Raw genomic sequence first — 70,056 nt, 5'->3', positions numbered from 1 at the left:
TCATTTGCACACTATTTCTCAAACCAGCACTGGGACTGCATGTGATGCAAAGTAAGCAGGAGTGTGTACACAGCCAAAAGGGACGTTATAGTTGGTGGCAACGTGCCACGGCAGATGAGTTTTGGACAGCTGTCTTTAAAGAAACAGAAACAATCTGTCCTATGACAGTTGTACTTTCTCTTCTCTCAGCCATGTTTGGGATTACAGATGAGTTGAGTGAACAATTGTGTTATAAAGAACTGCTTGTTTGCAAGTTTCTTTGGGTTGCCTTGGGCAAGATAAAGTGACTGAGAACTTTAGTAAATAATAAATAGTCAGAATTAATGTTTCTTCTGGTGGCAGCACACCTAGAAATGGCCAGACATTGGCCCTCCGCTACAGGAGTCTTGGTATGCTAAAGTTTGGTCTGTTGCTGTGGCTGAAAAGTTAACTTGTCAAGTACCTCAGGTTAAATACTTAATTCGTTCCGGACGTCTGTTCTTAACCTGAAACTGTTCTTAACCTGAAGCACCACTTTAGCTAATGGGGCCTGCTGCTGCTGCCACGCCACCGGAGCACAATTTCTGTTCTCATCCTGAAGCAAAGTTCTTAACCCGAGGTACTATTTCTGGGTTCGCGGAGTCTGTAACCTGAAGCGTATGTAACCTGAAGTGTATGTAACCCGAGGTACCACTGTAGAAGCAAATCACTTCAAATCCTTTGACTTTCTATGTTGAATGGCATTTATTGTTTTCATATACGTACTACAAAGACAAAACAAGGAGGCCCCCTTATGGAAACCTGTGGAGAGATCTACTGGATTATGCACAGGAGTTATTACTGTGCCTCTCATATGCCTATGCAAATACCCAATTGTCCATTGTAATTCTCTAAACACTTTGTGTTTAGAGCTGACTAATGAGCTGCTTTTGCGTTGGTTCATGGTTATTTGTTGTCACATGTTTCTTACAATTTGTGATTCTTTTTTTTTAAGGGCTAGTGTTGTACATGTGGATGGTACATTCTTTCACCTTTTTGACTCTGGGTGTGGCTTATCCCAGAGCCATTTTTACCGTACACCTTTTTGATTTATTTAACAAGTTTAAATGCCACTTAATCAGAAAACCTAATTGCAGTTTACAGAAAAACAATCTCATCGTGACATAATAAAGCCTTAACATTACATGTCTGACTATAAATCACATGTATTGCTAATTATTACTTGTAGATTTTAACAACTCCCGCTGATAATAGGATGGCTGATTTATGCTTTGAAACTCCACCATGGGTTATAAATCTGTTTGCATTGTTTGCTCCTTAATAAAAACATCATTAAAAGGACCAGGTGAGTGGATCAGAGGGAAGCCTCCAGCCACGCAGTCTGCTCACTGGCCCCGCCCCCAGGCTGCCACGGATTGGCCAGAATTCATGGATTGGCAGGAACCCAGCCAATGGCTGGGTCAAAATGGCGGGGCTCCAGGATGGGGGAGCGCCAGGCTGGGTCACAACTGCTGCCCACCCTTGTACAGTGGTACCTCGCAAGACGAATGACTCGTAAGATGAAAAACTTGCAAGACGAAAGAGTTTTTCGTTTTTTTAGTTGCTTCGCAAGACGAATTTCTCTATGGGCTTGCTTCGCAAGACGAAACGTCTTGCGAGTTTGTTTCCTTTTTCTTAAAACCGTTAATACCAGGGCGCATCCGTGCTTCACAAGACGAAAAATCCACAAGACGAAGAAACTCGCAGAACGAATTAATTTCGTCTTGCGAGGTACCTCTGTACCAGGTAAGTGGCCATTTCCTCTTCAATAAAAACACCATAAAAAGGATATTGTGGCAAGTTGCTGTCATTTTCAGAACAGTTCAGAAACAAACCTGCTTCCATGTTGGAATTGATGTATATTTCTTCTTGGTAGAGAACTGGAAAACTTTATTTTGGTTTGAGGTTCTGCAGGTTTTAGATCTTTTCTATGCAACTTTTGAGAGTTTCAAAGCACAGTACCTGACTCCTTTTGTCATGGATACACATTTCAGACTCAGTGGTAGACACTGCTTTGAAAGCAGCTACAAGTTTGAATAAAAACTGACCTTATGACTTTTTTAAAGGCAGGTTAAGACATGATCCTCAAGAAAAGATTCTGGTGGTGTTCTTTGACATACCCTTTTAAATGTGTTTGTGGGAGGCGGGGATTATTGGTTTGTTTTGCTTTTGCTCTTTCTATGTATTTTGTGTTTTTATTTGGTATTTTTATGCTGTGAACTGCCCTGAGATCTTTGGATGAAGGTAAATGGATGGCTGGATGGGTGAGTGAGCCCCACCTCCTAGACATGCTTTAGGAACCAGAGCTTCCAGTAATTCTGAAGCAGAGCTGCTGTCTATGGCCTGGGCAGGACACGTCGTCCTCTTATATACCTGCTGGAATTGACAAAGCTGCCTCTGATTGGTTATCATTTAACACTCACAGGAAATAATTAGCATCACACGTCATGTGCACGGAAGTTGCCAAACCAATTAACCAACTAGAAGGATTACTGTTAATAGAACCAGTTTTCCTATACTGTAACTTGATACTGCTGAATATGGGCAGCCCACAAGGCAAACACTTATGAAAACCTTCCAAATTTAATTCCTTTGTATTCTGTAGAGAAATCAGCTTTGACATTTAGATACATTTCCAATTTCTTTTAGGTGTGGGGTGGTGAGACTAAAGGGTACATCTCAAATGTGTGTTGTGGGGCTGGCAGCCTGCTAAGTACCATTGGTCTGAACACGATGCTTCAAAACCAATTTGGCTCTTTTTGTGTCTTATCCATACTTGCTTCTTTTTGCCCATGAACCTAAATGAAGAAGTCATGATTTCTGCACATGTTGTAATGGACACCATCTCCCATCCTTCAGCCGGCATGATGCTGAATCCACGTTGGAATGCATTCCCCTCAAAAAAATTTGCAATGCAGTCAAGTTGTTCTGTCCCTTGATTATGCACTCTTGCAAGTTCCATAACAAAGAAAGTAAAGATGTTCAGAACATGGAGCTTGTGCCATGAGGAATCTAGTGATACATCACTGTCTTATTCTTCTTTGGTGATCACTCGTAGCTGAGTAAGATTGTATTACGTGAAGACGGTCTTATCATGGAGTCAGTAAGCGACTGTGGAGGGCAATTCTGAATCCACACGTCCTTCCACATTGGGGACATGGGTTTCTGGGCAGGAGTTCATCATGGTGAGGGTTTGCCAAGCGTGCCTTCGTCTTAGCACATGTCTTCCTTTCGTCCTGAGTTTGAGCGTCTTCAAAGTCCATGACACCTTTGGTAAAGGCTGTTCTCCAATTGGAGCACTCACAGGCCAATGTTTCCCAGTTGTCAGTGTTTATACCATATTTTTAAAGATTTGCCTTGAGAGAGTCTTTAAACTTCTTTTGTTGACCACCAGCATTACGCTTTCCATTTTTAAGTTTGGAATAGAGCATAGCTGTCAACGTTTCCCCTTTTTTTTAAAAGGGAAATTCCCTTATTCCGAATAGGATTCCTCACAAGAAAAGGGAAAAGTTGAGAGCTATGGAATAGAGTAGTTGCTTTTGAAGACGATAATGGGGCATCCGAACAACACGACCAGTCCAATGAAGTTGATGTTGAAGAATCATTGCTTCGACACTGGTGATCTTTGCTTCTTCCAGTACACTGGCATTAGTTTGCCTGTCTTCCCAAGTGCTGTGTAAAAAAATTCAGAGACACCATTGATGGAATCTTTCGAGGAGCTGGAGATGACGTTTATAAGTGGTCTATGTTTCACAGGCATACTGTAAGGTTGGTAATACAACAGCTTTGTAAGCAAGCATTTTGGTTTCCCTGCGAATGTCTACCCTGCTGTCCAAGGCACAAAACCCCTGCAGGAATACTGGGTCTCAACCACACCCTAGTGCCTTTCCCTTTTTGGATCTTTTCCATCCCAAACGTTGTGCAATGGTTTTGGCACAGTGTTGTTCCTTTGTTGCTAGGGAGGGGCAGGCAGGCATCCCTTTCCCACGCCTAGAATGATCTGGCTTCAGAAGGCCTCAGGATAGGACTGTGAGGCGAAACTAGCAGGGAAGTTGATGAGCCAGCAGCCTCTGTCCTCTCCGCTCAGTAAACAGGAAGGCCTCCATCTCAGGGTGCACAAATATAAAGGATACAGCTGCCAAGGGTGTATGAGGTACCGTATTTTTCGCTCTAAAAGACGCACCAGTCCACAAGACGCACCTAGTTTTCGGAGGTGGAAAACAAGAAAAAAAATATTCTGAATCTCAGAAACCAGAACAGCAAGAGGTGAAAGCAGCAATCCCTCTTGCTGTTCTGGCTTCTGGGACAGTTGCGCAGCCTGCATTTGCTCCATAAGACGCACACATTTCTCCTAACTTTTTAGGAGGGAAAAAGCGAGTCTTATGGAGCAAAAAATACAGTAGTCAGTTGGGGGTGGGCAAAGAGGGGTAGGACCAAAGAGTGTTGTGGAGGGTGGGAGAGAATTGAGCTGCCAGTTGGAGGAGACTGCCCTAAATTGCTGACCTGCCCATGCAGATGTCATGCTACTGGTACTCTTCCTGACTGGTTCAAATCTTTTCTGGTGTTGGAGGTTGAACTCTGAATTTTGTTAAAGGACCACTGCTATAGCTCAAGGAACTCACGATCCTGTGGGGTCCGCTTGTTGGTTAGAGTAAAGCAAGAAACTGCAACCAGGTGTATAAAAAGCAATGCAGCTCGTAACCCTGATCTTTAGTTTGTTGCAACAAGGTTCCTACGACTAAAATAACATCAGAAGAAGAAGCCCCCAAGAAAGGATGCAACTTTTTTAAAAGCTGTCCCCCCACTCCCTGATCCCACCTCTAAAAGTGTAATACAAACTTCACAACATGTCACAGAAAGAGGTGGTGTTTAATGGAAATGTGAGTCCTTGACAGGTCACTTGATATATATGTGTGTGTGTATCTATATTTATATCTATATCTATATATCAGGTTTATACATTTCAATAATTTGAAAGTCATTTTAACATTTCAAAACCTGACTTCCTTCTCCCTCTTTCTGCGGTTCCTTAAATTTATTTTTAATATTTTTGGCATATCCAAATTAACTCAATTTGTTCATTTATTAATCTAAATATATACTGTTACAAAACTGCAGGTTACAGTGGTACCTCGAGTTACATACGCTTCAGGTTACATATGCTTCAGATTACAGACTCCGCTAACCCAGAAATAGGACCTTGGGTTAAGAACTTTGCTTCAGGATGAGAACAGAAATCGTGCTCCAGCAGCGCGTCGGCAGCAGGAGGCCCCATTAGCTAAAGTGGTGCTTCAGGTTAAGAACAGTTTCAGGTTAAGAACAGACCTCCGGAACAAATTAAGTACTTAACACGAGGTACCACTGTATTACAATAATCCTGCCAATGTTCTTATCTGTTTACAATTTGTTTGCAAATATTCAATAAACCATTTCCATTCTTTTATAAAAAGTTTGTTATCTTGATTTCTTATTTTTCTGGTAAGTTTCGCCATTGATAGGTCACCTGTCAATCAAGATATCTGAAACTTGACAGGCCAGCTGTCAATCAAGATATCTGAATGGTGAGTCTCCACTCATATTTCACCTTTCAGGCGTACATTAACATTTGCTTTCACATTCAATCACAGTCATTGTCATACACTATTCACTTTATCTGTGTCAAACATTTCTTTATTTGTGCATTGATAGCTGCCCTTTTCTCCTAACACCAGTTCTGATAGCCTGTTTGGCAATTTCCCAAGACTGGATTCTGCCCATGTTATCCTGCGCCTTGGAGATCGTGGCAGTTCATGGTTTGGTCTGATCCCTGGAACCCCTTTGGTTTAGGTAGTGATCTTCGGCTTGACTTTTATTTACAATTAAACCCATGTTCATACAGTTTCCAGAGTTCCTTCATGTTTTTCCTGAGCTTTCATTCATAAAATTGGCCAAGATTAATAACTAGCACTAAACTTATTTCACGCACACGGTTTGACAGGCAGGTCTCTGCACTGGCGGAGGAAGAGGGGGCACCACAATCCTGGTGGGGTGCCATTGTGGCTGCCCCCCTGCGCAGGGCGCCACTCCCCCGTAGGTGACACGCCACACCCCTGGGACACATGCCATGCCCCCTGGGATGACGCCAGCCACGCCCCCGCCTGCTCTCTGCCCCCGGTGCCAGAGCATGAAGCTCCGCCACTGGGTCTCTGTAGTTCTCCATTGATTTCAATAATAATAATAATAATAATAATAATAATAATAATAATAATAATAATTTTATTTATACCCCACCCTCCCCGGCCAGAGCTGGGCTCAGGAACGGGATAAATATATAATGTACTTGAAAGACCACTGTAAATACTCGAAATCTTTGGCAGGCTTTAAATAACTCTTGCAATGACACATAGACTTTGGATACAATGGAGGATGATAAACTAGACAGATTTATAATATGCAGTTTAAAAAGTTAGTTAAAGAATCCACAGAGGGGAGGAGGGGAGTGTTGAGATTCAAAAGAATATAGAGTAAAGTTTGATAATACTATTTGTGTGAAGGAGTTTGTAAAAATCAAATGACAATTATTATTTTTTTAAAATCATAGACACCACAATAAAACCTACTATTCTTCTGGTGGTAATAATTCTTATGCTTAAATAAGGAGGAAGAACCACCAATAAGAGGAAGGGGAAAGGTTAAAGGGAACAATTTATAGCAAAGTTCAGTCAGGTCTGGGGGAGAAGGTTCTCCCCCTAGTGGATACTCAAGGGAACAGCAACAAAGTGGTGTAATTCTAAGAGAACACGAAAGGGGTCCAAGCACTGTGCCCCATGCCAGGAGCAGGGCCAAAAGTGCAGCCCTGGGCTTTGGAAATTGCAATATACACTGAACTCTGGTTTTGTTAGATACCAAGAGAAACAAAGCTGAATATTGCATCATTTCCCCGTCTCAAATCATCCTTCCAATTCCCCAGCACAACAGAGAAGAGATAAGTCACCGAGGGCATCATTAGGAAATTGGCACTTTTCAAATAAGTGATTTCTGAGGGACACCTGAACTTATAATTGCATTTATCAGTTTTGATTCCCTTCTGTTGTTCTCTTAGACAAACAAGACACTTGGGGGTTGGTTATTTTCTTCCGCTAAAATATGAACTTCAGGGACCGTTAGAGAGCTTGTTGCTATTTGATTCTTTTAAAAATAAACCATTTTCATAGCAGAAATAAGAAATAAGAGGAGTGGTCCTTTTGTGGATCAGTAACTGGTTAAGTAAGAGGAAGCAGAGGGTAGGAATAAGTGGACAGTAAGCCCAAGTTTAATTAAGCATAATTTTGAGGTACCAGAGGAGGTTTCCTGCCTGTTGGTCATCACTAATTACCCAGAATTTGCCACTATCTTGCACTAGCAATTTGAAGGATCCACTGATAAAGGATCCCCATGGTTTTGAAAGCCAGAGTGTATTGACTAAAAGCTTTGTGGCAGGAAAGGATCTCTGGACAGAGAACCTCGAATATTTCTATTAAATCCAACCCACATTTCAGTTCATGGAAATGGAGCAATGCTTTGAAAATAGCTTCTTTAGCTTGATATCTCTAGAATCAGATGACTATGTCCCTAGGGCGGTCTGATGTGTGAGGTTCTCATACTCAACCAACTACAAATCCACCTGACAGATACCTCATCCACCCACGTTTTACCTGCTTCTCCACAAGAATATAAATGGGGGACAGAAGCCTCACTGAAATCAAGACACACTATATCCATAGCATTCTCCTGATCCACCATGCTTGTAACTCTGTCAAAAAATTAAATGGGATTCGTCTGGCATGACTTGTTTTCCAGAAACCAATGGTTTTATTATCTGTTCTAAGACCTTTCCTGGTATCGATGTCAAGCTCACAGGTCAGTAGCTACCTGGGTCTTCTCCACCACCACTTTTGAAGATCAGGACAACATTTGCCTGCCTCCTGTGCACGGGGACCTCATCTGTTCTTCAATAATTCTCAAAGATTATAGATTATAGATATATAGAGGCTCTGAAATAAAATCTTTTAGTACCTTCGGGAGGAGCTCATCAGGCCCTGCAATTTTGAATTAGGTTTTCCACCTTTTCTCTGTCACTCAATAGCATTTCTCCATCATCTCCATACAGAGGACATCCTACTTGCTTGTTCTTCCTCATGCTTTGAACATAGCCAAAGAAACCTTTATGATTTTTATATTTAGCCTCTTGCAATCAGGAGTTCATCCAGAGCTTGGGCTACCTGATCTTCTCCCTGCAACTGTTGGCTGTTCATGTACACTTTTTAGTCATGATTTCTCCTTCCTTCCATTTCTTACGTATGCTCTTCTTACACCTGGGCTCATCTGTAAGCACCCTGTGCAGCCGAATCCGTTTCTTTAGATGATTTTGGTTCTTTAGTAGATTTTCAGTTTTCCCATACTTCATGGAAATCATTCTGAAATCTCTCAGTAATGAACCAGCCCCAAATCTTCACAATGCTTCTGAGGATATTAGAAAGTGCTAGCATTGTGCTTATGGATTGAACTTTCCTCACCTTTTAGACTTTGGGTTTTTTATTTATTAAACAATATTCACATTACCTGTGCATTTTAAGAAATCCTATTGGTAACATGATGGTTGACTTTTTCTGGTGGGATTTAGAAACTTGTTTACATTATTCCATGCTCAGAAAAAAACATTGTAAAAAGGATAGTGTGGCAAACTGCTGTCATTTGGAACACCAAACCTTCTTCCTTGTAAGAATTATTTGGTATATATATATATATATATATATATATATATATATATATATATTCGGGTTGATAACTGAAGAGGTTTATTGTGTTTTGAGGTTCTGCAGGTTTTATTTGAACTGCAGAATGGTTTAGTCATTCAAATGCTCTTGTCTATAACACTTTAAAGGGAGATAAGAACAATTTCAAAGCCCCTGGCTTTTTTTTTATCTTGGGCATAAGATTCATACTCAATGGCAGAGTTACTGTTTTTCATACAGAAGGCTCCAGATCCATGAGGTATGAGGTAGCTTAGCAGGACTAGTGAAGACTGCAACCTGAGACCCTGCAGAGGTGCTACAATTTGGAATAGACATGTATGACTCTTTAAAAGGCAGGTTAAGATAGGCATGCTCCTCAATAAAATATTCTAGTGTTATGCCTTGTGATGTTGTTAATTTTGCAATTGACAGGAATATTGTGAAGCCTCAAACTCTTCAGCTCACTGCCTCTGTGCTCCTTCCTCAGTTTGTGGGCTGTAGTCAGACATTCATTCACAGTAGAATTCCATCAATTAAAAGAATACATAATTTTAATCTATGGTAATGACCTATGCCAAAATGTTGTCTGATTGCTAAAATTTTAGTTCGATCGAAAATGCAGTTTTGTAAACTGTCTCTAACGCCTCGCTAACATGGGAGCCGACATTCCCAGGATTCCTCGAAAGGGAGATATCAGACATTCAACTCTGCAGTGTAGACTTGTTGGTCTAGTGAATATGGCTATTGGATGACACAACTATTTTGCTGGTTGCACAAAGCGTGTTCTCCCTAAAATGAGAGCGCAGGTTGCGGTGTGGGCTGCCAGTCATTGCCTGGTGCGATGATTGGCTGACCGGGTTGCTGGGGCAAATTGCATGTAGCAAATTGGTGGGTGGGACCATAGTCTTTAAATATTGGGGCACTCTGCCTTTTGCTTCCTCTTTAGCAGAGTGCATCGGATCACCCGCCTGCCCTGTGTTCTGGTTGACCTTGCTTTGCCTGTCATGGGGTCGTCTGCCTTGGGGCAGGGGCCTAGTAGCAATTTTGCCATTTGGCTGATTGGCTGGTGCCACTTGGTTTTTGCCTACTACTTAGCAATTCGTCACAACTTGTAAGGTTGCGGTTAGACATTGGTTATAAAAAGCTGGTGGTGGAGGGGTCAGGATAGGCTGTGCCTGCCCCTCCAATGGTGCTGGAAGGGAATTCCATTAAAGGAATCCTGGGACTTGCCACGATTTCGTCCAATCCCTGAAATGGGACCAGGGCCGGCAAGCCTGGTTGGGTGAGCGGTGAGGGACTGACGATCAGCTCAACTGATCCCCAACATTGTTTTCCCTTCACTGGCTTCCAATGGAGTTCGGATAGTCAGTTCTGTCCCAGGCTGGGGGACAGATAGTCATAACCAATGTCTAAGCAACCACTCACAGATTTTGTATTTTAATAAAGTTGGGGCCAAAATAGTGCCCAAAAACCTTAAACTTAAATTACGTGTGATTTGTGAATTATTTTGAGGGGTGGCTTGGGGACCTATATACGCAATTGTTGTGCTAGGCTCTGTCTACTGAGGCCGGCTCTACCATTGGGCAAGTGGAAGCAGGCAGTTCCCAGGCAGTTGTATGGAGTGATGTTTAAAGCTCATAAAATCATTTGTTCTTTGATTTGATACTGTCACATTATGCATTTTTACGGTCCTGTTATGCATTTTCTGTTTTTATAAACTTTTATAAACTTTTTTGTAAACTTGCCTGTGATATTCAGTTGAAGGACATAAATTTAATAAATAAGAAATTAAATAAGAAAAATAAAAAAGAATTTTATGAACAAGTAATTCCCCAAGTATTTTTATATGAAAAGTCAGCTGATGAGCACAGTTGCAATCTGTAACACCTTTAAAGTTTATTTTCAGGTGCTGCATCAATGGGAAGAGGAAATCAAACAGTGGTGACAGAATTTATCCTTGCTGGATTTTCCAATTTCCCAGAACTGCAGATTCCGCTGTTTCTGGTGTTCTCTCTAATTTACCTGCTAACTTTGATGGGAAATACAATCATCATCACTACGATACGGCTTAACCGCAGCCTCCACATTCCCATGTACTTCTTCCTCTCCATCCTCTCTTTCTCAGAAATCTGCTACTCACTGGCCATTATCCCCAATATGCTTGCAAATCTTCTGAGAGAGAAGAAGACCATTTCCTTCATTGGCTGTGGCACTCAGATGTGCATTTTCTTGGGCTTTGCATTCACAAATTGTTTTCTTCTAGCAGTGATGGGGTATGACCGATATGTCTCCATATGCAAACCTTTACGTTATCAGATTTTGATGAATCAAAGACTCTGCACCAAGCTGGTGGCTTGTTCAGCAACAACTGGATTTCTTTTTTCCACCTCAGAGACTATAATTATATTTACCTTGCCTTTCTGTGGGCCAAATAAAGTTAAGCACTTCTTTTGCGAAATAGAACCTTTGCTTGAATTAGCCTGTGGCCGAAACTACATAGGAGAAATTGTCATTTTCGTTATTTGTGTTTTGGTTATAATTTGTGCATTCCTGTTCATCCTTCTCTCATACATTTTAATTGCAAACACTGTCTTGAAAATTCCCACAACGGCTGGGAAGCGGAAAGCCTTTTCCACTTGTGCCTCCCATCTTATTGTGGTCATAGTGCACTTTGGGTGTGCTGGCATTATCCATTTCGGGCCCAAAAACAGTTACACCCTAGATCAGACTATTTTTATTTCTGTCTCTTACACAATGGTGACTCCCTTATTGAACCCCTTGGTGTACAGCCTGAGAAACAAAGATGTCCAAATGGCACTTAAGAAATCGCTTGGCAAAAGCTCCTGCACCCAAAGAATGTGAAAATTAAGCGTTATCCACTTTGAAGAGGAATTATGAAACCCAACAAATACTGTATCTGTAGTTTAATGGTGACAGCAGCCACGAAATTAAGAGACGCCTGCTTCTTGGGAGGAAAGCAATGACAAACCTAGACAGCATCTTAAAAAGTAGAGACATCACCTTGCCAACAAAGGTCCGTATAGTAAAAGCTATGGTTTTCCCAGTAGTGATGTATGGAAGTGAGAGCTGGACCATAAAGAAGGCAGATCGCCAAAGAATTGATGCTTTTGAATTATGGTGCTGGAGGAGACTCTTGAGAGTCCCATGGACTGCAAGAAGAACAAACCGATCCATTCTGAAGGAAATCAGCCCTGAGTGCTCACTGGAAGGACAGATCATGAAGCTGAGGCTCCAAGACTTTGGCCACCTCATGAGAAGAGAAGACTCCCTGGAAAAGACCCTGATGTTGGGAAAGATGGAGGGCACAAGGAGAAGGGGACAACAGAGGACGAGATGGTTGGATAGTGTCTTCGAAGCTACAAACATGAGTCTGACCAAACTGTGGGAGGCAGTGGAAGACAGAAGTGCCTGGCGTGCTCTGGTCCATGGGGTCACGAAGAGTCAGACACGACTAAACGACTAAACAACAACAACAAGTTTAATGGACAAAGAACACCTCAAATAGTATTGTAGCTTTTTCTCATCTTTTAAAATATTCATCTGTATATAGAATGTTCACTTGGAAAAATGTGGCCTTGCTTTAGCAGTTACAAACAACTTTTATTTGCTCTTTAGTACATCACTGGAAAATAAATTGGGTTGTAGGAATTTTCTCATAAATGAACCTGTAATCATTCAGCCCCACAACAAAGGAAACTTTTCTAAAGATTACTGTTGTTTTCTCCCAAATCCTAGCCCACATTTTTTCTACCAATCATTCACGCAGAACTATTTCAAGCTCATATAGTGCTGAGACTGAAGTGTCAAAATAGTTCCTGTTGAATGGCTGGTACCTGTACATACCCTGGCCGAGGCTCCTCTTGTCTGCCATTTAACCCTCTCTCTTCGTAACTGCTTCCTTCACTGGGAGCTGGGTCATTCATGACATGTCCCTTCCAACTCTAAGATTCTATGATTCCAGCAACAGTAATGGAAAAAAGAACCATTCATGCAATGCTGCTAAAAACATAGATGCCCAAGCCAGGTGTTTACCATATAATATCAACTATATAATACCATATGCCTTCAGTGCCTTGTGAGATGTTAGGTGTTGTGCTAGCATTGTATTTGTAGATGGAACTTTCCCTGCCTATATGACGATGGGTGTGGCTTACCCCAGAGCCATTTGTCCTGTACGCTATTTTTATTTATTAAACAATATTCGCACACCACTTAATCAGAAAGACCAATCTGCACCTTACACAGAAACAATCTGTAATATTCATCATGATAATATAAAAAAATGGAAAACAAGTAGATGTAACAAAATATATCGATATAGAGATTAAGTCAACAGTTTTAGGTAAAAATACACCCAATAAAATTACATGTATTATTAATTATTACTTGTAGCTTTTAACAACTCCCTTTGATAATAAGATTTTTGATTTATTTTACGTTATGAAACACCGTAGAGATAATATCTGGTGGGATTTATAAACTTGTTTACATCATTCCATGCTCAATAAAAACATCATAAAAAGGATATTGTGGCAAATTGGTGTCATTTGGAAGAGCTCAACATCCATCGTGCTTCCTTGTAAGTCTATTGTGGTTTGAGGTTCTGCAGCTTTAATTTGAATTCATTCATTCAGCCCTTCAGATGCTCTTGTCCTTGCCACTTTGAAGGGATATAAGAACAATTTCAAAGCCCCTGGCTCTTTTTTATCTTGGGCACAAGATTCATACTCAATGGCAGAGTTACTGTTTTTCATACAGAAGGCTCCAGAACCAATATTTTCCCAAAAGGGTATGAGGTAGCTTAGCAGGACTAGTGAAGACTGCAACCTGAGACCCTGCAGAGGTGCTACAATTTGGAATAGACACCGAATGTATGACTCTTTAAAAGGCAGGTTAAGATAGGCATGCTCCTCAATAAAATATTCTAGTGTTATGCCTTGTGATGTTGTTAATTTTGCAATTGACAGGAATATTGTGAAGCCTCAAACTCTTCAGCTCACTGCCTCTGTGCTCCTTCCTCAGTTTGTGGGCTGTAGTCAGACATTCATTCACAGTAGAATTCCATCAATTAAAAGAATACATAATTTTAATCTATGGTAATGACCTATGCCAAAATGTTGTCTGATTGCTAAAATTTTAGTTCGATCGAAAATGCAGTTTTGTAAACTGTCTCTAACGCCTCGCTAACATGGGAGCCGACATTCCCAGGATTCCTCGAAAGGGAGATATCAGACATTCAACTCTGCAGTGTAGACTTGTTGGTCTAGTGAATATGGCTATTGGATGACACAACTATTTTGCTGGTTGCACAAAGCGTGTTCTCCCTAAAATGAGAGCGCAGGTTGCGGTGTGGGCTGCCAGTCATTGCCTGGTGCGATGATTGGCTGACCGGGTTGCTGGGGCAAATTGCATGTAGCAAATTGGTGGGTGGGACCATAGTCTTTAAATATTGGGGCACTCTGCCTTTTGCTTCCTCTTTAGCAGAGTGCATCGGATCACCCGCCTGCCCTGTGTTCTGGTTGACCTTGCTTTGCCTGTCATGGGGTCGTCTGCCTTGGGGCAGGGGCCTAGTAGCAATTTTGCCATTTGGCTGATTGGCTGGTGCCACTTGGTTTTTGCCTACTACTTAGCAATTCGTCACAACTTGTAAGGTTGCGGTTAGACATTGGTTATAAAAAGCTGGTGGTGGAGGGGTCAGGATAGGCTGTGCCTGCCCCTCCAATGGTGCTGGAAGGGAATTCCATTAAAGGAATCCTGGGACTTGCCACGATTTCGTCCAATCCCTGAAATGGGACCAGGGCCGGCAAGCCTGGTTGGGTGAGCGGTGAGGGACTGACGATCAGCTCAACTGATCCCCAACATTGTTTTCCCTTCACTGGCTTCCAATGGAGTTCGGATAGTCAGTTCTGTCCCAGGCTGGGGGACAGATAGTCATAACCAATGTCTAAGCAACCACTCACAGATTTTGTATTTTAATAAAGTTGGGGCCAAAATAGTGCCCAAAAACCTTAAACTTAAATTACGTGTGATTTGTGAATTATTTTGAGGGGTGGCTTGGGGACCTATATACGCAATTGTTGTGCTAGGCTCTGTCTACTGAGGCCGGCTCTACCATTGGGCAAGTGGAAGCAGGCAGTTCCCAGGCAGTTGTATGGAGTGATGTTTAAAGCTCATAAAATCATTTGTTCTTTGATTTGATACTGTCACATTATGCATTTTTACGGTCCTGTTATGCATTTTCTGTTTTTATAAACTTTTATAAACTTTTTTGTAAACTTGCCTGTGATATTCAGTTGAAGGACATAAATTTAATAAATAAGAAATTAAATAAGAAAAATAAAAAAGAATTTTATGAACAAGTAATTCCCCAAGTATTTTTATATGAAAAGTCAGCTGATGAGCACAGTTGCAATCTGTAACACCTTTAAAGTTTATTTTCAGGTGCTGCATCAATGGGAAGAGGAAATCAAACAGTGGTGACAGAATTTATCCTTGCTGGATTTTCCAATTTCCCAGAACTGCAGATTCCGCTGTTTCTGGTGTTCTCTCTAATTTACCTGCTAACTTTGATGGGAAATACAATCATCATCACTACGATACGGCTTAACCGCAGCCTCCACATTCCCATGTACTTCTTCCTCTCCATCCTCTCTTTCTCAGAAATCTGCTACTCACTGGCCATTATCCCCAATATGCTTGCAAATCTTCTGAGAGAGAAGAAGACCATTTCCTTCATTGGCTGTGGCACTCAGATGTGCATTTTCTTGGGCTTTGCATTCACAAATTGTTTTCTTCTAGCAGTGATGGGGTATGACCGATATGTCTCCATATGCAAACCTTTACGTTATCAGATTTTGATGAATCAAAGACTCTGCACCAAGCTGGTGGCTTGTTCAGCAACAACTGGATTTCTTTTTTCCACCTCAGAGACTATAATTATATTTACCTTGCCTTTCTGTGGGCCAAATAAAGTTAAGCACTTCTTTTGCGAAATAGAACCTTTGCTTGAATTAGCCTGTGGCCGAAACTACATAGGAGAAATTGTCATTTTCGTTATTTGTGTTTTGGTTATAATTTGTGCATTCCTGTTCATCCTTCTCTCATACATTTTAATTGCAAACACTGTCTTGAAAATTCCCACAACGGCTGGGAAGCGGAAAGCCTTTTCCACTTGTGCCTCCCATCTTATTGTGGTCATAGTGCACTTTGGGTGTGCTGGCATTATCCATTTCGGGCCCAAAAACAGTTACACCCTAGATCAGACTATTTTTATTTCTGTCTCTTACACAATGGTGACTCCCTTATTGAACCCCTTGGTGTACAGCCTGAGAAACAAAGATGTCCAAATGGCACTTAAGAAATCGCTTGGCAAAAGCTCCTGCACCCAAAGAATGTGAAAATTAAGCGTTATCCACTTTGAAGAGGAATTATGAAACCCAACAAATACTGTATCTGTAGTTTAATGGTGACAGCAGCCACGAAATTAAGAGACGCCTGCTTCTTGGGAGGAAAGCAATGACAAACCTAGACAGCATCTTAAAAAGTAGAGACATCACCTTGCCAACAAAGGTCCGTATAGTAAAAGCTATGGTTTTCCCAGTAGTGATGTATGGAAGTGAGAGCTGGACCATAAAGAAGGCAGATCGCCAAAGAATTGATGCTTTTGAATTATGGTGCTGGAGGAGACTCTTGAGAGTCCCATGGACTGCAAGAAGAACAAACCGATCCATTCTGAAGGAAATCAGCCCTGAGTGCTCACTGGAAGGACAGATCATGAAGCTGAGGCTCCAAGACTTTGGCCACCTCATGAGAAGAGAAGACTCCCTGGAAAAGACCCTGATGTTGGGAAAGATGGAGGGCACAAGGAGAAGGGGACAACAGAGGACGAGATGGTTGGATAGTGTCTTCGAAGCTACAAACATGAGTCTGACCAAACTGTGGGAGGCAGTGGAAGACAGAAGTGCCTGGCGTGCTCTGGTCCATGGGGTCACGAAGAGTCAGACACGACTAAACGACTAAACAACAACAACAAGTTTAATGGACAAAGAACACCTCAAATAGTATTGTAGCTTTTTCTCATCTTTTAAAATATTCATCTGTATATAGAATGTTCACTTGGAAAAATGTGGCCTTGCTTTAGCAGTTACAAACAACTTTTATTTGCTCTTTAGTACATCACTGGAAAATAAATTGGGTTGTAGGAATTTTCTCATAAATGAACCTGTAATCATTCAGCCCCACAACAAAGGAAACTTTTCTAAAGATTACTGTTGTTTTCTCCCAAATCCTAGCCCACATTTTTTCTACCAATCATTCACGCAGAACTATTTCAAGCTCATATAGTGCTGAGACTGAAGTGTCAAAATAGTTCCTGTTGAATGGCTGGTACCTGTACATACCCTGGCCGAGGCTCCTCTTGTCTGCCATTTAACCCTCTCTCTTCGTAACTGCTTCCTTCACTGGGAGCTGGCTCATTCATGACATGTCCCTTCCAACTCTAAGATTCTATGATTCCAGCAACAGTAATGGAAAAAAGAACCATTCATGCAATGCTGCTAAAAACATAGATGCCCAAGCCAGGTGTTTACCATATAATATCAACTATATAATACCATATAATATCAACTAAACATATGGAGAAGTGACATAACTTCTACATATGTTTATTTGGGCTATGGAACGGTTGGCGCTTGTTAGGCTCAGCATCGCCAAGAGATAGAAAGAGCTACCAAATGGAATAGAAACACTCTGTTTTTGTCTCCCTGCAACAAAATCCTCTCTGGCATGTTAAATATTCAGAGAGAGCTATTTCCCATAACCTTCCAAACCAACAATCCCAGGATTGGGATCTCGATTTTCAGTGACTAGCAATGGAGATTTTAGCTGCTGTTAAGAAATTAAATACAAGAGGTTAGTGGTGAATGGTGGGGTTGTATTGCTTTCTAGAGAACGTAATGCCAAATCTGGATCCATTGCCAAGGGCTGACCCACAATAATAGGAATTAGATTGAACACTTAGGTCCAGAAGTAATTGAAAATGCAGATACTGCCATGAAATCATTTAGTATCCTCTGCAAAGGAAAAGGGGCTTTGCTTGGATTGTGGGGCATCATTAATATATACTCTGTGAAAATATTCAGTTTATGTTTATCTCCTTGAACCCTGATGTCTTCAGTGCCTTGTGATATGTTAGGTGTTGTGCTAGCATTGTACTTGTAGATGGAACTTTCCCTGCCTATATGACGATGGGTGTGGCCTACCCCAGAGCCATTTGTCCTGTACGCTATTTTTATTTATTAAACAATATTCACACACCACTTAATCAGAAAGACCAATCTGAACCTTACACAGAAACCATCTGTAACATTCATCATGATAATATAAAAAAATGGAAAACAAGTAGATGTAACAAAATTTATCAATATAGAGATGAAGTCAACCGCTTTAGAAAAAAATACACCCAATAAAATTACATGTATTATTAATTATTACTTGTAGCTTTTAACAACTCCCTTTGATAATAAGAAGGTTGATTTATTTTACGTTTTGAAACACCGTGGAGATAATATCTGGTGGGATTTATAAACTGGTTTACATCATTCCATGCTCAATAAAAACATCATAAAAAGGATATTGTGGCAAGTTGGTGTTATTTGGAAGAGCTCAACATCCATCGTGCTTCCTTGTAAGCTTTGATTTGAATTCATTCATTCAGCCCTTCTAATGCTCTTGTTTTTGCCAATTTAAAGGGAAATAAGAACAATTTCAAAGCCTCTGACGTCTTTTTATCTTGGGCATAAGATTCATACTCAATGGCAGAGTTACTGTTTTCCATATAGAAGGCTCCAGATCCATGAGGTATGAGGTAGCTTAGCAGGACTAGTGAAGACTGCAACCTGAGATCCTGGAGAGGTGCTACAATTTGGAATAGACATGTATGACTCTTTAAAAGGCAGCTTAAGATAGGCATGCTCCTCAATAAAATATTCTAGTGGTGTTCAGAGTTATGCCTTGTGATGCTGTTAATTTTGCAATTGACAGGAATATTGTGAAGCCTCAAACTCTTCAGCTCACTTGCCTCTGTGCTCCTTCATCAGTTTGTGGTCTGTAGCCAGACATTCGTTCACAGTGGAATTCCATCAATTAAAAGAATACAGAATTTTAATCTATGGTGATGAACTATGCCAAAATGTTGTCTGATTGCTAAAATTTTAGTTCTATGGAAAATGCAGTTTTGTAAACTGGCTCTAATGCCTCACTAACTTGGGAGCAGACATTCCCAGGATTCCTCGAAAGGGAGATATCAGACATTCAACTCTGCAGTGTAGACGTGTTGGTCAAGTGAATGTAATAATATGTCTACGGGGTGACACAACTATTTTGCTGCTTGCACAATTGTTGTGCTAGGCTCTGTCTACTGAGGCCGGCTCTACCATTGGGCAAGTGGAAGCAGGCAGTTCTCAGTCAGCTGTATGGAGTGATGTTTAAGGCACATCAAATGGCTTGTTCTTTAATTTGTTATTATTGCATTTTTACGGTAACGTTATGCATTTTGTGTTGCATTTTGTGTTTTTATGTTGTAAAGTGGCCTGTGATAGTCAGCTGAAGGTACATAAATTTAATAAAGAACAAAAAATAAATAATCATTTAATGAACAAGCCTCTTCCCCTGTATTTTTGTATTAAACATCAGCCGACGAGCACAGTTGCAATCTGTAATACGTTTAAAGTTTATTTTCAGATGCTGCATCAATGGCAAGAGAAAATCAAACTGTGGTGACAGAATTTATCCTTGCTGGGTTTTCCAATTTCCCAGACCTGCAGATTCCATTGTTTCTGGTGTTCTCTCTAATTTACCTGGTTACTTTGATGGCAAATATAATCATCATCACTACGATACGGCTTGACCGCAGCCTCCACATCCCCATGTACTTCTTCCTCTCCGTCCTCTCCTTCTCAGAAATCTGCTACTCACTGGTCATTATCCCCAATATGCTTGCAAATCTTCTAAGAGAAAAGAAGACCATTTCCTTCATTGGCTGTGCCACTCAGATGTGCATTTTCCTGGGCTTTGGGTGTACAAATTGTATGCTTCTAGCAGTGATGGGGTATGACCGATATGTCTCCATATGCAAACCTTTACGTTATCAGATTCTGATGAATCAAAGACTCTGTACCAAGCTTGTGGCTTGTTCAGTATCACTTGCATTTATTTTTTCTACATCGGAGACCATTATCATATTTACCTTGCCTTTCTGTGGGCCAAATAAAGTTAAGCAATTTTTTTGCGATATGGCACCTTTGCTTCAATTAGCCTGCCGCCGAAACTACATCGGAGAAATTGTCATTTTCATTCTATGTGTTTTGGTTGTATTTTGCTCATTCCTATTCATCCTTCTCTCATACTTTTTAATTGTTAACACTGTCTTGAAAATCCCCACAACGGCTGGGAAACGGAAAGCCTTTTCCACATGTGCCTCCCATCTTATCGTGGTCGTAGTGCACTTTGGTTGTGCTTCCATTATCTACTTAAGGCCCAAATCCAGATACACACTAGATGAGGACACTTTAATTTCCGTCTCTTACACAATGGTGACTCCCTTATTGAACCCCTTGGTGTACAGCCTGAGAAACAAAGATGTCCAGATAGCGCTTAAGAAATCGCTTGGCAAAAGCTCCGGCACCCAAAGAATGTGAAAATTAAGCGTTATCCACTTTGAAGAGGAATTATGAAACCCAACAAATATGTGTAGTTTAATGGACAAAGAATGCCTCAAGTAGTATTGAAGCTTTTCCTCATCTTTTGAAAAATTCATCTGTATATGGAATATTCACTTGGAAAAATGTGGCCTTGCTTTAGCATTTACAAACAGCTTTTATTTGCTCTTTAGTACATCACTGGAAAATAAATTGGGTTTTCGGAATTTTCCCATACATGAACCTGTAATCGTTCAGCCCTGCAACAAAGGAAACGTTTCTAAAGATTACTATTGTTTTCTCCCAAATCCTAGCCCTCATTTTCACTACCAAACATTCACGCAGAACTATTTCAAGCTCATAAAATGCTGAGACTGAAGCATAAAAATTGTTCTTGTTGGGGTCAGTTTGGTGTCCATTTCTGCTTTTCTTTGGTACATAATTATTTCTGCCCTTCCTTGTCTCCAGTAATGGCTATTTTTAAAGAGGGGATCATATACCGTATTTTTCGCCCTATAGGACACACTTTTTCCCCTCCAAAAATGAAGGGGAAATCTGTGTGCGTCCTATGGGGCGAATGCAGGCTGTCGCTGAAGTGTGGAGAGCGAGAGGGGTTGGTTCACATCGACCCCTATCAGCAAGCCTGGGGAGCCTTCGGGCAGATATCTGCGGCTGGAGGGGAATTTTTTAAAATTATTATTTCCCCCCACCCCAAAAAAAACCCTAGGTGCGTCCTATAGGGTGACAAATACGGTATGTTGCGTTTTCAGTGGTTGGAATTCATGTAACCAGACACACTTAATTTCTGCTCTTTTGCTTTCATGTGATTTGTTCTGACGTTTGCTTTCTGTAATGTGTCGGCAAGGACGTAACAATATATTGTATACAAAATGGAGCATTGCAATTTTTCAATATGCATTTATCTTAGCATTCATATTTATATAATTTAAACCTTACGCTTTAATGACCTTCAGAAACATGCCAAAAGAAAGGCTATACCATTTTATTTGCCCATTACTTAATTAGATGTGTAATTTGATATGTAATTTGCAGTGCTATCATGTCTGAGTGGACCCGTCACCCCCTGATTTTCCTGCATTGGACTAGAGGAGGTTGTTGTCCTTCAGCTGGCATTCCAGAATAATGTAGCCGCCAGGCTGATTTTCCTTCTCTCAGAAAATATGCAATATCTGAAGCAAGGTCATGCATGATCCAGTAGTGTGGAAGGGGTGCAATTCTACTGTATGGTGTGGTTGAGAGGGAATAATCTGAATGGTGTCCATTTTTCAGCACCTTTTCTGCACAGAGTCTCAGCAGAGCAAGCAAGCTGTTATCTGCTGAGAATGGGAATGGCAGGCAGTATTGAAAGAAGTTACCGGATTAATTGGTGTGTGTGTGTTTGTGTGTGTAGGAGGAATTCTCCCGTAGGCAAAGACAGGCTCTGGCAGATTGAGCTAATGAGACCAATAGTGGGTTCAGCAGCCAAGAAGGCAGTTTCTGCCACAGGAGTCCCTTTATAGCAGGAAGTGTGAGGGCCTGGGCCTCGCCCCCTAGGCCAGCTGGAAATGCCTTGTAAGGTAATAGGCCCTGTATTTATTTTATGTATGTATTTATGTATTTTAAGAGAGCCAGTGTGGTGTAGTGGTTAAGAGTGGTGGATTTGTAATCTTGTGAACCGGGTTCGATTCCCCATTCCTTCACATGCAGCTGCTGGGTGACCTTGGGCTAGTCACATTTCTCTGAAGTCTTTCAGCATCACTCACCTCACAGAGTGTTTGTTGTGAGGGAGGAAGGGAGATCGTTAGCCACTTTGAGACTCCTTCGGGTAGTGATAAAGCGGGATATCAAATCCAAACTCCTCCTCCTCCTCTTCTTCTTCTTCTTCGTCGTCGTCTTCTATCCTCGCCACAGCCGACGGAGACCCTTGGGTCCTTTTCAACTCTAAGATTCTATGGTTCCAACAAAAATGGGGAAAAAGAACCATTCATGCAATGCTGCTCAAAACGTAGATGCCCAAGACAGTTGTTTACCATATAATATCAACTGTGACTGACAGAATTTCACCATAGGTTTGTTTGGGCTATGGGCCGGTTGATGCTTGTTAGGCTCAGCATTGCCAAAAGATGGAAAGACCTACCAAATGGAATAAAAACACTGTTTTTGTCTCCCTGCTGCTAAGCCCTCTCTGGCATGTTAGATGTTCAGAGAGCGCAGTTTCATATAACCTTCCTTAACCAATGATCACGGGGTGGGGGTCTGGATTTCCAGTGACTAGCAATGGAGATTTTAGCTGCTGCTTAGAACATAAATACAGTGGTACCTCAGGTTAATCATGCGCTGCCAGAGCACAATTTCTGTTCTCATCCTGAAGCAATGTTCTTAACCTGATACACTATTTCTGGGTTAGCGGACTGTGTAACCTGAAGCGTATGTAACCTGAGGTCCCACTGTACAAGAGGATAGTGGTCAATGGTTGGGTTGTATTACTTTCTAGAGAAAGTAATGCCAAATCTGGATCCATTGCTAAGGTTTGACGCACGAGAATATAAATTAGATTGAACACCTGGGTCCAGAAGTCATTTAGAATGCAGATACTGCCATGAAATTATTTAGTATCCTCTGCAAAGGAAAAGGGGCTTAGCTTGGATTATGGAGCATCAGTAAAATATAATCTGTGAAAATATTCAGTTTATGTTCATCTCCTTGAACCCTGATGTCTTCAGTGACTTGTGAGATGTTAGGTGTTGTGCTAGCATTGTACTTGTAATTGGAACTTTCCCTGCCTATATGACGATGGGTGTGGCTTACCCCAGAGCCATTTGTCCTGTACGCTATTTTTATTTATTAAACAATATTCACACACCACTTAATCATAAAGATCTAACTGTGCTTTACACAGAAACAATCTGTAATATTCATGATGATAAAATAAAAAATGGAAAACAAGTAGGTGTAACAAAATGTATCGGTATAGAGATGAAGTCAACAACTTTAGAAAAAAAATACACGTGATAAAATTATATGTATTGTTAATTATTACTTGTAGATTCTAACAACTCCCATTGATAATAAGAAGGTTGATTTATAAACACCGTAGAGATAATATCTGGTGGGATTTATAAACTTGTTTACATCATTCCTTGCTCAATAAAAACATCATAAAAAGGATATTGTGGCAAATTGGTGTCATTTGGAAGAGCTCAACATCCATCGTGCTTCCTTGTAAGTCTATTGTGGTTTGAGGTTCTGCAGCTTTAATTTGAATTCATTCATTCAGCCCTTCAGATGCTCTTGTCCTTGCCACTTTGAAGGGATATAAGAACAATTTCAAAGCACCTGACTCTTTTTTTATCTTGGGCACAAGATTCATACTCAATGGCAGAGTTACTGTTTTTCATACAGAAGGCTCCAGAACCAATATTTTCCCAAAAGGTTATGAGGTAGCAGGACTAGTGAAGACTGCAACCTGAGACCCTGGAGAGGTGCTACAATTTGGAACAGACACTGACTGCATGACTCTATAAAGGGCAGCTTAAGATAGGCATGCTCCTCAGTTTTCTAGTGGTCTTCAGAGTTATGCCTTGTGATGCTGTTAATTTTGCAATTGACAGGAATATTGTGAAGCCTCAAACTCTTCAGCTCACTTGCCTCTGTGCTCCTTCATCAGTTTGTGGGCTGTAGCCAGACATTCATTCACAGTGGAATTACATCAATTAAAAGAATACATAATTTTAATTTATGGTGATGAACTATGCCAAGATGTTGTTTGATTGCTAAAATTTTAGTGCTATACAAAATGCAGTTTTGTAAACTGGCCTCACTAACTTGGGAGCAGACATTCCCAGGATTCCTCGAAAGGGAGACATCAGACATTCAACTCTGCAGTGTAGACTTATTGGTCAAGTGAATGTAATAATTGGTCTAAGGGGTGACACAATTAGGTTGCTGGTTACTCAACTGTTGTGCTAGGCTCTGTCTACTGAGGCCAGCTCTACCATTGGGCAAATGGAGGTGGCCTTTTCTCAGGCAGCTGTATGGAGTGATGTTTAAGGCACATCAAATGGCTTGTTCTTTAATTTGTTATTATTGCATTTTTATGATCACGTTATGCATTTTCTGTTTTTATGTTGTAAACTGGCGTATGATAGTCAGCTGAAGGGCAGTACATAAATTTAATAAAGAAGAAAAAACAAAAAAATCATTTTATGAACAAGCATCTCCCCCAGTATTTTTGTATTAAACATCAGCTGACGAGCACTATTGCAATCTGTAACATCTTTAAAGTTCATTTTCAGATTCTACATCAATGGGAAGAGAAAATCATACAATAGTGACAGAATTTATCCTTGTTGGGTTTTCCAATTTCCCAGACCTGCAGGTTATGTTGTTTCTGGTGTTCTCTCTTACATTCCTGGTTACTTTGATGGCAAATATAATCATCATCGCTACGATACGGTTTAACCGCAGCCTCCACATCCCCATGTACTTCTTCCTCTCCATCCTCTCCTTCTCAGAAATCTGCTACTCACTGGTCATTATCCCCAATATGCTTGCAAATCTTCTAAGAGAGAAGACAACCATTACCTTCATTGGCTGTGTTGCTCAGATGTTCCTTTTCCTGGGCTTTGCATGCACAAATTGTATGCTTCTAGCAGTAATGGGGTATGACCGATATGTCTCCATATGCAAACCGTTACGTTATCAGATTCTGATGAACCAAAGACTCTGCACCAAGCTGGTGGCTTGTTCAGCAACAACTGGATTTCTTTTTTCCACCTCAGAGACTATAATCATATTTACCTTGCCTTTCTGCGGACCAAATAAACTTAAGCACTTCTTTTGCGATTTATCACCTTTGCTTGAATTAGCCTGTGGCCGAAACTACATAGGTGAAATTGTCATTACCATTATTTGTGTTTTGGTTGTAATTTGTTCATTCCTGTTCATCCTTCTCTCATACATTTTAATTGTTAACACTGTCTTGAAAATCCCCACAACGGCTGGGAAGCGAAAAGCCTTTTCCACTTGTGCCTCCCATCTTATCGTGGTTGTAGTGCACTTTGGGTGTGCTTCCATTATCTACTTAAGGCCCAAATCCATTTACACGCTAGATCAGACTATTTTTATTTCTGTCTCTTACACAATGGTGACTCCGTTGTTGAACCCTTTGGTGTACAGCCTGAGAAACAAAGATGTCCAAATAGCGCTTAAGAAATCACTTGGCAAAAGCTCCTGCATCCAAAGAATGTGAAAATTAAGGACTATCCACTTTGAAGAGGAATTATGAAACCCAACAAATATGTGTAGTTTGATGGACAAAGAATGCCTCAAATAGTATTGTAGCTTTTTCTCATCTTTTTAAAAATTTATCTGTATATGAAATATTCACTTGGAAAAATGTGGCCTTGCTTTAGCAGTTACAAACAACTTTGATTTTCTCTTTAGTACATCACTGGAAAATAAATCGGGTTGTGGGAATTTTCTCATAAATGAACCTGTAATCCTTCAGCCCTGCAACAAAGGAAATTTTCCTAAAGATCACTGTTGTTTTCTCACAAATCCTAGCCCACATTTTCTCTACGAATCATTCACGCAGAACTATTTAAAGCTGATATAGTGCTGAGACTGAAGTGTCAAAATTGTTCTTGTTGAATAGCTGCCACCCGTATATTTTGGTTGGGTTCAGTTTGGGGTACATTTCTGTTTATCTTTGTGGAGGTAGCTTTTTCTCCTTGTCCCCAGTAATGGCTTTTTTAAAGGAGGGAATCTGTTTTTTCAAAGTTGGAATTCTTGTAACCAAACACACTTAATTTCTGCTCTTTTGCTTTCATGAAGTATGTTCTGACATTTGCTTTCTATAAAGTGTTGGCAAGAATGTAGAATATATTGTACACAAAATGGAGTATTGCTATTTTTCAATATGTTTTTTTTAAATGAATATTTATTAGCATTTTCAAAAAAAGGAAAAAACATATAAAAACAAAAACAAAATATAAACAAAAAGATAACAAAAATACAAAAATACAAAACTTAAAAACAGTTAAAAACACTTAAAAGTTCAAATACTTATTGTCTTTTAACTTGTTTCTCAGACCTCCTCACGCCTCCCCTTCCTGTATTCCAATTTAAATTATTAGCTCAGCAAATCCTTAACTTACTTCTCCATTTTGACTTAATTTAATTTATTCTAACATGTTATTATTTTATTTTTCTTCTTTCTTCCATTTCCTCAATTTATATTTACAAACCTTATTTTCATTTAGTTTAGACCATTTTAATAACCAATTTTAACTTATCCAAATTTACTCATCAATATTTATACCTCATTATTTTTTCTTAAACATTTTTCCTAAAGTCGACCAAAATTTCCCTTCCACGACTTTCCCAATTTCCATATCAATAGCAAAGCAAAGTAAAAACAGAACAAACTATATTTATATACCCTTTGGATTCCCAAACTCCACCCACCCTTTTCCCGGTTTCAGTCCTCAACAAAAATCCATCTGTCTCAATATACAGTTTAGCCTGGAGATCTCACGTCCGAGGCTCTCAATTCTCTCTCAATTCCTCTCTGCCGGTCTTTTTGATAGTCCTTAATGTTCAACTCCAAATTTTGAAGAAGCTCCGGCCCAACAGGATCCATGTTTTTACCAGCCAGACCTCCATATTTGAAAGTAAAGCCTATGGGATACTTCAAATCTTGTTTTATACTCCTTTCAGGTCCAAATTTCCCCCAAGCTCCAGCTTCCACCTCCAATTCAGGCCAGGCTCTCCACATCAGATTTTTATTTTCCTTTTTTGTCATCATGTCAGGCATCAAATTGCAACTCTCCTTTAACATCTGCAAAGTTTCAGCTCCTCCTTCCTTTTCTTCAGGAGCAACATATGTCACCTGCTCCATATTGTCAATGCTCTCCGTTTTCTCTATTTGTTCAGTTGGATAGGCTTCCTGTTTCAAGTCCTTATCAGGTTCAACAATGTTCTTTGCTGCTAAGTCCAGAGTTGTAACATTTGTAGCCAAAACATCGGTTTGGCCTTGTAACTTTCCCAAGAGAACAAATGCTCTGTCCAGTTCAGCCTGAATTTTCTTTCCTCCAGCCATTCCTGTAATGTCACTAAACCCCTCTAGGGGGATTTTAGTTCCTTTATATTCCTTTCAGCTCAAGTCCAAAAGTCATATTATTTTGTATCAGCCCTTCCTTATTTTCAACAGATTATTACAAATTAACCAACAGAAGCAACAGAAACAAGGTTCTCTTTTTCCGTCTTGACAGCTAACTTGACAGCTGTCAAACTTTTCAGTATTTCATCAACAGGCTCTCTCGCGGGACACTCCCGGGTCTGGGGGGGGGGGTGAAACTTCAGCTCCCAAAATTAATCTTATTATCCTCCAGTAGAAATTCTTATAGTGTCAAAACTGTGGAATTAAGGTCTTTTAATAAAGAAAAAGAAAAGATTCTCTCGACCTTAGCTAGAAGGTCCTTTGCTTTAAGTTGTTTACAAAGGGGGGGTGGACTTCCTTTTTAACCCTTCCCCGCTCGTTCCTGATCCACCAAATTTTTCTTTAAAGTCCCAATTTCTGTATTACTCACGGGTTGATGTTTTAGAGTCCGAATCTTCCAAGGAAAAAGTCAGCGCTCTCCGATAATGGCTTGCGGCTTCACTCCGCAGATGCAGGAGAACTCTCAGCACCTTGCCGCACCCCATCCCCGATCCGAAGCCTCTAAAAAAGGCTCCTTCACGGATTGGGTGAGCGCAAATGGTGCCCGCTGAGTCGCTATGCTCACAGGCTTCTGCGCCTGTGATTTTAAGGGTCCCCCCGTCACCGCAGTGGCAAGACCCGGTCTCTGCAGAGCCGATTCCCTCCGGACCTCGGAGGGAATCCGCCATTAATTGATGGCGCCAACCCGGAGGTCCCCTGCTTTTTTTTCAATATGCATGGCAAGAACGTAACAATATATTGTATACAAAAGACAGCATTGTAATTTTTTGATATGCATTTCTTTTAGCATTCATATGTGTATATATATTATTTACCGTATTTTTCGCCCTATAAGACACACTTTTTCCCCTCCAAAAATGAAGGGGAAATGTGTGTGCATCTTATGGGGCGAATGCAGGCTTTCGCTGAAGCCTGGAGAGCGAGAGGCGTCAGTGCGCACCGACGTCTCTCGCTCTCCAGGCTCCAGGAAGCTATCCGCAAGCCTTGCACGCCCAGAGGGAGTTCCCCCGGGCGTGCAAGGCTTGCGGGCGGCAGCCTGCAGCGCGGAGCACGGGGCGCCCTCCGGAGGACGCCCAGTGCTTCACGCAGGTGTCCGCTAGCCTTGCGCACCCGGGGATCTCCCCCGGGAGCCGAAGGCTTGCGGGCGGCAGCACGGAGCACGGGGCACCCTTCGGAGGCCGCCCCGTGCTCCGCGCAGGTGTCCGCTAGCCTTGCGCACCCGGGGATCTCCCCCGGGAGCCGAAGGCTTGCGGGCGGCAGCGCGGAGCACGGGGCACCCTTCGGAGGCCGCCCCGTGCTCCGCGCTGGTTTCGGCAAGCCTTGCGCTCCCGGGGGAATCCCCCCCCGTGAGCGCAAGGCTTGCGGGCGGCAGCCGGCAGCACGGAGCACGGGGCGCCTTTGGAGGCCGCCCCGTGCTCCGTGCTGGTGTTGGCCAGCCTTGCGCACCCGGGGGATCTCCCCCCGAGAGCGCAAGGCTTGCGGGCGGCAGCTGGCAGCGCGGAGCACGGGGCGCCCTTCGGAGGACGCCACGTGCTCCGCGCTGGTGTTGGCAAGCCTTGCGCACCCGTGGGGCGCGTGGGGCGCCCTGAAACAGAGGGCTCCCCATGCTGCGGACTGTAGCCTGCCGCCCGACCCGCGGGGCGCCCTGAAGCAGAGCGCCCCTCACGCCAGGCAGACATGGGCCAGCCCCACAAGCTCGGGGGACAGCGGGGAGGCGCAGCACCGCCATCCCACTGTTCCCCGACCTGGTTTTGGGGGGGGAAATAAAGGAATTTTTTTCCCCTTTATTTCCCCCCCCCAAAAAAAAGTAGGTGCGTCCTATGGGACGGAGCGTCCTATGGGACGAAAAATATGGTAAACCTGACACTTTAATTACGTTCAAAACCATGCCCAAAGAAAGGCTATATCATATTATATTCCCATTACATAATCAGATATGCAACTGGATCATTGATTTGCAGTGCTATCATGTCTGAGTGGACCCCTCACCCCCCCTGATTTTCCTGCATTGGACCACATAATGTTTTTGTCCTTCAGTTGGCATTCTAGAATAATGTAGCTGCCAGGCTGATTTTCCTTCTACCATAAAACACACAATATATCAAGAAAGGTCCAGCATAATTCAGTAGTGTGGAAGGGGTTGGGTGCAGTTCTACTGTATGGTGTGGTTGGGATAGAATGGTCTGAATGGTGGTCCGTTCTTCAGCACCTTTTCCGCAAAGAGTCTCAGCAGAGCAAGCAAGCTGTTACCTGGGGAGAATGGGAATGGCAGGCAGTATTGAAAGAAGTTACTAGATTAGCTATAGTGCCTGTGTGTGTCTGTGTGTCAAGGAGGAAGTCTCCCGTATGCGAAGACAGGTTCTGGTGGATTGAGCTGATGAGATCAATAGTGGGTTCAGCAGCCAAGAAGGCAGTTTCTGCCACAGGAGTCCCTTCATAGCTGTAAGTGTGAGGGCCTGGTCCTTGCTCCCTAGGTCAGCTGGAAAGGCCTTTAAGGGAGTCCTCACCACAGCCGATGGTGGCCCTTGGGTCCTGTCAGGAGTCCCAGTTTCCAGCGTGGTTAATTAAAAAAGAAGATTTATAGCAATAACAGTGTTCTCCAGATGACTCTACAGTATCGCCATTCTCCACTAATCATGATGACCCTTCCGACTCCTTTCTGTGATGACGGAAGATATTGAACTTACTAACCCTGTTGTTGTTTTTTCTTTCTTAAAAACCCGTCCCTTCACCTATTCTCCACACTTATTGGTTTAGCTCCGTCTCTTCCTTTTCTGATGAACTACCCATGTTTCTGTTCGCTCCTGTTTGAAAGTCCTGACAGCTTTGGCTAGGTTCCTGCCCACATGCAACACTATCAGTTGTCATTCCAATGGGCAGAGGAGTTGACCCTGGCCGAGGCTTCTCTTGTCTGTCATTTAACCCTCTCTCTTCGTAACTGCTTTCTTCACTGGGAGCTGGCTCATTCGTGACATGTCCCTTCCAACTCTAAGATTCTATTATTTCAACAACAACAATGGAAAAAAGAACCATTCATGCAATGCTGCTAAAAACGAAAATCCCAAGACATTTTTACCATATAATATCAACTATATAATACCATATAATATCAACTAAACATACGGAAAACTTCTCCATAGGTTTATTTGGGATATGGGACAGTTGATGCTTGTTTGGCTCAGCATTGCCAAAGGATAGAAAGAGCTACCAAATGGAATAGAAACAGTCTGTTTTTAATCGCCCTGCCACTAAGCCCTCTCTGGTACGTTAGATGTTCAGAGAGAGCAATTTCCCATAACCTTCCAAACCAACAATCCCGGGATGGGAATCTGGATTTCCAGTGACTAGCAATGGAGATTTTAGCTGCTGCTATGAACATAAATACAAGAGGATTGTGGTCAATGTTTGGGTTGTATTGTTTTCTAGAGAAAGTAATGCCAAATTTGGATCCATTGCCAAGGGTTGACCCACAATAATAGGAATTAGATTGAACACCTTGGTCCAGAAATTATTGAGAATGCAGACACTGCCATGAAATTATTTAGTATCCTCTGCAAAGGAAAAGGGGCTTAGCTTGGATTGTGGAGCATCAGTAATATATAATCTGTGGAAATATTCAGTTTATGCTCATCTCCTTGAACCCTGATGTCTTCAGTACCCTTGTGAGATGTTAGGTTTTGTGAGATGGAACTTGCCCTGCCTTTTTGACGATGGGTGTGACGTACCCCAGAGCCATTTATCCTGTACACTATTTTTATCTTTTGAACAATATTCACACACCACTTAATCAGAAAGACCACACTGCACTTTACACAAAAACAATCTGTAATATTCATCATGATAAAATAAGAAAATGGAAAACAAGTAGATGTAACAAAATGTATCAATATAGAGATGAAGTCAACAGTTTTAGGAAAAAATACGCGCGATAAAATTATATGTATTGTTAATTATTACTTGTAGCTTTTAACAACTCCCTTTGATAATAAGATGGTTGATTTATTTTACGTTATGAAACACCGTAGAGATAATATCTGGTGGGATTTATAAAATTGTTTACATCGTTCCATGCTCAATAAAAACATCATAAAAAGGATATTGTGGTAAATTGGTGTCATTTGGAAGAGCTCAACATCCATCGTGCTTCCTTGTAAGTCTATTGTGGTTTGAGGTTCTGCAGCTTTGATTTGAATTCATTCATTCAGCCCTTCAGATGCTCTTGTTTTTGCCAATTTAAAGAGAAATAAGAACAATTTCAAAGCCCCTAACTCTTTTTTTATCTTGGGAACAAGATTCATACTCAATAGCAGAGTTACTGTTTTTCATACAGAAGGCTCCAGATCCAGTATTTTCCCATAAGGGTATGAGGTAGCTTAGCAGGACTAGTGAAAACATCAACCTGAGACGCTGCAGAGGTGCTACAATTTGGAATAAACACTGACTGCATGACTGTTTAAAAGGCAGCTTAAGATAGGCATGCTCCTCAATAAAATATTCTAGTGGTGTTCAGAGTTATGCCTTGTGAAGCTGTTAATTTTGCAATTGACAGGAATATTGTGAAGCCTCAAACTCTTCAGCTCACTTGCCTCTGTGCTCCTTCATCAGTTTGTGGGCTGTAGCCAGACATTCATTCACAGTGGAATTACATCAATTAAAAGAATACATAATTTTGATCTATGGTGATGAACTATGCCAAGATGTTGTTTGATTGCTAAAATTTTAGATTCTATGGCAAATGCAGTTTTGTAAACTGGCTCCAATGCTTCACTAAGTTGGGAGCAGACATTCCCAGGATTCCTTGAATGGGAGATATCAGATATTCAACTCTGCAGTGTAGACTTGTTGGTCAAGTGAATGTAATAATTGGTCTAAGGGGTGGCACAATTATGTTGCTGGTTGCACAACTGTTGTGCTAGGCTCTGTCTACTGAGGCCGGCTCTACCGTTTGGCAAGTGGAAGCAGGCAGTTCTCAGTCAGCTGTATGGAGTGATGTTTAAGGCACATCAAATGGCTTGTTCTTTAATTTGTTATTATTGCATTTTTACGGTAACGTTATGCATTTTGTGTTGCATTTTGTGTTTTTATGTTGTAAAGTGGCCTGTGATAGTCAGCTGAAGGTACATAAATTTAATAAAGAACAAAAAATAAATAATCATTTTTTAAAGAAGCCTCTCCCAAAGTATTTTTGTATAAAGCATCAGCGGACGAGCACTGTAGAAATCGGTAACATCTTTAAAGTTTATTTTCAGATGCTGCATCAATGGGAAGAGGAAATCAAACAGCGGTGACAGAATTTATCTTCGTTGGATTTTCCAATTTCCCAGACCTTCAGGTTCCATTGTTTCTTGTGTTCTCTCTAATCTACCTAGTAACTTTGATCGCAAATATAATCATCATCACTACGATACGGCTTGACCGCAGCCTCCACACCCCCATGTACTTCTTCCTCTCCATCCTCTCCTTCTCAGAAATCTGCTACTCACTTGTCATTATCCCCAATATGCTTGCAAATTTTCTGAGAGAGAAGAAGACCATTTCCTTCATTGGCTGTGCCACTCAGATGTGCATTTTCCTGGGCTTTGCATGCACAAATTGTATGCTTCTAGCAGTGATGGGGTATGACCGATATGTCTCCATATGCAAACCTTTACGTTATCAGATTTTGATGAATCAAAGTCTCTGCACCAAGCTGGTGGCTTGTTCAGCAACAACTGGATTTCTTTTTTCCACCTCAGAGACTATAATCATATTTACCTTGCCTTTCTGTGGGCCAAATGAACTTAAGCACTTTTTGTGTGATTTAGCACCTTTGCTTGAATTAGCCTGTGGCCGGAACTACATAGGAGAAATTGTCATTTTCATTATTTGTGTTTTGGTTGTAATTTGTGCATTCCTGTTCATCCTTCTCTCATACATTTTAATTGCAAACACTGTCTTGAAAATCCCCACAACGGCTGGGAAGCGAAAAGCCTTTTCCACTTGTGCCTCCCATCTTATTGTGGTCGTGGTGCACTTTGGGTGTGCTGGCATTATCTATTTAGGGCCCAAATCCAGTTACACACTAGATCAGACTACTTTTATTACTGTCTCTTACACAATGGTGACTCCGTTGTTGAACCCTTTAGTGTACAGCCTGAGAAACAAAGATGTCCAGATAGCGCTTAAGAAATCGCTTGGCAAAAGCTCCTGCACCCATAGAATTTGAAAATTACGCGTAATCCAGTTTGAAGAGGAATTATGAAAGCCAACAAATACTGTATCTGTTGTTTGATGGACAAAGAACGCCTCAAATAGTATTGTAACTTTTTCTCATCTTTTAAAAAATTCATCTGTATGTGGAATATTCATTTGGAAAAATGTGGCCTTGCTTTAGCATTTGGAAACAACTTTGATTTTCTCTTTAGTACATCACTGGAAAATAAATTGAGTTGTGGGAATTTTCTCATAAATGAACCTGTAATCCTTCAGCCCCGCAACAAAGGAAACTTTTCTAAAGATTATTGTTGTTTTCTCCCAAATCCTAGCCCACATTTTTTCTACCAATCATTCACACAGAACTATTTCAAGATCATATAGTGCTGAGACTGAAATGTCAAAATTGTTCTTGTTGAATAGCTGCCACCCGTATATTTTGGTTGGGTTCAGTTTGGGGTACATTTCTGTTTATCTTTGTGGAGGTACCTTTTTCTGCCCCTCCTTGTCCCCAGTAATGGCCATTTTCAAGGAGGGAATCTGTTCTTTCAAAGTTGGAATTCTTGTAACCAAACACACTTAATTTCTGCTCTTTTGCTTTCATGTACTATGTTCTGACATTTGCTTTTTATTTATTTATTTATTTATTTTTTAAAATATTTTTTATTAAGGATTTTCTTGTTTTACAGAAGTGTAGTGCCTCGTATTTTTTTTTCTTCTTCTTCCATGTAACGTTTTTACAAATCCGTTTCATTTGTTGAGGCATTAGGGGGAGAAGAAAACAGAAAGAGAAAAGAAAGGGGGGTGGGGAGAGGGAGGATGGATGGGGGTGGGGTCGGGTGGCGGTGTTTCTATTATGTTTAATGTATGTAGAGTTTGGTGTCAGCGTTGCTTGTGTTGTTCACTTGTGTTCCTTTGGTGGTGAGAGAGGTTGGGGCTGGCTTAGGGTGTGATTGTTTGCTTGTGATTGGCTGTGGTGATCTTTGTTTTCGTGTGTGAGTGAGGTGGGTGGGTGTTTTGGATCAGGTTAGCCATATTGTTTTGTATGCTGTTGGTGGATTATTGTCATTGTCCTGTTGGGCTGTGTATGTGATAAAGGGGAGCCATACCGGGGTGAAGGCGTCTTCTTCTGTTTGTCCCCGTGTCAGTTTCAGTTTATTAGTTAATTTTTCTAGTAGGGCTGTTTCCCATACTATTTGGTACCATTGGTCCATGCTTACTCCTGACAGGTCTCTCCAGTGTCTGGTTATGATGTTTCTGGTTGCTGAGAGCAGGTGGGTTATAAGTTCTTTGTGGTGTAAATGGGCATTGTTGTCTTGGAAGATGTTTAGTAGGGCCAATTCTGGGGTGACATTTGCTTTTTATAAAGAGTTGGCAAGAATGTAATAATATATTGTACACAAAATGGAGTATTGCTATTTTTCAATATGCATTTATTTTAGCATTCATATATATATATATAATTTAAACCTGACACTTTAATTACTTTCAAAGCCATGCCCAAAGAAAGGCTATATCATATTATATTCCCATTACATAATCAGATATGCAACTGGATCATTGATTTGCAGTGCTATCATGTATGAGTGGACCCCTCACCCCCCGATTTTCCTGCATTGGACCACATAATGTTTTTGTCCTTCAGTTGGCATTCTAGAATAATGTAGCTGCCAGGCTGATTTCCCTTCTGCCATAAAACACACAATATATCAAGAAAGGTCCAGCATAATTCAGTAGTGTGGAAGGGGTTGGGTGCAATTCTACTGTATGGTGTCGTTGGGATAGAATGGTCTGAATGGTGTCCATTCTTCAGCACCTTTTCCGCAAAGAGTCTCAGCAGAGCAAGCAAGCTGTTACCTGGGGAGAATGGGAATGGCAGGCAGTATTGAAAGAAGTTACTAGATTAGCTATAGTGCCTGTGTGTGTCTGTGTGTCAAGGAGGAAGTCTCCCGTATGCGAAGACAGGTTCTGGTGGATTGAGCTGATGAGATCAATAGTGGGTTCAGCAGCCAAGAAGGCAGTTTCTGCCACAGGAGTCCCTTCATAGCTGTAAGTGTGAGGGCCTGGTCCTTGCTCCCTAGGTCAGCTGGAAAGGCCTTTAAGGGAGTCCTCACCACAGCCGATGGTGGCCCTTGGGTCCTGTCAGGAGTCCCAGTTTCCGACTTGATAACGCAGCCAGCGTGGTTAATTAAAAAGGAATATTTATAGCAATAACAGTGTTCTCCAGATGACTCTACAGTGCCGCCAATCTCCACTAATCATGATGACCCTTCTGACTCCTTCCTGTGATGACGGAAAATATTGAACATACTAACCCTAATTCTCTTGTTTTTCTTCCTAACAACCGCCCCTTCACCTATTATCCACACTTATTGGCTTAGCTCAGTCTCTTCCTTTTCTGATGAACTACCCATGTTTCTGTTCGGTCCTGTTTGAAAGTCCTGACAGCTTTGGCTAGGTTCCTGCTCGCATGCAACATTATCAGTTGTATTCCAACGGGCGGAGGAGTTGACCCTGGCCAAGGCTCCTCTTGTCTGCCATTTAACCCTCTCTCTTCGTAACTGCTTCCTTCATTGGGAGCTGGCTCATTCGTGACATGTCCCTTCCAACTCTAAGATTCTATGATTCCAACAACAACAATGGAAAAAAGAACCATTCATGCAATGCTGCTAAAAACGAAAATGCCCAAGCCAGGTGTTTACTATATAATATAGTAATATATATATGTTTTTTTGGGCCATGGGACAGTTGGTGCTTGTTTGGCACGGCATTGCCAAAGGATAGAAAGAGCTACCAAATGGAATAGAAACAGCCTGTTTTCGTCTCCCTGCCGCTAAGCCCTCTCTGGCATGTTTTTTTTAATAAGTTTTTTATTTATACCACAAGAAAAACACACACACACAAATACCAAATTACAAAAACATCCATAGACACATAATTTTCTTAGCAAACAATAAAACATCTATTGGTCTTAACACTAAAGACCCAACCTCCCGTCTATTCCATATTTCAAATTCCTTTTTGCCAGTACATGCTTTTATCATAATTAAACTTATTCTCCATAAATCTAATTTCTTATATCTACCTTGCAAGTATTACTGAAGTTCCTCAAATGCTGCAACAGAATTTAAACTACTATATTTATTTTTCAGATAATCTTTGAAAACCTCCCATTTTGAAACAAATTCCTGTTTTGATTTATTCTTTATTTTTTCTGATAAACCATCTAATTCGGCATATTCTGTCAGCTTTTGGATCCAATCTTGTATAGAGGGGATTTCATTACTCTTCTGTTTTGCTGCGATCAAAACTCTTGCTGCCGCCGTCGCATATAAAAAGATACCCTTCCTCTTTTGTGGAATATCCAAATCTGTTATTCCCAGGAGGTAGGCCTCTGGTTTTTTATTGTAAGAGATCTTTAGCATTTTTTGCAGTTCTACATGGATACTCTCCCAGAATACCTGTCAGGGAACTGCCATCGGAAAGGCAGGCGGTGGAAGGGCTCTCAGACGCTAAGAGAGACTCAGCAGCAGAGGAAGGTACCAGCAGGGGGAGGGAAAGAGCTCAGAGAGAAAGTGAGTTGGAGGGAGGGCTCCGAGAGACTGCCAGTGAAAACAGTGGAGAAGTCTCAGGACCCCCCATAGGTACACCCACTCCTCGCCGGAAGCTGTCTCGCCGAGAAGCCCGAAGACGTGTTTCCGTTAAGGAACTTTTATGTTGGAGCAGATTCCGCAAACGCCCACTGTCGGATTCTGCTAGCGATTGAGGGAGTCATGTTTAAGGGGGCTCCGCTTAAGGCAGAGTTTGAGAACCATGCCCAAGCTCTGAGGGACTAAGCTTTAATGCACAAGCAGCTCATCATCCCATCACAATACCTGTATTTTCCTACATATCCACCACATATGGTAGAATGTTCCTGATTCACCGCATCTCCAACAATTACTTGACACATTTTTATACATTTTTGAAAGTTTCCATGGTGTTAGATACCATCGATGTTGCATTTTTTGAAAGTTCTCTCTAATCGGGTAACAATTTGTGAATTTCCAATTGATCTACCATAAATTTTCCCATTGGGCCATGGTTATTGAATGGCCAAAATCCTGGGACCACCTCACCATTGCCACTGTTGCCTCCTCCTCCTCCTTGACTGTCCAGTCAAGAAGGAGTCGATAAGTTTTGGAAAGAGTTTTTCTTTTAGAATTTACAAGATCAGATTCGAATCGGGAAATTTCTGTTGAGAACCGCTTTTGTTTGTCAGATCTAAATTTTTCATATAAATGATGGTATTGGAACCAGTCTGAGATGTGTTCTCTTATTTCCTCAAAGTTTTTTAATGCCCTCTCTGGCATGTTAGATGTTTAGAGAGAGCAATGTCTCATAACCTTTTAAACCAACAATAATGGGAGGGGGATCTGGATTTCCAGTGACTAGCAATGGAGATTTTAGCTGCTGCTAAGAACATAAATACAAGAGGATAGTGGTCAATGGTTGGGTTGTATTGCTTTCTAGAGAACATAATGCCAAATCTGGATCCATTGCCAAGGGTTGACCCACAATAATAGGAATTAGATTGAACACCTGCGTCCACAAGTCATTGAGAATTCAGATACTGCCATGAAATTATTTAGTACCTTCTGTAAAGGAAAAGGGGCTTAGCTTGGATTGTGGAGCATCAGTAATATATAATCTGTGAAAATATTCAGTTTATGCTCATCTCCTTGAACCCTGATGTCTTCAGTACCCTTGTGAGATGTTAGGTTTTGTGAGATGGAACTTGCCCTGCCTTTTTGACAATGGGTGTGGCTTACCCCAGAGCCAATTTGTCCTGTACGCTATTTTTATTTATTAAACAATATTCACAAACCACTTAATCAAAAAGACCGAAACAATCTGTAATATGCATCCTGATAAAAGAAAAAATGGAAAACAAGTAGGCATAATAAAATGTATCGATATAGAGATGAAGTCAACAGTTTTACGGAAGAATGCACCCAATAAAATTACATGTATTGTTAATTATTTCTTGTAGATTTTAACAACTCCCATTGATAATAAGATGGTTGGTTTATTTTATGTTTTGAAATACCGTGGAGATAATATCTGGTGGGATTTAGAATCATGTTTACATTGTTCCATGCTCAGTAGAAATATCATAAAAAGGATATTGTGGCAAATTGGTGTCATTTGGAAGAACTCAACATCCATCGTGCTTCCTTGTAAGTCTATTGTGGTTTGAGGTTCTGCAGCTTTGATTTGAATTCATTCATTCAGCCCTTCTGATGCTCTTGTTTTTGCCACTTTAAAGGGAAATAAGAACAATTTCAAAGCACCTGACTCTTTTTTATCTTGGGAACAAGATTCATACTCAATGGCAGATTTACTACTTTTCATGCAGAAGGCTGCAGATCCAATATTTTTCCAAAAGGGTATGAGGTAGCAGGACTGAGCCTCATACCCTCATACCTGAGACCCTGGAGAGGTGCTACAATTTGGAATAGACACCAAATGTATGACTCTTTAAAAGGCAGCTTAAGATAGGAATGCTCCTCAATAAAATATTCTAGTGGTGTTCAGAGTTATGCCTTGTGAAGCTGTTAATTTTGCAATTGACAGGAATATTGTGAAGCCTCAAACTCTTCAGCTCACTTGCCTCTGTGCTCCTTCATCAGTTTGTGGGCTGTAGCCAGACATTCATTCACAGTGGAATTACATCAATTAAAAGAATACATAATTTTAATCTATGGTGATGAACTATGCCAAAATGTTGTTTGATTGCTAAAATTTTAGTTCTATGGCAAATGCAGTTTTGTAAACTGGCTCTAATGCCTCACTAACTTGGGAAAAGACATTCCCAGGATTCCTCGATAGGGAGATATCAGACATTCAACTCTGCAGTGTAGACTTATTGGTTAAGTGAATGTAATAATACGTCTATAGGGTGGCACAATTATGTTCTTGGTTGCACAACTGTTGTGCTAGGTTATGTCTACTGAGGCTGTTTCTACCATTGGACAAATGGAGACGGCCTTTTCTCAGGCAGCTGTATGGAGTGATGTTTGTTCTTGTTGTTGTTTAGTCGTTTAGTCGTATCCGACTCTTCGTGACCCCATGGACCAGAGCACACCAGGCACTCCTGTCTTCCACTGCCTCCTGCAGTTTGGTCAAACCCATGCTGGTAACTTCAAGAACACTATCCAACCATCTCGTCCTCTGTCGTCCCCTTCTCCTTGTGCCCTCAATCTTCCCCAACATCAGGGTCTTTTCCAGGGAGTCTTCTCTTCTCATGAGGTTGCCAAAGTACTGGAGCCTCAGCTTCACGATCTGTCCTTCCAGTGAGCACTCAGGGCTGATTTCCTTCAGAATGGATAGGTTTGATCTTCATGCAGTCCATGGGACTCTCAAGAGTCTCCTCCAGCACCATCATTCAAAAGCATCAATTCTTCGGCGATCAGCCTTCTTTATGGTCCAGCTCTCACTTCCATACATCACTACTGGGAAAACCAGAGCTTTTACTATACGGACCTTTGTTGGCAAGGTGATGTCTCTGCTTTTTAAGATGCTGTCTAGGTTTGTCATTGTTTTTCTTCCAAGAAGCAGGCGTCTTTCAATTTTGTGGCTGCTGTCACCATCTGCAGTGATCATGGAGCCCAAGAATGTAAAATCTCTCACTGCCTCCATTTCTTCTCCTTCTATTTGCCAGGAGGTGATGGGACCAGTGGCCATGATCTTCGTTTTTTTGATGTTGAGCTTCAGACCATATTTTGCGCTCTCCTCTTTCACCCTCATTAAAAGGTTCTTTAATTTCTCCTCACTTTCTGCCACCAAGGTTGTGTCATCTGCATATCTGAGGTTGTTGATATTTCTTCCTGCAATCTTAATTCTGCCTAGGGATTCATCCAGCCCAGCCTTTCACATGATGAATTCTGCATATAAGTTAAATAAGCAGGGAGACAATATGCAGCCTTGTCGTACTCCTTTCCCAATTTTGAACCAACCAGTTGTTCCATATCCAGTTCTAACTGTAGCTTCTTATCCCACACAGAGATTTCTCAGGAGACAGATGAGGTGATCAGCCACTCCCATTTCTTAAAGAACTTGCCATAGTTTGATGTGGTCGACACAGCCAAAGGCTTTTGCATAGTCAATGAAGCAGAAGTAGATTTCTTTCTGGAACTCTCTAGCTTTCTCCATAATCCAGTGCATGTTTGCAATTTGGTCTCTGGTTCCTCTGCCTCTTCTAAATCCAGCTTGCACTTCTGGAAGTTCTCTGTCCACATACTGCTTGAGCCTTCCTTGTAGAATTTTAAGCATAACCTTGCTAGCATGTGAAATGAGTGCAATTGTGTGGTAGTTGGAGCATTCTTTGGCACTGCCCTTCTTTGGGATTGGGATGTAGACTGATCTTCTCCAATCCTCTGGCCACTGCTGAGTTTTCCAAACTTGCTGGCATATTGAGTGTAGCACCTTAACAGCATCATCTTTTAAAATTTTAAATAGTTCATACCATCACTTCCACTGGCCTTGTTATTAGCAGTGCTTTCTAAGGCCCATTTGACTTCACTCTCCAGGATGTCTGACTCAAGGTCAGCAACCACACTACCTGGGGTGTACGAGCCATCCATATCTTTCTGGCATAATTCCTCTGTGTATTCTTGCCACCGCTTCTTGATGTCTTCTGCCTCTGTTAGGTCCTTACCACTTTTGTCCTTTATTATGGTAATCTTTGTACAAAATGTACCTTTCATATCTCCAATTCTCTTGAACAGATCTCTGGTTCTTCCCATTCTGTTTTTCCCCTCTATTTCTTTGCATTGCTCGTTTAAGAAGGCCTTCTTGTGTCTCCTTGCTATTTTTTGGAAATCTGCATTAAATTTCCTGTATCTTTCACTGTCTCCCTTGCATTTTGCTTGCCTTCTCTCCCCCGCTATTTGTAAGGCCTCGTTAGACAGCCACTTTGCTTTCTTGCATTTCCTTTTCATTGGGATGGTTTTAGCTGCTGCCTCCTGTATAATGTTATGAGCCTCCATCCATAGTTCTTCAGGCACTCTGCCCACCAAATCTTAATCCTTAAACCTGTTTAAGTGATGTTTAAGGCACATCAAAGGGTTTTTATTGCTATTGCATTTTTAGGGTCACATTATGCATTTTGTGTTTTTATGTTGTAAAGTGGCCTGTGATAGTCAGCTGAAGGGCGGTACATAAATTTAATAAAGAACAAAAAATAAATAATTATTTTATGAACAAGCCTCTCCCCAAGTATTTTTGTATAAAACATCAGCTGATGAACACTGTTGAAATCTGTAATACCTTTAAAGTTTATTTTCAGATGCAGCATCAATGGGAAGAGAAAATCAAACAGTGGTGACAGAATTTATCCTTGCTGGATTTTCTAATTTCCCAGACCTGCAGGTTATGTTGTTTCTAGTGTTCTCTCTTATGTACCTGGTAACTTTGATGGGAAATGTAATCATCATCACTACGATACGGCTTAACCGCAGCCTCCACATCCCCATGTACTTCTTCCTCTCCATCCTCTCCTTCTCAGAAATCTGCTACTCACTTGTCATTATCCCCAATATGCTTGCAAATCTTCTAAGAGAGAAGAAGACCATTTCCTTCATTGGCTGTGCCACTCAGATGTGCATTTTCCTGGGCTTGGCAGGCACAAATTGTATGCTTCTAGCAGTGATGGGGTATGACCGATATGTCTCCATATGCAAACCTTTACGTTATCAGATTTTGATGAATCAAAGACTCTGCACCAAGCTGGTGGCTTGTTCAATATCACTTGCATTTATTTTTTCTATAGCAGAGACCATTACCATATTTACCTTGCCTTTCTGTGGACCAAATAAAGTTAAGCACTTCTTTTGCGATTTAGCACCTTTGCTTGAATTAGCCTGCGGCCGAAACTACATAGGTGAAATTGTCATTTTCATTATTTGTGTTTTGGTTGTGATTTCTTCTTTCTTGTTCATCCTTCTCTCGTACATTTTAATTGCAAACACTGTCTTGAAAATCCCCACAACGGCTGGGAAACGTAAAGCCTTTTCCACTTGTGCCTCCCATCTTATCGTGGTCGTGGTGCACTTTGGGTGTGCTGGCATTATCTATTTAGGGCCCAAATCCAGTTACACACTAGAAGAGACTATTTTTATTTCTGTCTCTTACACAATGGTGACTCCCTTGTTGAACCCCTTGGTGTACAGCCTGAGAAACAAAGATGTCCAAACAGCGCTTAAGAAATCACTTGGCAGAAGCTCCTGCACCCAAAGAATGTGAAAATTAAGCGTTATCCAGTTTGAAGAGGAATTATGAAACCCAACAAATACTGTATCTGTTGTTTAATGGACAAAGAACACCTCAAATAGTATTGTAGCTTTTTCTCATCTTTTTAAAAAATCATTTGTATGTGGAAAATTCATTTGTATTTGGAAAAATGTGGCCTTGCTTTAGCATTTACAAACAACTTTGATTTTCTCTTTAGTAAACCACTGGAAAATAAATTGGGTTGTGGGAATTTTCTCATAAATGAACCTGTAATCATTCAGCCCTGCAACAAAGGAAACTTTTCTAAAGATTATTGTTGTTTTCTCCCAAATCCTAGCCCACATTTTCTCTACCAATCATTCACACAGAACTATTTCAAGCTCATATAGTGCTGAGACTGAAGTGTCAAAATTGATCTTGTTGAATGGCTGGCACCCGTATACAGTGGTACCTCGGGTTACATACACTTCAGGTTACAGATGCTTCAGGTTACAGACTCCGCTGATCCAGAAATAGTACCCCAGGTTAAGAACTTTGCTTCAGGATGAGAACTGAATCGCGTGGCAGCGGCGCGGCAGCCCCATTTGCTAAAGTGGTGCTTCAGGATAAGAACAGTTTCAGGTTAAGAACCTACCTCCGGAACAAATTAAGTACTGTATTTTTCGCTCTATAAGACACACCAGACCATAAGACGCACCTAGTCTTTGGAGGAGGAAAACAAGAAAAAAAATATTCTGAATCCCAGAAGCCAGGACAGCAAGTGGGATCACAGCTTGCTGTCCTGGCTTATGGGATAGCAGCGCGCAGCTTCTCCCGGGCAGCGGCATGAATTCTCCCCCTGCCCGGTACCTGTATATTTCTTTTGGGGTCAGTTTGGGGTACGTATCTGTTTATCTTTGTGGATGTGGCTTTTTCTGCCCTTCCTTATCCCCTGTGGTGGTATTTTTAAAGGAGGGAATCTGCTTTTTCATCATCAAACCTTTTACTGGCATCACATACAAACATTCATAAATAACACTGGGCAACAATTTTTTACATTTTGAATGTTGTCTAGATTTCTACAACTGATTTAGGGTATTTTTGCACTGCTGAATCAGGAAATGGCATCCGTTTCTCTCCATCAGGTCAGGTTTACTGTAAACTGAATGGTGGGCATTGATAAAGGTAAGTACACGTAAATTGCAGGTTGCTTCACCATTTTTCAAACTTCAGGGCTTGAACTTCCATTTCTTGGAACTCCTGGAATGCTCAGTGGCAGGGAGGTCTCTCTTCAGAGTCCAACAGTAGTCAGCCATCATGACTGCGTCCCAGCGACCCTGATACCTGGTCTCCATCTCTTTCATGTCCTGATGGAATCTCTCCCCCTGCTCGTCACTCATTGAACCCAGGTTCTCAGGAAACCGGTCAATGTGAAAATAGGTAGTGCATCTTGACGCTCATGTTGCAGCCCAGGTTTCTGAAAGCAGTCAGCATGTTGTTGACAAGTTCTGCGTAGTTTCTGGCCTTATTGTTGCCAAGAAAGTTATTCACTACAAGAACAAATGCCTTCCACGCTTCCAGTTCCACTTCATTCATTGAGTTTCAGAACTCTGTATCTCTGATGAGCTGACAGATCTGAGTACCGTCAAAGATGCCAACTTTCAACTTCTCCATGGTCAATCCTGGAAAAGCCTGGCACAAGTAAGTGAAGCAGTCACCATCCTTGTCCAGAGCCTTGGTGAACTGCTTGATTAAGCCGAGCTTGATGTGCAGCGGTGGGAAGAATATTCTGTCTCTGTCCACCAGAGGGTCGTTGATGACGTTCCTTTCTTTGCAAGGCTCCAATTCCTCCCGCACAGGCCAGTTCTTCTTCGTGTAATGCTGAGCACGGTCCCTACTATCCCACATGCACAGAAAACATGGGTACTTGGTGAAGCCAGACTGTTGTCCCAACAAAAGGTTCACCATCTTCAGGTCAACACAAATAAACCACTTATGCTGATCATAACCAATTTTCTCCAGCACATACTTCACCGCTTCATAGTTTTCCTTCAGTGTACTCGAGTGAGCCAGGGGTATAGAGGCAAACTGGTTGCCGTTGTGTAGCAGAACACATTTCAGTGATCGCTTGCTGCTATCAATGAACAGCCTCCAATCTTTGGGTTCATACTGTGGCACTCCAAGCTTGAGCAGAAGCTGCACAATATCTGCACAGTACACCAAGTCCTTCTCTTCCGAGAAAAAACGGAGGTACTCTTGATGCCTGTTGCGGAAGAAGCTGATGCAAGCACTGTCAGAGAGGAGGTTTTTTCCCTTCAATCTGGATGCCAACAGTTCGGCAGAGTCCTTTGACAAGCTCAGGTCACGAACTAGATCATTCAACTCCTTTTGGGAAAATGGATGTGGAGCATCATCTTCAAGAACCACTTCTTCTTCTTCATGTCCTTCAATACTGGAGGCATCTTCATCACTAATGTCAGGAAGTTCTCCAAAGATAGGCACTGGAATTTCATCACAATAAGCTACAGGACAACGTGCTGATTGAAGATCAGGATACTTGAGGCTGCTCCAGTTCTTTCTGTTGATCCCAGCCGCACCAATTTATGGAAGATTTCGAGGTTTTATGACCTCAAACTGATCCCTTTTTGACATAATCACCCAGAACTATTGGACCTGAATACTTCTTGTCATTAAAATAATCATTTCCAATCAAAACAATTATTCGACATGGCATTTTACCCCCACCAACTTCTTCTAAAATGCTCCACACAAGCGTACATGTGAACAAAAATGTAAAAAAAATGACATGTGGCCACAGCTCAAAAACGTGACCTGATTGAGCAAAACCAATGTGATTTTTGGATTCAGCGCATCAGATTCGTCCTAAATCAACTGAAAAAACGCAGACAACAAATTTGTTGTTGACCAATGTAATCAATACAGAATTCCCGCCATCCCAGTGACACAAAACATTTGGAGTCTGCTTTTTCAGTGTTGGAATTCTTGTAACCAAACACACTTAATTTCTGCTCTTTTGCTTTCATGTGATTTGTTCTGACATTTGCTTTCTGTACAGTGTTGGCAAGAATGTAATAATATATTGTACACAAAATGGAGTATTGCTATTTTTCAATATGCATTTATTTTAGCATTCATATATATATATATATATATATATATATATATATATATATATATAATGGATAAGTAATTTGCAGTGCTATCATGTCTGAGTGGTCCCCTCACCCCCTGATTTTCTTGCACTGGACCACATGAGGTTGTTGCGTGGTGATTTCCCACCTCCCACCAATAGGAATAACGACACGTGACACAAATATTTAGGTTAATGGGCTAAAATAGGGCACAACTTTATTGGTTACAGGTAAAGAGCGGTATTGGCTTAGGCATTGGTCCTATCCGACTATCCGGCTTCAGCCTGTTTGCTTGAAGACTGGGAAGGGTTAACACCAGTGGGGGAGCCCTGCTGATGCACATCAACTAGGGACTCTCCCGGGATCACCGCTTGGGGGGACGCTTTAGGCCCTGACCTCCATAGGCTTCAGACGAGGCCACGCCCCCCGGAATACTTTACCGGACTACCCTTCAAAATTTGGGGGAGGTGATGGCGCTCCCCCCCAACACATCTACATAATAATACCCCTACCAATGCCTAACCGCAAAAACCAAAGAAGTTGTGACGAGAGGGAGATCCCGGGCCGTGCTTGCCTTAAATGAGGCAAGCCACACCCCCTGAGGCAGCCGATTGGCTGGCCAGGGGATGACGTGGCCCAAGGATTCCCCTGATTCCGCACGCGTGTTGGGGGCATGAAGCGCACACCACACCTCCTCCTCAGGTCGGAAGTGGCTTTGTCCTTCAGTTAGTATTCCAGAACAATGTAGCTGCCAGGCTGATTTTCCTTCTCTCAAAAATATGAAATATCTGAAGAAAGGTCCAACCTGATTCAGTAGTGTGGAAGAGGGTTGGCTGCAACTCTACTGTGTGGTGTGGTTGGGAGGGAATGGTCCGAATGGTGTCCATTTTTCAGCAACTTTTCCTCACTTCAGTCTGAGCAGAGCAAGCAAGTAGTTATCTGGGGAGAATGGGAATGGCAGGCAGTATTGTAAGAAGTTACTGGATTAATTGGTGTGTGTATTTGTGTCTTTGTTTGTCAAGGAGGACTTCCCCTGTACGCGAAGACAGGCTCTGGTGGATTGAGCTGATGAGACCAATAGTGGCTTCAATAGCCAAGAAGGCAGTTTCTGCCAGAGGAGTTTATAGCTGGAAGTGTGAGGGCCTGGGCCTTGCCCCCTAGGCCAGCTGGTAAAGGCTTTGTAAGGGAGCAGGCCTTGCACTCCTACCACAGCCGACGGTGACCATTGGGTCCTTTTCAACTCTAAGATGCTATGGTTCCAACAACAACAATGGGAAAAAAGAACCATTCATGCAATGCTGCTCAAAACGTAGATGCCCAAGACAGTTGTTTACCATATAATATCAACTGTGAATGACAAAACTTCTCCATATGTTTATTTGTTAGATGTTCAGAAAGCGCAATGTCCCATAACCTTCCTTAACCAATGATCACGGGATGGGAATCTGGATTTCCAGTGACTAGCAATGGAGATTTTATCTGCTGCTTAGAACATAAATACAAGAGGATAGTGGTCAATGGTTGGGTTGTATTGCTTTCTAGAGAAAATAATGCCAAATCTGGATCCATTGCCAAGGGTTGACCCACAATAATAGGAATTAGATTGGACACCTGGGTCCACAGGTCATTGAGAATGCAGACACTGCCATGAAATAATTTAGTATCCTCTGCAAAGGAAAAGGGGCTTAGCTTGGATTGTGGAGCATCAGTAATATATAGTCTGTGAAAATAGTCAGTTTACCTTGAACCCTGATGTCTTCAGTACCTTGTGAGATGTTAGGTTTCATGAGATGGAATTTTCCCTGCCTATATGACGATGGGTGTGGCTTACCCCAGAGCCATTTGTCCTTTACGCTATTTTCATCTATTAAACAATATTCACAAACCACTTAATCAGAAAGACCGAAACAATCTGTAATATGCATCATGATAAAAGAAAAAATGGAAAACAAGTAGGCATAATAAAATGTATCGATATAGAGATGAAGTAAAGAGTTTTAGGAAAAAATGCACCCAATAAAATTACATGTATTGTTAATTATTTCTTGTAGATTTTAACAACTCCCATTGATAATAAGATGGTTGGTTTATTTTATGTTTTGAAATACCGTGGAGACAATATCTGGTGGGATTTATAATCATGTTTACATTGTTCCATGCTCAGTAGAAACATCATAAAAAGGATATTGTGGCAAACTGCTGTCATTTGGAAGAGCTCAACATCCATCGTGCTTCCTTGTAAGTCTATTGTTTGAGGTTCTGAAGCTTTGATTTGAATTCATTCATTCAGCCCTTCAGATGCTCTTGTCCAGGGATCAGCAATAATTTTCAGCAGGGGGCCAGTTCACTGTCCATCAGACCTTGTGGTGGGCCGGACTATATTTTTTTGGGGGGAGAGGATGAACGAATTCCTATGCCGCACATATAATCCAGAGATGCATTTTAAATAAAAGCATACATTCTGCTCCTGTAAAAACATGCTGATTCCCAGACTGTCTAAGGGCCAGATTTAGAAGGCAATTGGGCTGGATCTGGCCCCTGGGCCTTAGTCTGCCTACCCATGCTCTTGTCTATGCCAATTTAATGGTAAATAAGAACAATTTCAAAGCACCTGACTCTTTTTTATCTTAGCCACAAGATTCATACTCAATGGCAGAGTTACTGTTTTTCATGCACAACGCTCCAGATCCAATATTTTCCTGAAGGGGTATGAGGTAGCTTAGCAGGACTTGTGAAGACTGCAACCTGAGACGCTGCAGGGGTGCTACAATTTGGAATAGACACTGACTGCATGACTGTTTAAAAGGCAGGTTAAGATAGGCATGCTCCTCAATAAAATATTCTAGTGGTATTAATTTTTCAATTGACAGGAATATTGTGAAGCCTCAAACTCTTCAGCTCACTTGCCTCTGTGCTCCTTCATCAGTTTGTGGGCTGAAGCCAGACATTCATTCACAGTGGAATTACATCAATTATAAGAATACAGAATTTTAATCTATAGTGATGAGCTATGCCAAGATGTTGTTTGATTGCTAAAATTTTAGTTCGATGGAAAATACAGTTTTGTAAACTGGCTCTATTGCCTCACTAAGTTGGGAGCAGACATTCCCAGGATTCCTCGATAGGGAGATATCAGACATTCAACTCTGCAGTGTAGAGGTGTTGGTAAAGTGAATGTCATAAAAGGTCTAAGGGGTGAGAAAATTATTTTGCTGGTTGCACAACTGTTGTGCTAGGTTCGGTCTACTAAGGCCGGTTCTACCATTGGGCAAATGGAGGCGGCCTTTTCTCAGGCAGCTGTATAGTGTGCTGTTTAAGGCTCATCAAATGGTTTGTTATTGCTATTGCATTTTTACTGTCACATTATGCATTTTGTGTTTTTCGTTGTAAAGTGGCCTGTGATAGTCAGCTGAAGGGCAGTACATAAATTTAATAAAGAACAAAAAATAAATAATCATTTTATGAACAAGCCTGTCCCAAAGTATTTTTGTAGAGAGCATCAGCGGACGAGCACTGTTGAAATCGGTAACATCTTTAAAGTTCATTTTCAGATTCTACATCAATGGGAAGAAAAAATCAAACAATAGTGACAGAATTTATCCTTGTTGGGTTTTCCGATTTCCCAGACCTGCAGGTTATGTTGTTTCTAGTGTTCTCTCTTATGTACCTGGTAACTTTGATGGGAAATGTAATCATCATCACTACGATACGGCTTAACCGCAGCCTCCACATCCCCATGTACTTCTTCCTCTCCATCCTCTCCTTCTCAGAAATCTGCTACTCACTTGTCATTATCCCCAATATGCTTGCAAATCTTCTAAGAGAGAAGAAGACCATTTCCTTCATTGGCTGTGTTACTCAGATGTTTCTTTTCCTGGGCTTTGGGTGTACAAATTGTATGCTTCTAGCAGTGATGGGGTATGACCGATATGTGTCCATATGCAAACCTTTACGTTATCAGATTCTGATGAATCAAAGACTCTGCACCAAGCTGGTGGCTTGTTCAGCAACAACTGGATTTCTTTTTTCCACCTCAGAGACTATAATCATATTTACCTTGCCTTTCTGTGGACCAAATAAACTTAAGCACTTCTTTTGTGATTTATCACCTTTGCTTGAATTAGCCTGCAGCCGAAACTACATAGGTGAAATTGTCATTACCATTATTTCTTTTTTGGTTGTAATTTGTTCATTCTTGTTCATCCTTCTCTCGTATATTTTAATTGCAAACACTGTCTTGAAAATTCCCACAACGGCTGGGAAGCGGAAAGCCTTTTCCACTTGTGCCTCCCATCTTATCGTGGTCGTAGTGCACTTTGGGTGTGCTTCCATTATCTACTTAAGGCCCAAATCCAGCTACACGCTAGATGAGACTACTTTTATTTCTGTCTCTTACACAATGGTGACTCCGTTGTTGAACCCCTTGGTGTACAGCCTGAGAAACAAAGATGTTCAAATAGCGCTTAAGAAATCACTTGGCAAAAGCTCCTGCACCCAAAGAATGTGACAGTTAAGTGTTAGCCACTTTGAAGAGGAATTATGAAACCCAACAAATATGTGTAGTTTGATGGACAAAGAATGCCTCAAATAATATTGTAGCTTTTTCTCATCTTTTTAAAAATTGAAGATGAATTATAAAACCCAACAAATACTGTATCTGTTGTTTAATGGACAAAGAACGCCTCAAATAGTATTGTAGCTTTTTCTCATCTTTTTAAAAAATCATTTGTATGTGGAATATTCATTTGGAAAAATGTGGCCTTGCTTTAGCATTTACAAACAACTTTGATTTTCTCTGTAGTAAATCACTGGAAAATAAATTGAGTTGTGGGAATTTTCTCATTAATAAACCTGTAATCATTCAGCCCTGCAACAAAGGAAACATTTCTAAAGATTGATGTTGTTTTCTTCCAAATCCTAGCCCTCATTTTCACTACCAAACATTCATGCAGAACTATTTCTGTTATGTAGTGAAGTTCTCACCCTGGCCACCAGGAGTATTGTGCATGTAGTTTTCACTCAGGTCCACGTCAGTTATTTTAGGCGAGAAACCCTGGGTTGTTGTTGCTACAATGTTGACAGCCAGCTGCCTATAAAAGCAGGCCGGCTGAGCTGTTTGCTGTTCAGTTTCTATTCCAGCTTACAAAATAAAGAGCAGCTTTGGAGAAATCGCTGTGTCGTCTGCCATGTCTACTCACTATTCAACAATTTCAAATTCATATAGTTCTGAGACTGTAGTGTCAAAATTGTTCTTATTTTTACTTGAACACCCCACCCTTCCTCAAGGAAGTCAAGGTGGTATACATGGTGTGTTTTCCCTATCCTAATTATCCTCGCAATAACCCTTTGAGGTAAGCTAGGCTGCCTCCAATACTGGAAGGAGTATGAGGCTATGGTGGCTTTGAATGATGCCCCCACACCCTGGGGTGGGGAATGAGAGCTGGGGATTTCACCCAGAGGGAGCCCCAACCCCACTATTCAAAATGGTATCACAGAACTTTAAATGTGTAGCATGGATACGGCCAAAGTTTAACAATACAAAAGTAGGACAAGCAGAAACAGAAGTTACCTCAGACCCAGATAAACGACACCACAAACCAACTTACGATGCCGAATTGCCCTTGAAAAGGAAATATAGCCCCATATTTAACTAATATTAAACTGAAATGTTAAAAAAAGCAACGAATCTGAAAAAAGTGATCTAAAACAAAAAATGGATAAAAGCATAAGAGGAACTTAAGATTCTCAGTCTCCCTGGCAAGATGCAGGGACAAATTTACCACACATAGAATAGGTTTCACAGTTGTATAGTTGCACTGGGACTACCATCATATATTTTTAGGCACCAGGCAAAAAGGTTTCTTCTATAACCAGGCCTTTGGCCTTTAACTCTCTCTGCCCCCTGCCTGCCGCCCAACACACATACACACAGAGAGAGGTTCAGAGCAGAAGACATTACCCCCTCTCCCTTTTTCTTCCATTGCCCTGTCTGCATTTCCAAGGAAAATGCTGAAGGAAGAGGCGACATGTTTCTGGGTCCACAAGCGGGCACCAAGAAGGAGGAGGAATTTTTATAAAAGGGGCTTTATTCTCCCAAGTGAGGCTCGCCTGGTGCCTTCATTATACTACCTATAGGTACCAAGCAAAAACGTTCGTTGTCAACTGAGGCCTTGGGCTGAGGTAACATCTTCTATTCTTTTAAATGTGTTTGTGGGAGAGGGGGGCGGTTTTTGTTTGTTTATGTTTTTCTTCTGTATTTTGCGTTTCTGTCTTGTATTTTTATGCCCTGAGATTTTCAGATGAGGGGGAAATCAATCAATTAAATTTCAGAGGAGCCTCTGAGATCCTTCACGTGAAATGAAAACGACAGCCCCAAGGAACTGTGCAGGTCCCTCAACTTCCCATTATTGCTCCACCCCCGCTGAAAAAAAGTTATCAAATGCAGATAAATATGAGATAATTAAAATAAAACACATAATATTTGTTATGTACTGAAGTTCTCACCCTGGGCCAGCAGGGGGATACTGTAGATAGTTTTCACTCAGGTCCACATATGCAAATAAGGGATTGAAAGTGACGTTCAGTGATTGGATAGTTACAGAAAACGGTTACTGTGGAGCTTTATATAAGCAGGCTGGTTGAACCCTTCAGTTCAGTTCTGTTCCAGCTTACAAATAAAGAGCTGCTTTGGAGAAATCGCTGCGTCGTCTGCTATGTCTACCCACTATTCAACACTGTTCATAGCTGAAGCAGAGAGACTCTCACATCTTACAGAGAGCACAAAAGAGAAACTGGCTACTAAGTCACATGTCAGGGTGACTCAACAGTTTGCAGTTAGGCCTGAATAACTTTAGTAGGCCCAAATGACTGTGCAGTCCCAGCACTTCCCAGCCTGCTTTGCTGCTTCTGCTCTCCAGTGGCGTAGCGTGGGTTGTCAGCACCCGGGGCAAGGCAAGTAATTTGCGCCCCTAACCCGTGGATTTGCGCCCCCTAACCCGTGGATTTGCACCCCCTAACCCCCAGATGTTGCGGCCGGCCCCCCTGCACCCCCCACGCTACGCCACTGCTGCTCTCATGTGTCTTTGTCACATGACATGTACCTCCACACACACTGCCCACACTTGTATCTGGAGGAGGTCACTTTGATGCAGCTAACCCAGCTGTTTTATTTATTAAACAATATTCGCAAACCACTAAATCAACAAGACCGGAAAAAACTGTAATATTCATCATGATAAAATAAAAATTGAAAATCAAGTAGACATACTAAAATGTATCGATATAGATTAAGTCAACAGTTTTAGGGGGGAAAATACACCCAATAAAATTACATGTATTTTTACATTACTTGTAGATTTTAACAACTCCCACTGATAATAAGATGGTTGATTATTTTACGTTTTGAAACACCGTGGAGATGATATCAGGTGGGATTTCTAAGTGTTTACATTGTTCCATGCTAAATAAAAACATCATAAAAAGGATATTGTGGCAAATTGCTGTCACCTGGAAGACCTTAACATCCAACCTGCTTCCTTGTAAGTTATTATTGTTATTGCATTTTTACAGTCACATTATGCATTTTGTGTTTTTATGTTGTAAACTGGCTTGTGATATTCACTTGAAGGGCAGTACGTAAATTTACTAAATAACAAAAAATAAAAAATAATTTTATGAACAAGCATTTTCCCCCAGTATTTTTGTATAAAACATCAGCTGACGAGCACTGTTGCAATCTGAACGCTTTTAAAGTTTATTTTCAGATGCTGCATCAATGGGAAGAGAAAATCAAACAGTGGTGACAGAATTTATCCTTGCTGGATTTTCCAGTTTCCCAGACCTGCAGATTCCGTTGTTTCTTGTGTTCTCTCTAATTTACCTGGTTACTTTGATGGCAAATATAATCATCATCACTGCGATATGGCTTGACCACAGCCTCCACATCCCCATGTACTTCTTCCTCTCCATCCTCTCCTTCTCAGAAATCTGCTATTCACTGGTCATTATCCCCAATATGCTTGCAAATCTCCTAAGAGACAAGAAGACCATTTCCTTCATTGGCTGTGCTACTCAGATGTGCATTTTCCTGGGCTTTGGGTGCACAAATTGTATGCTTCTAGCAGTAATGGGGTATGACCGATATGTCTCCATATGCAAACCTTTACATTATCAGATTTTGATGAATCAAAGACTCTGCACCAAGCTGGTGGCTTGTTCAGCAACAACTGGATTTCTTTTTTCCACCTCAGAGACTATAATCATATTTACTTTGCCTTTCTGTGGACCAAATAAACTTAAGCACTTCTTTTGCGATTTAGCACCTTTGCTTGAATTAGCCTGTGGCCGAAACTACATAGGAGAAATTGTCATTTTCATTATTTGTGTTTTGGTTGTATTTTGCTCATTCCTGTTCATCCTTCTCTCATACTTTTTAATTGTTAACACTGTCTTGAAAATCCCCACAACGGCTGGGAAGCGGAAAGCCTTTTCTACTTGTGCCTCCCATCTTATCGTGGTCGTAGTGCACTTTGGTTGTGCTTCCATTATCTATTTAAGGCCCAAATCCAGATACACACTAGATGAGGACACTTTTATTTCTGTCTCTTACACAATGGTGACTCCCTTGTTGAACCCTTTAGTGTACAGCCTGAGAAACAAAGATGTTCAAATAGCACTTAAGAAATCGCTTGGCAAAAGCTCCTGCACCCAAAGAATCTGAAAATCCAGAGGGAAATAGTTGTCACCTTGGAATCATGAAACACAACAAATTTTGTATAACTCTCTGGACAAAGAATATCTCTGATAGTTCTGCGGCTGTTCCTTATCTTTCTACTCATCTGGATATAGAATATTCATTTGGAAAATGGTGGGCTTGATTTAGTAGTTACAACTTTGATTTTCTGTTTAGTAAAATGCTGGAAAAGCCCCTGCTGCACCCAACAAATCTGAGAATCTAGAAGGAAATAAAAGTTTTCACCTTGAAGAGGAATCATCAAACACAACAAATTTTGTATAACATTCTGGAGAAAGCAGATCTCTGATAGTGCTGCAGCATTATCTTTCCACTCATCTAGATATGGAATATTCGTTTGGAAAATGGTGGGCTTGATTTAGTAGTTATAACTTTGATTATCTGTTTAGTAAAATGCTGGAAAGGCGCGGGTGGCACTGTGGTCCTTTTGAGTGAATCTGAGCAACGGGGTGAGCTCTCCTTGCTTAGTCCCAGCTCCTGCCAAACTAGCAGTTCGAAAACATGTCAAAGTGCAAGTAGATTAATAGGTACCGCTCCGGTGGGAAGGTAAACGGTGTTTCTGTGTGCTGCTATGGTTCGCCAGAAGCGGCTTAGTCATGCTGGCCACATGACCCAGAAGCTGTACGCTGGCTCCCTCGGCAAATAAAGCGAGATGAGCGCCGCAACCCCAGAGTTGTCCGCGACTGGACCTAATGGTCAGGGGTCCCTTTACCTTTACCTTTTAAAATGCTGGGAAATATATTGGTTTGAAAGGGGATTGTCTCATAAAGGAAGCTCTAGAACAAAAGACATGTTTCAAAAGATTACTCTTGTTTCTTCCCAAATCTTAACCCCAATTTCATGACTAAACATTCATGCAGAGTCACTAAGTGCTGAAACTTAACCAAGGCATCAAGATTGTTCTTTGTGTTGAAAAATCTTCTTGATATCAGTGAGATAAGTGCAACGTTTAGAATACATCTGAAGGCAGTCCTGTTTCAGGAAGTTTTTTAAATGTTTAATGTTTTTGAAATATACTCAGAGTCGCAAAGTGATTTCATGCTCTTTATTCAGCTCATAGTGGTGAGGAGGAATGAATGAATGTCCCCTCAAAGTATCTGCTTTATATACATTATTTACACAATGGGCTGCACATGATTGGCTAATTCCGGAATTCTACTGTAAGCCAATCAGGTTGTGGATTCACTTCTATCTGGAGCATGATTGGGTGGTTCCTGCTAACCAATCATACTGCTGCATTGTTCTAGGACCAATCAGACTGCTGCATTCTGAATCCTATTGTTCTAGGACCAATCAGACTGCTGCCTTTTGGAGCCTATTGTTCTAGGACCAATCAGACTGCTGCAGTTTGGATCCTATTCAACTCAGTATATAACAGTTTTATTGTGTTTTATATAATGTTTTAATGTTTTATTGTATGCTGGAAGCTGCCCAGAGTGGCTGGGGCAACCCAGCCAGATAGGCAGGGTACAAATAATAAAATTAGCATCATTCATCATCATTATCATGTACTGTATATTTGGGCAGGGGGCAGTTGGGTATGCTGGAAAAACTCAACATTTCTGCTTATCTCTGTGGAGGTGGCTTCTTCTGCTCTTGCTTCTCCCCAGTAAAGACTACTTTTAAACAGGGAATCATGTGAAAATATGTCTGTTGTTTTTCAGAAATTTGAATTGATGTGGAATGGACCTAATTTCTGCTCTTTGGCTTTCTCAAATAACAATTAATATGGCATACGCTCCTTTTCCTTAATTCTCCCATCTCATTAGGTTGAATTCAATGAGGAGACCTTCGGAGCAAACAAATACAGTGGTACCTCAGGTTACATTCGCTTTAGGTTACAGACGCTTCAGGTTACAGACTCCACTAACCCAGAAATAGTACCTCGGGTTAAGAACTTTGCTTAAGGATAAGAACAGAAATCTCGTGGCTGTGGTGCAGCAGCAGTGGGAGGCCCCATTAACTAAAGTGGTACCTCAGGTTAAGAACAATTCCAGGTTAAGAACGGACCTCCAGAATGAATTAAGTTCTTAACCTGAGGTACCACTGCACAGAATTAGTTTGCCTGTTCTGACAATTGCTTTTTGAAATTTGTTGGCTGACACATATACAGCACACGCAAAACGGAGCTTTGCCATTTTTACAGCATAAATTTATCTTAGCATTAATATTTATATAATTTAAACCTGCAGAGCAACATATGAGGAAAAAAGCTTATAATTTTTATTTGCCCATTAGATTATTAGATATAGGGCCCTTCCAGATGGGGTTTTTGCAAATATCCCCTTCTGCATTTATGTGCTTATGGCTTTGCAGCGAAGAAGTGGTGGTGCTTGAAAAATGAATGGAAAAGTATTTCTCAGTATTCCACTCAGGACCTTGACCTTGAAGGGCAAAATATTTAGGGGAAAATATTCAGTTCTGTTTGGGGGTGAGGTGCTCCTGAACCAGCACCAAACAGAGTCAGTTTCTGGATCCAGCATCCGTGTCAACATGCTGCTGTCTGTATTTATGCACTTTTATATTCATGCTGTTCTCCTTGGAGCATATACACCTGACATGCCTGTTTAAATTCTAGTTGCGTGACTGCAATTTTTTTTTTAAAAAATCCATCGGTTCTGCTCACTGCCTCGGAAAATTATGCCAGAGTAATGATTCACCAGCTTAATTGTTGTCACGGTTGTAGCAGAGGGTAAAATACCTGCCAGACTTTTTCAGATGCAATACAGCCCCAGAGCAGAAGGATTATTAAGCGCAAAAACCGATTGTGTTATGACCGACTGAAATTTGAATTATGGATTATTCGGAAATGTTTACCATTTCTCCCCTACTGCTATATACAAATCTGCATGCTCAGCTCATGTATTTATATGCGGAACATGCAGGAATGTAATCGTGGTTATTATACAAGGGGGAAACAGGCCGTTAAGAGACTGTTTAATGTAACCGCTTGAGGGAGAATTGAGAGAAGAAAGCCAAAGAGCACTAAAGTAAAAAGCGTGGAAAGCACGTGGGTCTAAACAGGGAAGTAGCAATCATTTGCTACAGATTAATGTTTATACCTTTGGTGCTTTATTGAAACTTTGGAGCAAGGGAGGCCATGGGGGATTAGTGGAACGCATGGGTGGAATACTGGGAAATTCTTTTTCCGGCGTTTTTCAAGTATCCCCTCTTGTTCATTGAAAAGCGACAAGGACATAGATGCAGAAGGCAGAGGAACAGACCTCTCAACCTAGGTAAAGCAGAAGGTCAATTGCTTTATCCTGAACTAGGTTCTGGGGGTTGGGGTGGTGAAGGCAAGGGGACAGGAGCACTTTTCACAGGGCACCAGGACAAGACACTCCTCAGCTTTCTTTGACTTTCTGAGGTATAAGCTACTGAGATTACGCATGTACAATTTGCCCATATTTCTGTGTGTGTCCTTATAGAAGACCGATCAGAGCTAAAAGATAGGAAGTGTGAATTTCTAAGAAAGGCTACGTGATGGGGGCAAAAGTATAAAGAATAAAAGCTGTGAGATGTGGCGCCCCCAGGCAATTTCAATGTCTCTTATGCCGGCTTGAAGATGGCGCATGATGAATGTGAGGTTGCAAGGAGGTCCCTGCTTTGGACGACAGAAGACTGAGCAACAGAAGATTCACTGATGGGGAAGACGAGCCGAGTTGTGGCCATCTCTGCTCTGACATGTCTGTCTCAGGTAAGGCACCTTGGATTTCGGTTTGGCCAGAAAGGAAAGCCAGCAGGGAATTAGAATTCAAATAGGGTTCTGTATTGTAAAATGTAGAAAGCATCTCTAAGTCATGCAGTAGAGAGAGAGAGAGAGAGAAGAATGAAATATCTGGCTGGGGTGTAGAACAAAAAATTATATTATATCCCTTGAGGAAGACGGCAAAGATAGCTCAGCTGGTTAGAATGTGGTGCTGATAACACCAGGGTTGCAGGTTTGATCCCTGTATGGCCCGGCTGCATATTCAGGTTGGATTAGATGACCCTTCCGATTCTATGATTTAAAAATGAAATGGATGAAGAGGAAAGAAATAAAAGTCACTTTGACTTTTCATCTCTTAAAGGTTCCTCAGGTGACACTGCAGGAGAGCTGTTCAGGCACTGACCAGTGAGTATGCTCATGGAATTAACTGCTTCTTGCAGTTGACTGAAATTTTGAGTGAAAATTTGCCTCAGTTTTCAGTTTTCAGATGGGAGACACACTCTCTTTGGCAACGGTCTCAATCATGGGTAGGCAAACTAAGGTCCGGTGGCCGGATCCGGCCCAATCAGCTTCTAAATCCAACCAGCGGAATCAGAGTGTTTTTACATGAGTAGAATGTTTCCTTTTATTTAAAATGCAGCTCTGGGTTATTTGTGGGGCATAGGAATTTGTTTATTACCCCCCTCCATATAGTCTGGCCCCCCACAAGGTCTGAGGGACAGTGGACCGGCCCCCTGCTGGAAAAGTTTGCTGACCCCTGTAAGGAAAGCTTGGGTCCTCGAGAAAGTGTATTTAGTGGTGATACAAACACCATCATTTCCGAACTGGTTTTGTTGTGCAGGGAGCTGCAACAGCCATTTTAAAGAGTCTGACCAGAAGTTACAGACTCCCAAGAAATTTCGGGGAACTTGACATCCAACTTCCAACATCCAAAATAAGAGGGGGACTTGGGGGCCATCTATCTGAATCCCCTTCAGTAACAAGGCCACAGCTGTCAACTTTTCCCTTTTCTTGCGAGGAATCCTATTCGGAATAAAGGAATTTCCCTTTTAAAAAAGGGAAATGTTGACAGCTATGAACAAGGCAAGGAAAGGGATATTGTATTGGGTCACTTTGAACTTCTTGTTGTGGGTTTCCCTATGTTCTTGTGTCAATTTCTCCTAAAGGCCCAGTTGCCACAGCTTAGTTTAACAATTTTTCATGGCAATGTGTACAGATGTTCCCCAATTTTTGGAAAATTTGGAAAATTTGAGTCACTCTGCCACTAAGAGTTTTGTCATTGTGGATTTGTAATGTATGGGAATTGTCATTCTTCCCCAGAAAATGGAGATGTAGGCCAATGCTGGCTCTGGGGTGATCTTGGGCTTGTTTACTTGCCCAGTTTGCAAATATTTTAAGCCAGAACCCCTGCACTGTCTCACAATCTCACCATAGGTCTGGGATTATCGGGGGGTGGGGGTGGGAGGTCATACCCTCTCCAGCAAAGCAAGCTTTCCAGTCTTAAGGTGAGCCCTAGACCACATGCTTCAAACGTGAATCCATGTTTGATGCACAGAGTCACAACTTTTGAAGGCCACTAGACTTTTTTGCCTCTTGGGGCCAGGTTTAGAGAGATCCTTAAATAATGTCAGTGAGTGCTGTGGAAATTGTGTGTGCAGAAGAGGAGATCTGAGCTACTTGGAACCAGCTGAACGTAGTCTTGAAAGGAACAGTCTCACTTTAAAAGCTTATATTGCCCGCCTTCTTTCAAATAAGCATCTCATTGTCAGCCCTCTGTTATCACCCAGTAAATTTCCTGTGTTTATCTGCACTTGGGATGTTCAAAGAAAAGAAGTATTAGAGATGGAACAGTCCTGTCTCCTCTGATCACTTTAAATGCACAGTTGCTACTTAACAAATCTTGAGTAACCAAGCAAAGGGAAATAGGGGCATTCATGGATGTGCAAACCTGGCTTTTATTTCTATGATATTAACATTTTCTTGAATCACCAGTTCTCCCCAAAGCTGCTCAAGCCAAAACTGGGTCCATCTCTGGTACATCTGGTAAGTTTCTTTTTGGAAAAAAGATGTTGTAACTGTGACAGTTGTGTGATGTTTGTGATGATGAATGATGTCACCAGCTGCAAGCTGTCCTGGAATGTGCATTGTGACAGCCTGGGGTTTCTGTGCAGTGCTGAGTTCTGTTTCCATTGAAGCCTAATTTTCACTGAAGACCCAAAGCTGTGCTAGGGCTGTGCCACATCAATCTGCAGGTTGGGGCTTGTATCCAACTGATTTCTGCTCAGAGTAGAGCCATTGAAATTAATGGGCCTAAATGACCATTAATTTCAAAAAGATCCACTTTGAATAGGGCTAGAACACCTCTGTTTAAAATATTAACATACCCCAGCATAGAAAACTACCATTACAGAGAGATGACTAGCCATAATATTATCATTGTACTAGTTTTCTACATAGATGGATTGTTAATGCAGAGGACGTGTGATTCCTGTTAAGCCTGCAGATTAAAATGCTATGGTGCACATTCAGGTCTACTACCTCAGCCAGCAGCCCTAATATTATATCCCCCTGGATTCAGGGACTAGATGAGGAGGAAGTGTCCCCTTGCATCCAGTGTCCTTCCAAAATGATACGGTCGTACCTTGGTTCTTGAATTTAATCCGTCCCGGGAGTCCGTTTGACCCCCAAAATGGCTCAAAAACCAAGGTGCAGATTCTGATTGGCTGCAGGAGCTTCCTGCAGCCAATCAGAAGCTGCAGAAGCATCATCAGATGTTCGGCTTCCAAAAAACGTTCTCACTTCTGGGTTTGTGACATTCGGAAGTTGAGTTGTTCGACAACTAAGGAATTTGACTACCAAAATACCACTGTACTGGTAAATTAGAAATTCTTCATTGTTTGATGTCCTGCTTCTAAATTTTGCAAGACCAACATGCACATGTGGTTTACAGTAGGTTCCAACAGTAGTTCATATATTTTTTCTTCTCAGTTACCAGATCTGCACGTGTGCATTGATAAAACACCACACAGAAACAAAGTTCAAGAGTGCCTTCGGGTAGTGTTTTGTCATTCTAGATGTGGGGCAGGGGGAGTGGGGCAGGGAAGGCAAATACAGTCGTACCTTGCATCTCAAATGCCCTGGCTCCCAAACAAATCGGCTCCCAAATGATCAAAACCCAGAAGTGAGTGTTCCCGTTTTCAAACGTTCTTTAGAAAGCCGAACGTTTGATGGGGCTTCTGTGGCTTCTGTTGCCTGCAGGGGCTTCCTGCAGCCAATCAGAAGTTGTGCTTTGGTTTCCAAATGGTTTGGAAGTTGAGCGGACTTCCGGAACGGATTCCGTTTGACTTCCAAGGTACGACTGTAGACTGAAGGAACAAATTGAATTGCTCTGCTTCTGGAACAAACTGCAGACATAGGAACCAACTCCTATGTACTCCAAAATATTTGAGGGGGCCAAGCCCCTCAAAAGTTGATGGGCATTGCCATTCAAATGGTGTGTGAGCACCATCGCAGCGAGAGAGATGCCAAAATGCCCTTGCTCTGGGCATGGGGCCAAGCGTCGCTATTGGCTTGTTGTTCCCGCGCCCAGGGGAACGCCCTCTAATTCTTTCTGCCATTGGCCAATTTGGCGGCAGGAGGACGATAAGCCAATTCACAGAGGAGGCCCGGAGGGCCGCCGACATATCTTCCAGCCCAAGAAGGGGCAAACGGACTTATTTTGGTACAAAAGGATGGCGTGCTGGGAAATCTGCTCATCACTTGATTCATGATGTTTGGGTTCCAATACATGGGCTTAAGCGGGGCGGCGGAGACAGGAGGCAGCTTCCCCCCCTAAATCAAGTAAATCAATGAAAATACTTAACTAACTGAGGCTCTGCCCCCCCTAACATGAAGCCTGCCCCCCTAACATAAAGCCTGGCTATGCTAAGGTTACCAGATTTTTTCCAAGGAATCCAGGGACACTTTTTATTAAAAAAAAGGGGGGGATATATTTTTTAAAAGTTATTTAAAAAAATTAAGAAGTAATATCTTCTCTTCTGTGGTCTCCTCTGTCACGTGGCCTTCCACTGGGCCCCGGCCTGCTGTCTGGGAGCGCTAGCCGCCATGGAGTAGGCTCGGGTCAGTCCTGGGCTCAGCCACGTGTCCTTGCCCTCCCGTTGCTCTCCTACCTCTTCTCCTGAGTGGTGGCAGCGGTGCAGTAAGGTCGGGGCTCCCCTCTTTTTTCTCCTTCCTCTTTCTCTCTTCCTTCTCCTCTCCTCTCCTCCTTCTCCCTGTGTCGGCTCCAGGGTTTTCCTGGCCCCGGAGTGCTGCTGGGCAGTAGGGCCTGCCTCTTGTGCCTGGCTCAATTTGGGTCGCGCACGTGTGTGTGTGTGTGTGTGTGTGTGTGTCAGCGGTTCCCCCAATTGATGCACTGGGCGTCCCCGGTTCCCCCTTGGTAGTGGTGGCGCCAGAGGCAGTCTCAGCAGCCTGGAGCCAGTCTGGTAGCGCAGTTGGCTCTGGCTGGCTTCCGGAGCTGCTCGCTGCCTTGGCGCCCGCCATTTTGCACCGCTAGAAGTCCCCATATGATGTACCTTGTGCTGTTGAACCAATCACGCAACATTCATCCCCTACGAATAAATCTACAACACTTAAAATATAAATCCGGGGACATTAAATGAAATCTGGGGACATTCTTGGGAAAGATTTTGTCCGGGGACAGATTTGTAAATCCGGGGACTGTCCCTGGGAAATGGGGATGTCTGGTAACCATAGGCTATGCCCATGTTCTTACTTAGTATGAACAATAAATGGCAGTGGTTCTGACTCTCCCCTTCTTTCCCCCCAACTTCTGGGCTTGTGGTTGTGATGGTTGGGCTCCTCCTCCTTTGCGGCCTCGTCTCTGTCTGTGTGAGGTACTGCTGCCTTCACTGCCACCCAGCCGGGGAAGAAGACAACTCCCAGCCCTATGAAGTCACAGTCATCGCATTTGATCATGACAGCACTCTTCAAAGCACCATCACTTGTGAGTTGAGCAACCATACTAGTCCCATGCTAGCTGCTTAAAATCTATAGAAAGGTTCCTACTAGAGAAGAATGGCAGATTGAGTTAACGGACTACAGTGTTACCTCAGGTTACAGATGCTTCAGGTTACAGACGCTTCAGGTTATAGAATCCGCTAACCCAGAAATAGTAACTCGGATTAAGAACTTTGCTTCAGAATGAGAATGTGGTGGTAGCGGGAGGCCCCATTGGCTAAAGTGATACCTCAGGTTGAATACAGTTTCAGATTAAGAATGGACCTCCAGAACAAATTAAGTTCTTAACCCGAGATACCACTGTATGCTGAAATGGCTAAAATGACCAGAAAAGTCAGAAATCAGGAAGACCAAAATTTTAATAAAGAATGGGGAAAATTTATAGCTTATGTTAAAGACCATTGTAAACAGTTAAAATCGTTAGTAGGATTGGAATATCACTTGTTGTTTAAGGTTGATTCTGGACATAATGGAAGAGGTAAAAGGTTTGGAGTACAGTGGTACCTCGGGTTAAGTACTTAATTCGTTCCGGAGGTCCGTTCTTAACCTGAAACTGTTCTTAACCTGAAGCACCACTTTAGCTGTCCCATCGGAGCACGGTTTCTGTTCTCATCCTGAAGCAAAGTTCTTAACCCGAGGTAATATTTCTGGGTTAGCGGAATTTGTAACCTGAAGCATATGTAACCTGAAGCATATGTAAACCGAGGCACCACTGTATTATAAAAGATCCGGGAGGAAATGATTAATAATAGGACCTACATAGGGGAGGATGGAAGTCCAGGAGATTCCTTGGAATTTTGTTTTAACGATTTATGTGTGATATATCTCTGTAAAACTTTAAGTTGAAAAATCAAATAAAAATTTAAAATAAACTTTTAAAAAAAATCAATAGAAAGGACTCTACTCCAATCTCCATCTGCCTTTGAGGCAAAACCAGTAATGGTGCAGAGCGGTCTCAGACATTTCATCCAAGGAAGAAGCAGATCGTTTTGCATTTCCGTTATCCCAGTCTTGCTTCCTTCCCATGAAGAGATGCTACAGTTTTTTAATGTATTCAGCGGTGGAGCGTATGGAAAGGCTGCCCGGGGCGGGTGTGCAGAGAGGTCCCCCAAGGAGGGGTGGAGAATGCAGGGAGCTTGCAAAGCGGTGCAGAGGGTACACTCGGGTGCCACAGTCCAGGAGAGTGGGTGGCAGCATTGGCGCCCACCCTCCTCTTTCCGCCGAAACTGCTGGGCCAGGCACAAAGAAACTGCAGCCGCAGCCTCTCTCTGCCCCTAGGTAGGTATCAATATCCAGAGCTGTAGAAGCAGCTACAGTGGCATAGCGTGGATTGCTGGCACACAGGGTGGGGCACGTTTTGTGCCCTCCTGGTGGACTGGGCAGCTGCAATGGGGAGGAGAACGCCAGGGGAGCATGTGTGGAGCCCAATGAAGGGTGAACGGAGCCCGCCTCCAGCAGGCTCCTCACCAACTGCCTCGACCTAAGGTAAAGGTAAAGGGACCCCTGACCATTAGGTCCAGTCATGGCCAACTCTGGAGTTGCGGCCTCATCTTGCTTTATTGGCCGAGGGAGCCGGCGTACAGCTTCCGGGTCATGTGGCCAGCATGACTAAGGCACTTCTGGCGAACCAGAGCAGCGCACGGAAATGCCGTTTACCTTCCCGCCGGAGCGGTACCTATTTATCTACTTGCACTTTGACGTGCTTTCGAACTGCTAGGTTGGCAGGAGCAGGGACTGAGCAATGGGAGCTCACCCCAATGCGGGGATTTGAACCACCGACCTTCTGATCAGCAAGTCCTCGGCTCTGTGGTTTAACCCACAGCGCCACCCACGTCCCTACCTGCCCACTAAACCAAGCCACCTGCCGCCAACTGTCAGCTGCCAAAAATGCCTTTTTGTTAGGGATTTTAGGATAAGACCCGCCAAGGAAAAGAAAGAATTTATTGATGTATGCAACAACAGCGGCAAGAGTCTTGATTGCACAAGGATGGAAGAATGAGGAAACCCCGACAAAAGAACAGTGGCAAGAAAAATTGATGAACTACGCAGAACTGGCAAAATTGACACGCAAATTACGAGACAAGGACAACTGTGACTTTAAAGAAGAATGGGAACCTTTTGCAAATTATTTAAAAAGACAGCAAAATGAACCGGGCTCCTTGGCAGGTCTTGAGTAAATATACACAAATTTATTGAGGGTTAACATAGTAGACAGATAATATAAGGATGTATACCATTTTATAATATGCAGAAGTTAACATTGGTTGAGAAATCAGAGAGAGGAGCTGAGGGAAGTCATAGGGGGGAGGAATGGAGGGTTTGTTGGGGAGGTGGGGGGGAATAATGAAGATGATGTGTTTTGACAATTTGTTATGTTGAAATTGTCAATATTTTTTTTTTTAAAAAAAACCCTCAGCTGCCAGGACTCTGTGCCCGTTGCGGGGGCACCTGATTGCAACCCCTCAAAAATGAGTGCCCAGGGCCATGGCTCCCCTGCCCCCTCCCACTACGTCTCTTCTGTGTTATCATGGATAATAAATTCTATGTGCACTCTGTGTGCATTCTGCAGTGTGCATTCCTTTGGCGGAAGCCCCCTCGACCATCGATCAGTCACAGCATTGGGGTCATTCTTATCCTCGCTCATTCCTGATATTTAAGGTCCTGGAAGTAACCTGGAGAGTTGTGTGTTCTTCTCGTTTTCAGCCTTCCATTCGGTGTTTGGTCCAGCTGCTAGAAGAATGCTTGCAGTAGCTCATTCCCACAGCGTTCTCCCAGCCATACATTACCCTGCTGGGATGGAGACACCCCCCATTTACGAGGAGGCTGTGCACATGAGTAGATTCAGAGTGGCTAGAAGTGGGGAACCAGCCCCAGAGTCACAGCAGGAGGAGAAACAGTCGGTGGATGCCGAGAAAGGCCAACAAGCAGATCAACCATCAAGCCAAGGCTCCTGAACCAGATCATCATCAAGTACTGCCAAGACCACTTCAAATTATGTAGCTGTAGTGTTTTCTAATGTTACAATTCTCAAATTCCCCAGAGAGGCTTGGGAAACCCAGCCGGATGGGCAGGGTGTAAATATTATTATTATTATTATTATTATTATTATTATTATTATTATTATTTGCACAATGCATTAAATAAATTGCATACAACCTGTAGGAATGTGGAAATACATTGTATGCAAGAGCAGAGATTTTACACGTGTTTCCAAAGTTTGTATTTCTCTTGGACTCTTAAATCGATCACTAGTGCTGTAAAATATAACCTGGAAGCACAACACAAATGTTTGCAGTGAATTTCAATTCATGATCTATCTTTATTCACTGACCATCCATTCCTGCCTTGAGTTTTTGTGTGGTGTTTTCTTCTTAATGATGTACATAATAGGTTGCCTGCCTTTGAGTCCTTAATCCTATCACTAGTTATCATTACATGATTAGTGAGAATGGTGATTAATTGAAGGAGGCCATTAAAGTATTTGAGTGGGAGAAATACTGTTTTGTTTTGTTTTTTTAAAAAATGTGGTGTGCGATTAATTCTTTGGGTCTCTTTTTCCATGCCTGAGGACCTGGGTGAAGCATGATGGTTGAATTACAAACTATTAACACTGCAGGAAGTAAACAAACCTGGGGTCTTTCCATTCCTTGATTCAGCCATCAAATTCAGTGCAAGGTGGCCTGATGGCAGATTAGAAAAGGGAGCTGAATAGCCGCATACATCTGAGCCTGTGGTACTGGCAGCTTTTCTTTCTTGCAGCTTGTTGTTGTTGTTTAGTCGTTTAGTCGTGTCCGACTCTTCGTGACCCCATGGACCAGAGCACGCCAGGCACTCCTGTCTTCCACTGCCTCCTGCAGTTTGGTCAAACTCATGCTGGTAGCTTCGAGAACACTGTCCAACCATCTCGTCCTCTGTCGTCCCCTTCTCCTTGTGCCCTCCATCTTTCCCAACATCAGGGTCTTTCCCAGGGAATCTTCTCTTCTCATGAGGTGGCCAAAGTATTGGAGCCTCAGCTTCAGGATCTGTCCTTCCAGTGAGCACTCAGGGCTTATTTCCTTAAGAATGGAGAGGTTTGATCTTCTTGCAGTCCATGGGACTCTCAAGAGTCTCATCCAGCACCAGAATTCAAAAGCATCAATTCTTCGGTGATCAGCTTTCTTTGTGGTCCAGCTCTCACTTCCATACATCACTACTGGGAAAATCATAGCTTTAACTATACGGACCTTTGTTGTTCTTGCAGCTAGGTTACATTTATTCCAACAAAAGCTTGTTTTTTCTGGCATGTACCTCCCTCCCTTTCCTCTGTCACAAACATGTTTCATCTACAGATTTGCACTGGCATTGTAGTGAAGCCAGGACAGCACTCAAATGTTGATGCTGTACACCATTACTTCCTGGTGTCCTCTGCATTGATGGAGGGCAATGAGATTGGTCCCTGCAAATCCTATTAGCTAAGCAGCTACAATCAAATACTGGAAGGATCGGACAGCTCCCCGATTGCATTATGTTTGGGAGACCTTTTTCTTTTGCAGCAAAAGAAAAGGCCACCTTTAGCTGGAAGCACAAAGAACATAAAACATCCTGAGACCTGGGACTCCTATTTAGAGTACCACATGATCTATATGCCAAATGGGTTCTGCTGGAGTTTATCCTTTTTCCATCTGCCCTCTTCTCTCCCTTCCCCCCCCCCCACCTCCATATTGCTCTTGGGTCGAATCTACACACATATAAAAACCGTTCTGAAATTATTATTATTTTTTTAAAAAAAGCATTTTGAAAAATACATTGAATTTTCAATAAGGCTCACCATTGCCATGTAGTGTCACTTAAAACACACAACACAATTAAAACGTTTTATTTGCAGCTGAATAGCTGAGTCCTTGTTTATGAATATATTGATCTGACTTTGTATAGTACTAACCCATCCAAGAAAACAGACTTGCTTTGCTGGTACCTTTCCTACTGTTTGTTTGTTTGTTTGTTTCTTGTTTGTACTGCTATAAAATACTTTAAATCAATAAACTATTGTAGAAGCTATTAATAAATAACTTAAATATGATGCCAGCATCTGTGCCATTTGCTAATTTAATGAGTTTAAGCTAAATCAACTGGTTATGGAAGTATTTGTCCAATTTTTGAACTGGAAACAGATTTTATTCACTAGCACTAATTTCGTTTTGTGTGTGCTGTTATTATAATTCTTCAATCTACACTGCATGGCACTTATTAGTTGTGCCAAAACAAATTCTGGGAAATTCAGCTTGTGTTACCTGAGTGTTTGAAATGCCATTTAAATCAGTCAAAGCTGTTTAACTTCCTTTCTGGCTGGCGCATGCCTGGCAATCGTTCAGACATACCGTATTTTTTGCTCTATAAGACTCACTTTTTCCCTCCTAAAAATGTGGAAATGTGTGTGCGTCTTATGGAGCGAATGCAGGCTGCGCAGCTATCCCAGAAGCCAGAACAGCAAGAGGGAATGCTGCTTTCATTGCACAGTGATCCCTCTTGCTGTTCTGGCTTCTGAGATTCAGAATATTTTTTTTCTTGTTTTCCTCCTCCAAAAACTAGGTGCGCCTTGTGGTCTGGTGCATCTTATAGAGTGAAAAATACGGTAGATAAACCTACAAGACCTTACACAGATTGTGCTGTACAAATGTTTGGAAGCTGGCAATTGCCAAGAAGACACTCACAACACCAGGGCCTCCTAAGGGAAAGAGAAGCCAGACACTTAATTTGCAACTACATTACACGTAAATCTGGATGTCATGACGGAAAGATCAAATGCTCAATTTTCTGGTAGCTCCACTATTTCCTCAGACTACGGCTCTCATTCTTTGTCGTTGGTCAGTCAGTCAGCTTTATTGCACATAGCCAAAGACTGCCGCGATGTACACAGAATCATTCAACAATTATAAGAAAATATTCTGGATTGATACAAAAAAACTTTAAACATTTATATTATCAAGACATTACCTACTCTAAACAGAGCTATAAAAGTACCTTAATATACAACTTAAGACATTAAACAATAAAATTTATAAGCTAAAATTATCACATGGCCACTAATATATTAAAAAATATTGTTAATTAATACAATGTGCAATTATATTCAGAGATTGGTGATAAGGATAGAATATAGCTTGATGTAGATAGGGTCAAATAAATTCATCTCCTTTACAGTTGGTGGCTACCTTGGCTATATAATTTGCTCTAATTTTCCTAGCGGCAGTTGCAAAGAGTGCTGCACGCCAGGTCACATACTTATCTGTGTCT

At 41.8% G+C, this 70,056-nt stretch overlaps 9 protein-coding genes across 11 annotated transcripts; all 9 read left to right on the top strand.

Annotated features, from left to right (window-relative positions):
• Window positions 1–10,613: 10,613 nt before the first annotated feature.
• Window positions 10,614–11,680, top strand: LOC310834510 (olfactory receptor 10T2-like). Its single transcript, XM_083717983.1, has one exon. The coding sequence runs from the start codon at window positions 10,689–10,691 to the stop codon at window positions 11,631–11,633; it is 945 nt and encodes a 314-aa protein (XP_083574109.1). The 5' UTR covers window positions 10,614–10,688; the 3' UTR covers window positions 11,634–11,680.
• Window positions 11,681–15,164: 3,484 nt separating this feature from the next.
• On the top strand, window positions 15,165–16,236 carry LOC310835018 (olfactory receptor 10T2-like). The gene has a single exon (XM_083719666.1). It carries the CDS (start codon window positions 15,245–15,247, stop codon window positions 16,187–16,189), a length of 945 nt encoding a protein of 314 aa, XP_083575792.1. The 5' UTR covers window positions 15,165–15,244; the 3' UTR covers window positions 16,190–16,236.
• Window positions 16,237–19,526: 3,290 nt separating this feature from the next.
• Window positions 19,527–20,935, top strand: LOC310835017 (olfactory receptor 10T2-like). Its single transcript, XM_083719665.1, has one exon. It carries the CDS (start codon window positions 19,544–19,546, stop codon window positions 20,486–20,488), a length of 945 nt encoding a protein of 314 aa, XP_083575791.1. The 5' UTR covers window positions 19,527–19,543; the 3' UTR covers window positions 20,489–20,935.
• Window positions 20,936–24,015: 3,080 nt separating this feature from the next.
• On the top strand, window positions 24,016–25,739 carry LOC310835016 (olfactory receptor 10T2-like; the record flags this gene model as incomplete). Its single annotated transcript, XM_083719664.1, has 1 exon — window positions 24,016–25,739. The coding sequence occupies exon 1, from the start codon at window positions 24,795–24,797 to the stop codon at window positions 25,737–25,739; it is 945 nt and encodes a 314-aa protein (XP_083575790.1). The 5' UTR covers window positions 24,016–24,794.
• A 7,145-nt stretch (window positions 25,740–32,884) lies between these two features.
• LOC310835013 (olfactory receptor 10T2-like) lies at window positions 32,885–34,108 on the top strand. Its single transcript, XM_083719661.1, has one exon. The coding sequence runs from the start codon at window positions 32,971–32,973 to the stop codon at window positions 33,913–33,915; it is 945 nt and encodes a 314-aa protein (XP_083575787.1). The 5' UTR covers window positions 32,885–32,970; the 3' UTR covers window positions 33,916–34,108.
• Window positions 34,109–41,449: 7,341 nt separating this feature from the next.
• Window positions 41,450–43,356, top strand: LOC310835014 (olfactory receptor 10T2-like). Its single transcript, XM_083719662.1, has one exon. The coding sequence runs from the start codon at window positions 42,243–42,245 to the stop codon at window positions 43,185–43,187; it is 945 nt and encodes a 314-aa protein (XP_083575788.1). The 5' UTR covers window positions 41,450–42,242; the 3' UTR covers window positions 43,188–43,356.
• Window positions 43,357–49,226: 5,870 nt separating this feature from the next.
• On the top strand, window positions 49,227–51,261 carry LOC310835015 (olfactory receptor 10T2-like). Its single transcript, XM_083719663.1, has one exon. The coding sequence runs from the start codon at window positions 49,869–49,871 to the stop codon at window positions 50,811–50,813; it is 945 nt and encodes a 314-aa protein (XP_083575789.1). The 5' UTR covers window positions 49,227–49,868; the 3' UTR covers window positions 50,814–51,261.
• A 331-nt stretch (window positions 51,262–51,592) lies between these two features.
• On the top strand, window positions 51,593–55,531 carry LOC310834971 (olfactory receptor 10T2-like). 3 transcript variants are annotated; one of them, XM_083719589.1, is made up of 3 exons: window positions 51,593–51,657; window positions 53,661–53,844; window positions 54,070–55,531. In XM_083719589.1, the coding sequence occupies exons 2-3, from the start codon at window positions 53,724–53,726 to the stop codon at window positions 55,023–55,025; spliced, it is 1,077 nt and encodes a 358-aa protein (XP_083575715.1). In that variant the 5' UTR covers window positions 51,593–51,657; window positions 53,661–53,723; the 3' UTR covers window positions 55,026–55,531. The 3 variants fall into 3 exon arrangements, with proteins under 3 accessions (XP_083575715.1, XP_083575716.1, XP_083575714.1); XM_083719590.1 differs by lacking the exon at window positions 53,661–53,844 and having other exon boundaries at window positions 51,595–52,486; window positions 54,059–55,531; XM_083719588.1 differs by lacking the exon at window positions 51,593–51,657 and having other exon boundaries at window positions 53,399–53,844.
• A 2,163-nt stretch (window positions 55,532–57,694) lies between these two features.
• On the top strand, window positions 57,695–67,887 carry TMEM52B (transmembrane protein 52B). Its single transcript, XM_083720061.1, has 6 exons — window positions 57,695–58,306; window positions 58,624–58,755; window positions 59,129–59,172; window positions 60,760–60,810; window positions 63,600–63,769; window positions 66,487–67,887. Exons 2-6 carry the CDS (start codon window positions 58,702–58,704, stop codon window positions 66,735–66,737), a joined length of 570 nt encoding a protein of 189 aa, XP_083576187.1. The 5' UTR covers window positions 57,695–58,306; window positions 58,624–58,701; the 3' UTR covers window positions 66,738–67,887.
• The last annotated feature ends 2,169 nt before the right edge of the window (window positions 67,888–70,056 follow it).

This window comes from Podarcis gaigeae (assembly GCF_964106915.1).
Source record: "Podarcis gaigeae genome assembly, chromosome: 17".
Taxonomy (NCBI): domain Eukaryota; kingdom Metazoa; phylum Chordata; class Lepidosauria; order Squamata; family Lacertidae; genus Podarcis; species Podarcis gaigeae.
This window is presented reverse-complemented; position numbering and strand designations above follow the sequence as displayed.

Excerpts from the sequence above, each read along its gene's own strand:
- LOC310834510 (XM_083717983.1), top strand. The coding sequence starts at position 10,689 with ATGGGAAGAGGAAATCAAACAGTGGTGACAGAATTTATCCTTGCTGGA.
- LOC310835018 (XM_083719666.1), top strand. The coding sequence starts at position 15,245 with ATGGGAAGAGGAAATCAAACAGTGGTGACAGAATTTATCCTTGCTGGA.
- LOC310835017 (XM_083719665.1), top strand. The coding sequence starts at position 19,544 with ATGGCAAGAGAAAATCAAACTGTGGTGACAGAATTTATCCTTGCTGGG.
- LOC310835013 (XM_083719661.1), top strand. The coding sequence starts at position 32,971 with ATGGGAAGAGGAAATCAAACAGCGGTGACAGAATTTATCTTCGTTGGA.
- LOC310835014 (XM_083719662.1), top strand. The coding sequence starts at position 42,243 with ATGGGAAGAGAAAATCAAACAGTGGTGACAGAATTTATCCTTGCTGGA.
- LOC310835015 (XM_083719663.1), top strand. The coding sequence starts at position 49,869 with ATGGGAAGAAAAAATCAAACAATAGTGACAGAATTTATCCTTGTTGGG.
- LOC310834971 (XM_083719589.1), top strand. The coding sequence starts at position 53,724 with ATGATATCAGGTGGGATTTCTAAGTGTTTACATTGTTCCATGCTAAAT. Across the intron at positions 53,845-54,069 it reads AACATCCAACCTGCTTCCTT|ATGCTGCATCAATGGGAAGA; the intron begins GTAAGTTATTAT and ends GTTTATTTTCAG.
- TMEM52B (XM_083720061.1), top strand. The coding sequence starts at position 58,702 with ATGGGGAAGACGAGCCGAGTTGTGGCCATCTCTGCTCTGACATGTCTG. Across the intron at positions 58,756-59,128 it reads CTCTGACATGTCTGTCTCAG|GTTCCTCAGGTGACACTGCA; the intron begins GTAAGGCACCTT and ends CATCTCTTAAAG. Across the intron at positions 63,770-66,486 it reads TCTTCAAAGCACCATCACTT|CCTTCCATTCGGTGTTTGGT; the intron begins GTGAGTTGAGCA and ends TCTCGTTTTCAG.